Consider the following 70,195-nt stretch of genomic DNA (forward strand, 5'->3'; position numbering starts at 1 on the left):
AGACCAGAGAACCCTTAAATAAATCCACATATAAATAGCCATCTAATCTTTGATGAAGACACCAAGAATACATAATGGGGAAAGGATAGTCCGCTTAACGAATAGTTTTGGGAGAAGAATGCAAACTGGACCCTTAGTTTTTTTAAAGAGTTTATTTATTTATTCATCGGAGACACACTGAATGAGGCAGAGACTTAGGGAGAGGGAGAAGCAGGCTCCCTGCGGGGAGCCCAATGCAGGACTTGATCCCAGGACCCCAGGGTCACGACCCGAGCCAAAAGCAGATGCTCAACCTCTGAGCCACCCAGGGGCCCACCACTCTAAAAAAAACTAGCCTAAAATGAATTGAAGACTGAAATGTAATACTTGGAACCACAAATCTCTTAGAAGAAAATGTAGGGAGAAAGTTCCTTGGTATCAGTGCTGGCAATGATTTCTTTTGTATTTGACCCCAAAGGCACTATCAACAAAAGCCAAAATAAACAGGTAGGAGGACGACATCAAACTAAAATGCTTCTGTAACAGCAAGAAGGAATCCAAATGAAAGATGCAACCTACAGAATGGGAGAAGGTATTCGCAAACTATAAATATAGGGTTAATACTCAAAATATGTAATGAATTCATACAACTCATTGGTAAGAAACAATTAACCTGGTTTAAAAATGGGCAAAAGACCTAGTTAGACATTTTCTCAAAGAAGATATACACGTGGCCAACTGGTATATGAAAACTGATACGTGTTCAGTATCAGTAATAATCAGGCAAACACAAATCAAAACTGTAATGAAATACCACCTTACACCTGTTAGGATAGCTACTGTAAAAGACACAAGAGATAACAGATGTTGGTGATAATAGAAATTGGAACCCATGTACACTTTAGTGAAAACATAGTCATTATGGAAAACAGTATAGAGGTTCTTCAGAAAACTAAAAACAGAGCTACCGTATGATCCAGCAAGCCCACTTGCTGAGTATATATCTAAAGGAAATGAAATCAGTATTTCAAAGATACCTACATTCCTATATTCGTTGTAGAATTATTCACAATACCTAAGATATGGAAACAACCTAAGTATTGGTTGATGGATGAATGGATAAAGATGTGGAGAGTGTCTGTACACACACAAACACACACACACACACACACACACACAATGGAATATTATTCAACTGTGAGAAAGAAGGAAATCCTGCCATTTGCAAGAATATGGATGAATCCTATGGATAATACTTTAAGTGAAATAAGCCGGACAGAGAAAGACAAATACTGTATGATCTCATATTTGGGATCTTAAAAAAGAAAAGAAAAGAAAGAGTCAAATGTATAGAAACAGAGAAAAATGATGGCCCCTGGTCTAAAGGGTGAAAAGCTATAGTCAATGGGTATAAGCCTTCAGTTATAAAATGAATAAGCTCTGGGGATTATAATAATTCTGTATTATATACTTGAAATTTGCTAAGAGAGTAGATTTTAAGCATTCTTACAACTACTATTACAAAAAAAGGGAACTGTGAGAGGTGATGAATGTGTTCATTAACTTGATTAATCATTTTACAATATATGTAAACTGAATTAGCACATTATACACTTTCAATATATACAGTGTTATTTGTCGATTAAAGCTCAGTAAAGCTGGGGGAGAAGTAATCTTTCCTGCTAATAGGTAATTTTTAATAATTGCAGTAGATTTTAAAAATCTGGTTAAAAAGATAGATTGTGGAGGAGCCAGGCTGGCTCAGGAGGCTAGGCATCCAACTCTTGATTTGGCCTCAGATCATGATCTCAGGGTCATGACATTAAGCCCTGAACCCAGTGGGGAATCTGCTTGAGATTCTGTCCTTCTCCCTCTGCCTCTTCCCCTGCATGGATGGGTACCCTCTCAAATAAATAAATAAATAAATAAATAAATAAATAAATAAATAAAACCTTTTAAAAAAAGATACATTGGATGTCTCTCTAAATTTTATCAATGTAATATAGAATGTCCACAAAGCAGGAAACATAGGATAAACTTATTTTCAAGGAATATGTTAACATTTTCGTATCATAAGTCCCATGTATATATCTCCATCTCCATATTGATTTCTAGATAAAGTACCTCTAAATTTATTTTTTCATTTTATTGTTGTTTGTTTTTATTAAAGTTTTATTAAAGTTTGATTTCCCAACATATAGCATAACACCCAATGCTCATCCCATCAACTGCCCTCCTCAGTGCCTGTCCATGCAGTTACCCCAAATCCCTGCCCACCTCCTCTTCTGCGACCTTTGACCTCTAAATTTAAATTAAAGAGTTGTTATTTTGAAAAAAGGACAGGAAATATATGGATTTGTTTTGTGTTTTGGACATTCTTAGGTATGTGTTCTGTTGTACTTTTGTGCAGATTGTCAGTTAGACCCCTTGTTTTAAGTTAGAATTATGCTTCACGTGAAGTTATGCTTCACTTGAAACCATATCCAGCATGTCACTAAAAAACATGACATACTATTTTTTAAAACTTGAAACTATGTATATGTATATGTGTGTGTGTGTATATATCTATATACATAGATATATACACACACACACACACACATACACACGGTTTAGAAAGTTAAATAATAGCAAAAGAGTTATCCCAGTGGGTTCTCTTTCTAGATCCCATTGTCCCAGTTGAGATTCCCAAACTATAGAGGCAGCTATTTTCAAATTTCTGTTTTCAAATTTCTGTTTATTCTGGCATTTAGTCATGTCTATACTTAGAGATAATAGGTAAACTGATATCTTTCAAGTTACCAAGTTTTAGTTGTTACTTATGGTTTCCCATCCTGATAAATGAGGGTTTAGTGCTCTATGTGACTTTCTTCTCTGCTTCTGCTCCCTTTTCCTTCCAAGTTATATTACAATTTTTTGATATATTACTGTTTGATATCTACATTATTATATCCGACCAGTTATCTGCAGCAAAGCATACTAGTGTACTATGACTATTTCTGATGGACTTTTTGTTTTTCCTGAAGTTAGTATTTGATTTGTTTTTACATTTGATGTCTTTCTTTTTCTTTTTTTTTTTTTAAGATTTTATTTATTTATTCATGAGAGAGGCAGAGAATTGGCAGAGAGAGAGCAGGCTTCCTGCAGGGAGCCTAATGTGGGACTTGATCCCGGGACTCCAGGATCACACCCTGAGCTGAAGGCAGACAGTTGACCACTGAGCCACCCAAGCATCCCCATTTGCTTTATTTTCTTTGTGGCTATTGCAGTGCTGTGTTCATGCCCCACCCCACCCCGCCACCCGCCAGAAGCCCTGATTTGAATTGTTTGCAGTTGTTTGTATTGTATTTGATTTTTTATTTCAAATTTCTCATGTGAGATTGCTGGGAAAAGATGCACATAGTTGTTTCTGCTGTACCACCGAGCTATTGCTTTCTCATACTTGCTAATGGCCCACATTGGGATTCGATTTCATTTTTAAGGTTTATTTATTTATTTGTGACAGAGAGAGAGAGCACACAAGTGGGAAGGAGGGCCAGAAGGAGAGGGAGAAGCAGGCTCCTCGCTGAGCAAGGAGCCCAGTGCGAGGCTCATTCTTAGGACCCAGAATCATGACCTGAGTTGAAGGCAGACACTTAACCCATTGATCCACCCAGCTGCCCCCATACTGGGATTTTAAAATTAGGTTTTCCTCTTCTTCTGTGATAGTTTAAAAATATTTTTATTTCATAAAGGGACTTAATTTGCTCTGAATCTCTTATTTTGAACTTTGAACATTTTAGTTGGCCTTGGGGACTTTTGTCTGCGTATACTTACACTTCTAGAAGGAAGAGATTTCAGAGTTCTGTGTGAGGTATACAGGGCCCTCGCCAGAGAAGATGAGACAGAAGTTGCACAATCTGGTGGTAGTGTTTCACTAGAGGAGGGACAAGGCTCTTGGTAAGTAGGGGTCATGGTGCAGCTGTGGTGGTCTCATGCCAGGTATGTCCCCGTGAGGCTGACAGTCAGGGTTCCTTTTGGGGCCGATTGCTTGAGCTCCTAGGCAGCTGAGGCCCTGCTCCACTTCCCTAACTGGCATGACTACTTACGTTTGGCGTGTCAGCAATGGCTGCCACCATGAATGCTGAGCAAGGGCTGAAATGGCATCCTTTGGCATGCTGCTTGCAGAACTTGTTCGTAGAGTTGAAAGTTGGCCTTCTCTGAAAGCTGGGCCTGGACCTCATCTCCAGGCTCTGCTCCTGTGGACCTGGGAGGTATTTGAGTTAGGTCAGAGCTCTGGTTTCCTGTAGAAACTGGTGTGTAAGCCATTGCCATCAGCATCTCTGTTAACCAGGGTGCTGCGGTGACAACTGGTATTGGAATCCTTTGTGGTGGTGCCAGTTTTCACCTGACTTGCCATTGTCCAAGAGTGGGCTGGGGGATGCACCACCAACTGTGGGACCCAGGAAATTTAACAAAAATTCCCTACCCCTGGACAAGCAGAGCAGGACTAACTCCATTTTGTGCTGTACCTGCCACCTCCTGTATGACCCCTACATGACCTGCTTATTGCTTAAGGTGCTGCCCCACCCTAGTCAAGCCGCTGAGCACACCCTTACCGGAAATCGGCTCATAAAAATGTAACCCCACCTTGTGCTCGCCAAAACTGGGTGCCAGTTCTGACCAGAGTGATAGGCCAGTTCAAATGGTCACTATAGGGTAAAATGTAATTCAATTGGCCACCTGCGTGTGGACTGACATGACTGTGCAACTTTCTGCGTATGTTACAATCCCATTTGGCCACTGGCCCCTATAAAGCTGCTATGCCTCTTAGTCTCGGGGTCCAACTCCCTGCTCCATTGTATCGGGTATACTTGGACCCAAGCTTGAGCTTGTAAATAAACCCTCGTGTGTTTGCAATCGGTGTAGGCTCCTTGGTGGTTTCTCAGATTCGCAATCTTGGGCACAACACAACCTCATGCAACTGGTTGGTATCGCTCTGTACTCAGCAGGGTCTTGAGGTCATTCTAGGTAGTCCCATCCAGTTTCTGGCCAATGGCTCTTCCTTCCCTTGCATGGGATTCGTTCATGGGCAAGATCATGCAGCCTTCCATTCTGCAACATATCTTATTAAAAAGACTTCAAAATTCTGGTTGATTAATGGGTGTTCTCTTTTCCCCACCTCCCAGAATGTTCAGGGCTGAAACAGACTTGTTCTTTTCCTTTTAAAAGTTTCCTTGTAAAAAAAAAAAAATCAGGGATCCCTGGGTGGCGCAGCGGTTTGGCGCCTGCCTTTGGCCCAGGGCGCGATCCTGGAGACCCGGGATCGAATCCCACGTCGGGCTCCTGGTGCATGGAGCCTGCTTCTCCCTCTGCCTATATCTCTGCCTCTCTCTCTCTCTCTCTCTCTCTCTCTCTCTCTGTGACTATCATAAATAAATAAAAAAAAATTTAAAAAAAATTAAAAAAAATTTTAAAAAATTTTAAAAAATCAATAAAAATAAATAAATAAATAAAAGTCTCCTTGTTCATTTCAGTGGGAGTTGGGTAGGGATGATAATTGAGTTGGTCTCAAACACTATTTATTTACTTACTTTTTTTTTTAAGATTTCATTTATTCATGAGAGAGACAGAGATGGGGCAGGGCATAGACAAAGGGAGAAGCAGGGGAGCCTGCTGTAGGACTCAATCCCAGGACCCTGGGATTACGACCTGAGCCAAAGGTAGATGCTCAATTGCTGAGCCACCCAGGGGGCCTGACCTTAATCACTATTTAACCAGAAGTCTCAACCTGGCACCTGGATTGCAGTCATTCTGGGTTTATGTACAGCAACGATGCTGTCCTTTTGGACTACAGAGGAAACTCTTGTTAAGAAAGTACTGTGATCTGGCAACAGAGGCTCCAGCAGCTCCATATGCTCCCCTGCTAATTGTTGGGCACTAGGTCATCTTTCTGGAAATGTCTGGGTAGTTAATGGTAGTTAGAAGGCATAGGTGGAGGAAAGCTGTGAAAATACTTTGTTTATTTTTAAGGTAAGGATAAGATATCTGAAAGAGGGAATGCTCAGTTGTTGTTATTATCTGGAGCGAGTATTAGAGAATAGTTCCTGGATTTGTAACACACTTATTTCAATACAGCAGTATTGGTCTCCATCCTTTTTTCGTGTTTGGGGTTGCTATTCTCTGCAAACCTTCATTTTTTATTTTGGTTTTGCTTAGGCAGCCCTCTGATGTAAAAATTGGTGGAATTTGTCCCCTACATTATCATTCATTTCTGCCCAGGATGAGAATTAGTAAATTTCATGAATTGCTTTGCATTTCTGGATTTGTAACTCTGAACTTCTGATTCACCACCACCACCACCCCCCCAGGGCTGAGAAAACAGAAGTCCTCAGTGAAGATCTGTTACAGGTAACGAAATAATAATCTTTTTAAAGTGCTTTGAGTAAAGAGGAAAACAAACCAGACCTCCTAGGTGAGAGCTGAAGTGGGTTTCTGTATGTCTGTGTGTGATCTGAAAGAGCATGAAATTGATCAGTGTGGTGGTTCCGAGCTGGAAAGAAAAGCAGTTGGGTTGCACGGTGATAAAAAGGGGATCTGAGGGCAGCCCAGGTGGCTCAGCGGTTTAGCGCCACCTTCAGCCCAGGGCCTGACCCTGGAGACCCAGGATCGAGTCCGATGTCGGGCTCCCTGCATGGAGCCTGCTTCTCCCTCTGCCTGTGTCTCTGCCTCTCTCTCTCTATGTCTCTCATGCATAAATAAATAAAATCTTAAAAATAATAATAATAAAATAAAAGTCCCTTCATATAAAGTGACCAGATTGCAGACTTGAGAATGGTCACTTTAAAAAAGGGGGGGGGGGGCGGATCTGAAACCTTGGTGTCATGTTATGAAGTTCAGATGGGGCTAGTCCTGCTTTCAAGCGCCAGGTGTTGGGGTGGGGTGGGGGTGGGGCCTGGCTGGCCCGGCCATGTGCTGGTGCTGCGGCTGGTCACAGGTCCCAGGCAGGCTGAGGGACAGTCGGTCGCTGCTGTGATGGTGTCCTTGATGGGACAGGCCCTGCCAGCTGCGGCAGAGGGCCCCACCGGCTCCGATTTAGAGTTTTGTCTTCTCCTTCCATGTCACGCTTTTGTTCTCTCCAGTTCTGGGGTGAGTTGGGTCCACAGGGACTTAGAGTCTTCGTGACGGTGACCAGACCTTGCAGAACTGCTCCGAGGCCCTGAGGTGGCCTGTCATCAGCCTGGACTTGTCTTCTTCTCTGTGGGGATGGCTTTTTCCTGTTTCCTATGGGACCTGATCCAGGGCCACTGCACTTCATCGCTCAACAAGCTTCCCTAACTTGCGGCAGGAAGTTTGTTCCAGAGGGACGGGGACCCTTTATCTACACCTCTTCACTCAGCCTCAACCTCCTTGATCCCCGCCCACCCCAGAGCATGCTGGGAAGGACAGGAGCCCTTCTGTAGGAGGTTTCTCTTTAGCCTCCTCGCTTGTGTCCTTGCCGCTCGGGTCCATGACCCACAGCAGGTATGTGCACTTGAGCCCCAGAAGACCAAAGATCTGCTCCCAGGTGACTCTGTCTCTCCCTACAGAGACAAGGAGCTGACGTAGTTGAAAAGAATGTTGCTGGGACAACCCCGTGTCACAGACAAAATATCTTAAGAGTGCTTTTTTTGGGACCAGACTTTTTTTTTTTAAGGATTAGAAGGGTTTGGTTTTTCTTTTTAAGCTTTATTTATTTTAATATTTTTATTTATTTATTCATGAGAGACACACAGAGAGGGGCAGAGACACAGGCAGAGGGTGAAGCAGGCTCCATGCAGGGAGCCTGACCATGCCCTGGACTGAAGGTGGCGCTAAACCGCTGAGCCACTGGGGCTGCCCTTGTTCTGTTTTGTTGTTGTTGTTGTTGTTTTTAAAGATTTTATTTATTATTCACTCATAGACAGAGGGGGGTTTCAGAGACACAGGCAGAGGGAGAAGCAGGCTCCATGCCGGGATCCCAACGCGGGACTCTATCCCGGGACTCCAGGATTGCACCCTGGGCCAAAGGCAGGCGCCAAAGAGCCACCCAGGGATCCTCTGGTTTTATATATTAACTTAGAAGCTTATTAGTCTTTGTGATCCTGCTGTCTGAGAACTTCATCTACTCTAAGCGTGCTGACCAATAAAAATTCTGAACCAGCAAGTCTCTGGACTTTGATAAATGCACCAAGATAATGCCAGTACTTGGGTAGTCTTGGAAACACACTTGAAATATTACTGAGTGGAAAACAGAAAATAGGTCATGGCTCTGGTAGTAGGTGTGTATTCATTCCCATGGCAAGTCTAGTAACGTGCTGTATCGCATATGGGCATTCTGATGCCAATACTTGATTTCCTCAAAGTGACTCATGGTGTGCTGGCCTGATTGCTGACTTCCAGGAATGTTAAGCCTGAGAAAATAGATCTGGAGGCAGGGGACATCTTTATGGATAGCTGATATGCTCTTAAACTTGAAAAGGAATCTCAGAGCATCCCATAATTCAGTAATCATACTAGTAACATATTCAAATGCTGCTAACTGTAAAGAAGGGTAGAGGATGCCCTCTTTATCCCCAATCCAGCATTCTTTAGAAGCAAAACACAAAATGTTTGTGAATGTAAAATCCGAGCACATCACACAATGTCTGGCACATAGAAAGTGCTCGCTAAATATTTGCCCAATGTTGAATGGATGAATGAACATTCGCAGTGGATAGCTTTCTAAAAGGGTTAAAGAGCCAACATCCCCACATGGAAATAAGGACAGAACCAGTTTTGGAAGTAGGTTAATTTAAGTGTCAACCTGGGAATTTCAGGTGATAAACAGTAGCTTAATGTACCAGGAATTCTAGTTGCAATAACATTTGGTTAGTTAGGTAGGCTTTTATCAATGATAAACTATGGGAAGTATTAACCAGCCATAAAAGAACCTTTCACAGAAATGTACATTTCTTGACGATGAGGGAGGGCCGTGTGTGTTGGAATACACAGTAGCTACTTTAGAATAACTCCAGGAGGAGGATCAAGAGATAGAATGGATGCCAACAAAGGAAAAGGAAAGAAAATTCCTCATCAAGAGTAAATAAAGTATCAAATGGAGAAGAAAAGAAAATAGAATAGGAATATTAAATTTCTAGGTCACTCTGCATCCTAGCAGTTATGGAAATGTGATGGTCAGATGCTAATTAGAAATACATTATCGGTTGCTGCGCCGCCGCCCTGCAATCCCTGGCTTCTCTTTCTCCTTTCTTCTCGCTGAGCCACTTTTCTCCTAGAGCATGACCGTCGTCTCCGTCCCGCAGCGGGAGCCACTTGTCCTGGGCGGCCGACTTGCACCCCTGGGCTTTTCCGCCCGCGGTTACTTCGGAGTTCTCCCCATGGTGACCACCGCCCCGCCGCCTTTACCCCGAATCCCGACCCCGGGCACTGCCCCCCACCCTCTTCCTCCCTCACTTCCTTGGGGGAGACGGTCCCTGCCTGACCCCGCAGCCTCGCGCCCCAGCGCCTCTGTCCAACTGCGGTCTGGCTCCGGCGGGAGGCACCTCTCTGGCAGCGCCAAAGAAGCGGCGCAAGAAGAGGGTGCGGGTCAGCCCGGCGGGGCAGCTGCCCAGCCGCTTCCATCAGTACCAGCAGCACCGGCGAGCCTCGAGGCCGGGCGGGGCCCCGCGACGGGCGAGCTGAGCGCAGGAAGTCCCAGACCGGGCCTCCAGTTTGGCCCCGGGTCCTGCAGCCGCAGCTCAAACTGAGGAAGCGAGCCCGTTCCCTGGCCAGCTGCCGCCCCTGGCGCCCAGCCAACCCTCCTTCAGAAGAGAGGTTTTAAAATCAAAGATGGCCAATTTTCCCAGCACCATTTACTGAAGAGACTGTCTTTCTTCCAGTGGATAGTCTTTCCTGCTTTGTCAAATATTAGTTGACCACAGAGTTGAGGGTCCATTTCTGGGTTCTCTATTCTGTTCCATTGATCTGTGTGTCTGTTTTTGTGCCAGTACCACACTGTCTTGATGACCACAGCTTTGTAGTACAACCTGAAATCTGGAATTGTGATGCTCCCAGATACGGTTTTCTTTTTTAAAATTCCCCTGGCTATTCGGGGTCTTTTCTGATTCCATACAAATCTTAAAATAATTTGTTCTAACTCTGAAGAAAGTCCATGGTATTTTGATAGGGATTGCATTAAACGTGTAAATTGCCCTGGGTAACATTGACATTTTCACAATATTAATTCTGCCAATCCATGAGCATGGAATGTTTTTTCATCTCTTTGTGTCTTCCTCAATTTCTTTCAGAAGTGTTCTATAGTTTTTAGGGTATAGATCCTTTACCTCTTTGGTTAGGTTTTTCCTGGGTATCTTATGCTTTTGGGTGCAATTGTAAATGGGATTGACTCCTTAATTTCTCTTTCTTCAGTCTTGTTGTTAGTGTATAGAAATGCCACTGACTTCGGGGCATTGATTTTGTATCCTGCCACGCTGCTAAATTGCTGTATGAGTTCTAGCAATCTTGGGGTGGAGGCTTTTGGGTTTTCTATGTAGAGTGTCATGTCATCGGCAAAGAAGGAGAGTTTGACTTCTTTGCCAATTCGAATGCCTTTAATGTCTTTTTGTTGTCTGATTGCTGAGGCTAGGACGTCCAGTACTATGTTGAATAGCAGTGGTGAGAGTGGACATCCCTGTCTTAGTCCTGATCTTAGGGGAAAGGCTCCCAGTGCTTCCCTATTGAGAATGATATTTTCTGTGGGCTTTTCGTAGATGGCTTTTAAGATGTTGAGGAATGTTCCCTCTATCCCTACACTCTGAAGAGTTTTGATCAGGAATGGATGCTGTATTTTGTCAAATGCATTCTCTGCATCCAATGAGAGGAACATATGGTTCTTGGTTTTTCTCTTGCTGATATGATGAATCACATTGATTGTTTTACGAGTGTTGAACCAGCCTTGTGTCCCGGGAACAAATCCTACTTGGTCATGGTGAATAATTTTCTTAATGTACTGTTAGATCCTATTGGCTAGTATCTTCTTGAGAATTTTTGCATCCATGTTCATCAGGGATATTGGTCTATAATTCTCCTTTTTGGTGGGGTCTTTGTCTGTTTTTGGAATTAAGGTGATGCTGGCCTCATAGAACAAATTTGGAAGAACTCCATCTCTTTCTATCTTTCCAAACAGCTTTAGTAGAATAGGTATGATTTCTTCTTCTGCATGTGGACATTCACTGCAGAAGAATGAAACTAGACCACTCTCTCGCACCATACACAAAGATAAACTCAAAATGGATGAAAGATCTAAATGTGAGACAAGATTCCATCAAAATCCTAGAGGAGAACACAGGTGACACCCTTTTTGAACTCGGCCACAGTAACTTCTTGCAAGATACATCCACGAAGGCAGAAGAAACAAAAGCAAAAATGAACTATTGGGACTTCATCAAATAAGAAGCTTTTGCACAGCAGTCAACAAAACTAAAAGACAACCTACAGAATGGGAGAAGATATTTGCAAATGACGCATCAGATAAAGGGCTCGTTTCCAAGATCTATAAAGAACTTATTAAACTCAACACCAAAGAAACAAACAATCCAATCATGAAATGGGCAAAGGCATGAAGAGAAATCTCACAGAGGAAGACATAGACATGGCCAACACACACATGAGAAAATGCTCTGCATCACTTGCCATCAGGGAAATACAAATCAAAACCACGAGATACCACCTCACACCAGTGAGAATGGGGAAAATTAACAAGGCAGGAAACCACAAATGTTGGAGAGGATGTGGGGAAAAGGGAACCCTCTTGCACTGTTGGTGGGAATGTGAACTGGTGCAGCTACTCTGGAAAACTAGAGGTTCCTCAAAGGGTTAAAAATAGATCTGCCCTACGACCCAGCAATTGCACTGTTGGGGATTTACCCCAAAGATACAGATGCAAAGAAACACGGGGACACCTGCACCCCGATGTTTCTAGCAGCAATGTCCACAATAGCCAATCTGTGGAAGGAGCCTCGGTGTCCATCGAAAGATGAATGAATAAAGAAGATGTGGTTTATGTATACAATGGAATATTACTCAGCCATTAGAAATGACAAATACCCACCGTTTGCTTCAATGTGGATGGAACTGGAGGGTATTATGCTGAGTGAAGTCAGTCAATCGGAGAAGGACAAACATTATATGTTCTCATTCATTTGGGGAATATAAATGATAGTGAAAAGGAATAGAGGGGAAGGAGAAGAAATGGGTAGGAAATATCAGAAAGGGAGACAGAACATGAGAGACTCCTAACTCTGGGAAACAATCTAGGGGTGGTGGAAGGGGAGGAGGGGAGGGCGGGGGGTGGGGGTGACTGGGTGGCGGGCACTTACGGGGACACTTGAAGGGATGAGCACTGGGTGTTATTCTGTATGTTGGCAAATTGAACACCAATAAAAATAAATTTATTATAAAAAATAAAAATAAAATCAAAGATGGGAAAATCGGAGAAAATTGCCATTCCCCACGGCCAGCTTGTTCATGGTATATATACACTTGTGTGAACAACCAAAGATAAACAGACAGAAAAACAAATATAACTTACCACTAACCAAGATCACCTCTGCAAAAAGAAATAAAATAACTTTGGCAGGATTTTGTTTCATCTGCTTTAATTCCGAAGCAGGAAAAAAAGCCTTTTAACAATACTGAGAATATTAAAAATATGCATTTGAAGAAATCAGCATTTCTAACTGAAGTGAACAAAAAGGAAAAATATGTTGGGGCAAAGTTTAATGATCCACCTTCTCCTAGTGTTCTTCCAAAGCCTCCTATTCACTGGATGGGAAGCACTATCGAAAATTCCAACCAAAATAGGGAGTTGACAGCAGTACACTTAAAAACTCTCCTAAAAATTCAAACTTAGATCTCAGATTGCAATGTCTGTCAGTTTTCAAAATCTTTGGACTCTTGAAAAGAAAATTGGTACAGAAATGAAAATATGCCTTGTAACTTACAAGTGCAAAAGATGAGTTGAAAAAATTACAACCAACAACTTGTATTATGTTTTATATTTTGTAAATCCTGTATACCATGTATTATGTGTATATTGTTCATACTTGACAGGTACATTATAGTTTCGTTATGAAAGTATGTATTTTGCCCTTCCAAACGGTAGGTGTTTTGTATATATACAATGGAGAAATTTTAAGTGTTAAGTGTACAAGGTACTGAGATTTTTTTTTAAAGAAACAGCTATCTAATCTCAAGGTGAAGATCTAAATGGGAACAGTTTACTGATGAACTACTGAAGTTTAAATCTGTGGCACAATCATTGTAAACATGGGGTTTGTCTATGTTTCTCTAAATTGGTTTCTGCGTTCTAACCTGTAATTACTGGAAAACTATTCCCATTTTTACCAAGCTTAATTTCTGGTTTTTGGTTTATCCATTCAAATTTAAGATACCTCTAATTTTAATGCCAACAAAATTGATTGTACTCAAATTTTTAAATAATAATATTAATTTGCCCCCCCCTTTTAAAATAAAAAGAAATAAGCAGTATCAAGCAGGAATGCTGAGGGAGTGAATTATCACAACATTCCTATGATTTTAGTATAAAGCATTTACATATTGCACTTTATTTCAAGAACAAAAATTTAAAGCCACCGCAGGTAGGTAAATAAGGGCACGTTAGCTCCTGGGAGAATGCTCTATACAGTCACATTAGAATATGATAACAATTATTACTTTGCTTTTTAGTGGCTTCCAGAAAACTATCTATTAACTACTGTCACTGAACTCTTAGTGAGTCCATCACTCTGGGGCTTGTTAAAACTAGAGGGTGATCATGTAGTTTCACTTTATTAATAAATTGCTCTGCTGATTGTTACAGGGAACTGGCATCCCTCCAGGACCTCTCTCATTATGATACATTTGGGTGCCTGTTTTTCTCATAATCGAATACCACAAAGAGGAACCCAAGAGAGTCCTCTTAGGCATCTTGGGAAGTTGTTAAGCAAGTTCTGATTGCCCTCAGAGCAAGTGAAAAGCAGCTGCCCTGTTCTCAATTAAACTTCCCTCCTGTGGGAGAGAGGGCCTCTGTTGAGTGGGAATAGTTTCTCAATGATGGTTTAAATAGATAGTACTCAGCCATTAGAAACGAAAATACCCACCATTTGCTTCAACGTGGATGGAACTGGGGGGTATTATGCTGAGTGAAGTCAGTCAATTGGAGAAGGACAAACATTATATGTTCTCATTCATTTGGGGAATATAAATAATAGTGAAAGGGAATATAAGGGAAGGGAGAAGAAATGTGTGGGAAATATCAGAAAGGGAGACAGAACATAAAGACTCCTAATTCAGGGAAACGAACTAGGGGTGGTGGAAGGGGAGGAGGGTGGGGGTGGGAGTGAATGGGTGACGGGCACTGGGGGGGGCACTCGACAGGATGAGCACTGGGTGTTATTCTGTATGTTGGTAAATTGAACACCAATAAAAAATAAATTTATTTTAAAAAATAAAAATCATAAAAATGAAGCCAGGGGCACCAGACTGGCTCAGTCAAAATGAGTGAGTGAGTGAGTGAGTGAGTGAGTGAGTGAGTGAGTGAATGAATGAATGAATGAATGAATAAATGAATAGAGATTGTCAAGACCTGTTCATCTTTTAGAAACTAAACTATTTATGGGTGAAATGTTGTAATGTCTGAGATTTCCTTTAAAATACTTTCAAGGGGCACCTGGCTGGCTCAGTCAGTAGAGCATGCCACTCCTGACCTCAGGGACATGAGTTTGAGTCCCACATTGGGTGCAGACATTACTCTAAAAAAGTAATAAGGAGATCCCTGGATGGCTCAGCAGTTTAGTGCCTGCCTTTGGCCCAGGGCATGGTCCTGGAGTCCCGGGATCAAGTCCCACATCAGGTTCCCTGCATGGAGCCTGCTTCTCCCTCTGCCTGTGTTGTGTCTCTTTCTCTCTCTCTCTCTCTCTCTCTCTCTCTCTCTCTCTAATGAATGAATAAATTAAAAATATTTTTTAAAAATAATAAAAATACACAACAACTAAACAAATAACCCTAACAAAACAAACAGAATAAAAACAAAACACTGGAGGGGATAAATGAAACGTCACTGGCAAAATGTTGAAGTCTACACAATGGTTCATCATAGTGCTCTACTTTTCTGTATGTTTGATAATTTCTACAATGGAAAATTTCAAATAGGTGTATATAAGAGGATTCTTTATCTCCTACATATATTTAACAGTTATTTTCCTACGTATTAGGATTCTTTCGGTTATAAAGGATAGAAACTCCAATTTACACTGGCTTAAACAAAGATTCTTGTAGCTAAAGAGTCAAGGGCAGTTCTAGGTATCAGGTGATGCTTGATCCTACCGCTCAGTGGTGTCACCAGGACTATTTATCACTTGCTCTGCCTCCTGTGGTGGTTGGTATCAATTGAAGGCCCACATGTCTCCAGTTTCTGAAAGACTGCCAACAACCACAGGGTTACATGTATCATCCAGCCAGAGCTGGATTTGTCCTAGCATTTCCAACAAAAGTCCTGATGAGATCAGCTTAAGGTCATATGCCTAAACCTGAGCCATGTTCCTTCCAGCCATGGAGGTGGAAGGAATCCTCCTTTATTAAATTAGGTCACATTTCACTCCTAGAAATCAGGGTCAGGAACCGCACTGATCTGCAAATGGAATCTGTTTTTGGGAAAGAGGAAAGGAAAATGGATGCTAACAGGCAGTCAACAAATATCTGCTAAACTCCCCCAAAGCGTAAAGCTTCCTAGACAATAGAATAGAGGACATTTCAACATATCTTCTAAAACTGAAATATAGATGTAAAGCCATAGTCAGAGAACAGGGGCCTGGATAGTCTGCAGGGGTGAAAGATGACCTTAACGAAAGGACAAGCAGTGTCTGGAGTGGATGGGAATAGTGGAACTCTATGAGGTATTACTGTAACACCAAAAACAAACAAACAAACAAAACAAACATTACAAGACACCTACAAATTAGTATCTCTCAGGAATATCGATTCAAAAATCCTCAACAAAATACTACCAAATCAAATCCAACAGTGTATAATAAGAAATATACGGTGGGGATGCCTAGGTGGTGCAGTTAGAAGAGCATATGACTCTTGGTTGTGGCTCAGGTTGAGGTCTCAGGCTCATGAGATCAAGCCCTGCATTGAGTTCTGTGCTCAGGATGGAGTCTGCTTGGATCCTCTATCCCTCTTCCTCTGCTCCTCCCCCTGTCCACTGTCTCTCTCTCTCTCTTAAATATTTTTTTTAAAAAAACAAGAATTAGATAGTATAACTTATTCCAGGTATGCAAGGCTGGTTTAATATTCAAAAATATATTGAGGGACACCTGAATGCCTCAGTGGTTGAGTGTCTGCTTCTGGCTCAGGGTGTGATCCTGGGATCCAGGATCAAATCCCACCTCGGGCTCCCTGCATGGAGCTTGCTTCTCCCTCTGCCTGTCTTTGCCTCTCTCTCTCTCTCTCTCTCTCTCTCTCTCCCTCTCTCTCTCCCTCCCTCCCCCCCACCCCTCTCTCCACGTCTCTCATGAATAAATAAATAAAAAATTTTAAAACATACAGATTTTACACCGTTCAGAATATTAACTCAAAATGAATTCTAAACCTAAATGTAAATGATAATAAAACTCCTGTTAGATAATATAGGAGATAACCTAGATGATCTTGGGTTTGGTGATTACTTTTTAGATACAACACTAAATATACAACTCATGAAAGAAATAAATGAAAAGGTGGACTTCATTAGCATTACAAACTTCTACACTGCAAAAGACAAGGTCAGACAATTAGAAGAGAAGACAGAGACATGTCACAGACAGTGTTTTCTGAGTACCAGTTTGGGATACACTGAAGGACCTAGATTTCTAAGGTCCTTTCCAGATCCTTCTATATACATCCTCCATGGCAGGAGAGGCTCGAATACTTACAAGACTGCTAGGTCTGTGTGATCCTTCAGGTTCTTCTTACCAGTAAAGCAAATGCTAGAGAGCAGACATTGCAGAGATGGATACCAGGAGGAGGAGCAACCTGAGCGGGGGTGATATTCCTGCAGTGTACGTGGAATCCACTCTTCCTATTCCAGGGCGAAGATCTCTGAGCCTTGGGTTTGAGCATTCATGCAGATAAAATGATAGCCTTGGATAATCATAGGTCCCCACATATAATTCTCTGTGTGATCCTTCAGAAGACTTGAAGCTCTTTTCTTCTACCTCTTCGGGTAAAGAGCAAGACTAGGACTCATGGCCATCACAACCAATGAAGCACTTGATACCTCAAGAAGGAAGATTATTGAACCAGTCAATGCTCTGAGTAACCAAAGCTAATGTGCAGGTGGCCATTGCATTGCAGCCTCTCCCCTTTGTAATATTCCATTCTTGTGTTTATTACAGATGATAATGTGTCAGTCTTGTGCTTGACACTGAAGAGTCAAGGCTACATGAGACACAGCCCCTGCGCTCCTCATGCTTACATGGGGGAAGACAAACAAAACAAGTAAACAATCCAAACAACTCTAAGTGGTGATGCATGTTATGATGGAAATATATACAGTGCTCAGATGGATAAGAGCAGATATGACCGGTACCTGAGCAAAAGGAAGAGAGAGCCCTTGTGCAAGTTTGGATTTTAAAATTTGGGTGTTTCGAAGAGATCATAGAACTGAATATTGCAGAAGTGCCTCTTCATTGAAAGAACAAGAGCAGTAATACAAGCTTCAAAAAGTGCTTAGCATTCTTGCTCTCCAGCTCTCCAGGGCAATGAAACACTCTTCTCATAGTTCCAAAAGCTCATCAACCCCACCATTTTAATTTGATTCCAAGCTCTCCTCCTGACCTTCCCCTCCAGCAAAGGCAGTGGAGGTTCTCAAGATCAGTGTGAGGTTCCAGATCGTGTCTGTCTAATGGTGGGGAGAACTCTAGGTCTGGCAGTCTCTACACTGTGGCCACTTAGCACAGTGCAGAGAAGAGGTTGAGGATTTGGGGGATATGCAGGTCACCAATCCAGTTCTCAGAACCAAGCTTGCAGCCACTCTAAGGCTGTTATCTGAACCATATGAAATGGAGCATCTTCTGGATTATCCTAGAATCATTTGGTTATAAAGGATGTATTTCTGAGAAATTTAATACTAATGTTTCAGGCTAAACCTAGGGTTGTGTGTTACACTTTCTCTTTAAACCATGTCTAAATACATTTTGATTCCATGTTGCTTTTTTGGTAATCTGCTCTCATTCATGTGAGGAAGCTACAGAAATTCCTTCTTCCAGTGTGCACATGTCCAACCCTAATCCTAATCCTGAGTTGTGGAACACTGCTGCTGGTTATTGGCTACACAGACACTCCGATAGAGGCTTCTCACTTCTCAACTGCAATGTCCTGCTCCTGCTTTCCTGTACAACCTTCTTCCCAACCACTTGGTCCAGAGGGCAGTCACCTTCGTGTCACCAATCAGGACAAATGTGCTTCTGTCCTAGGTCCTGTGTAATTTGAGGCAACTCACAGAAGCTATGAAAGAGGGAATTACCAAGTGATTGCTTAAAGTCTCCTGCACTCATGGGAGGAATGAAAGGCAACCTATCCTCTCTCTAGCCCATTGATCATCTTATAGACAAGGACAGTGGAGCATGAGGAACAGAGAGCAAGGAAAGGGGAATGAAACCAGAGAGGGAGGGAAAGATAGATGGTTGCTCCATGCACTTGAAAAACTGACCAACCTGGACTTGTCTCAGGTAAAAAATCAGTCCTTTCCTATTGCCTAGTCTTGTCAGTTCCTCAGCGTGCCTATCCGTGTTACATGAGCTCAGTGGGCCATCTAGGAGGCAAATATCTTCTAAGGGCAAAGTCCACGGAAAAGGTTCCAGAACTCTAGTAGAATAGCCACCTCTGCCTGGGCAGGCAGAGTATGCTGCAAAAATACACGGCACCAACATCTCAGTAGTTTAACAGAAGTTTATTTCTCATTCCCATAAAGTCCATTACAGGTGCTCTCCATGGAGGTGGGGGGCTCAGGATCCCAGATGACTTTGACTTTTTGTGGCCCGTTTCTATATGGGCTTCCACGACTGATGCAGGAAGAACACTACAGAGTCCTGCACCAACAAACAAAAGCCTTAGCCCAGAAGTGGGGCTTCTGCTCACAACCCATTACCCACAAGTATCCTTCATCTGCAACTGGGAGGAGAAAACCATAACAACTCCTTTTACTCTTCACTAGAACACTGGCCCTGTGAGGGTGTATCTTTGGCTCTTTTGCTCACTACTATGCTCTCAGTCTAGAACAGTGTCTGGGCACACAAGCAGCCCCCATGAAATCGACTGAACGTAGCACCAAGATGTCCACCTGTATCCTGGGATGGGAACAGGGTACCCAAAGCCTAAGGATGAGGGCGATGGGCAATGGCTATGTAGAAGGGAGCTTCATAGTTGTCTGTGCTTATGAACTAATACTTGGTGTAGTTCATCTGGGGAAGAAAACAAAATCCTGCTGAGAGCACCAGCTCAGGTGACTTACACCATAATGTACTGATGTACTGAGGCCAAGGACTAAATCAACTGAGCATAATCACCACCTACAGTGCCATAAATACATCTGCTTCCTTACTGCAGTCTGCCCAGCAGATCACTGGGGAGCAGGGGAAAGGGAAACAAATGCACATGGGCTGAGCATCCACCACTGGCCAGGCTGTGAGGTGCTTTTCTTTCAGCAACTCCTCTTGTCCTAGAATAACCCTGAGTTGAAATAGAGAACATGGAGACCGCAGTGTTTTGGCAACCAATCAAGCCACAGGAATGTTCTATAGTTAGAAATAGATACAACACAATGTCATCCAGTGCCCTGCAGGGGTAACGTACACATCCTGTTAATCCTGCCTTCAGGGCTCACTGATGCAGCTAAGGGACAGCCGACTCACTGCCTACCATCTTGAAGAAGTCCTTGTATCTGAGCCTTAACTTCATCTTTCATAAGGTATTTGGAAGAGATCATTTAACCCCCTTCCTGACACCACCTAAAACCTCCAATGCTGAGTCACTGTAGACAAGAGTCCTAAGATGATCCACAGCCCATAGAGATGTTCAGCCATCTATTAGTTACCAATTAAGGCTGTTGTTAAATGCTGTGTACAGCCACAGGTGGACTCTGCCTAGTGATGGTTTACAGTGAAAGACAATATGAATGCAGATTCACCCATCCTTGCCTACCACTCAGCATCATTTCCCAAACTTTCCCTCTTGGGAACCCAATCTCCTGGCACACCTAGTAAACCACATCCTGGAGGTAGCGCACAATCTACTTTCTATACAGAACCCTCTCTTTGTTTTTATAAACAAAAGCAAAAAAAAAACCAAAGACCTAATTTGATCCTTAACTTCCATCGATTTCAATTTAGGCCCAGGAAAGTGCTAATATTTATGATTGACATTGTATGTGTGTGTGCTGGGGTGGAGGGGGGCCGATACCTACTTTCTTTTTTGCTAACAATTCCTCTTTACATGTAATATATAATCCATACCTAAAATTCCAAACCGTTTCCATGTGACGTTGGTATTTTCCTTTATCAATCATGACCAATAAGAGATCTAAGTTAGTACATTGTTACTTCTGGCAGATAACCTAATGGTGAGGTAAATAGCATTCTATCACTGTAAAAATGGTGCTAAAAGGCCTCAAGAGCTAAATTGTTCATGATAGAATTCAAATGATGTTCAACTATGGAAACTGTCCACTGACAAAGGAGAAGAAAAAAAAGCCAATTTGACTCTTGCAGAACTTGATGACAGAACTCATTTTTGTGCTACAGGATTCTTGAAATTGGTATACCTACTACCCTGAAGATAACATGCAGGTATTGTTTCTTGTTCTGGAAGACCATGCTACAAATGTTCCTATCATGTGGAGATCAATGCAAAACCAACATGATGATCACAGAAGACTGATTAGTAATACATGGGTGTATTTGCGTTTTGAAGCTGAATTTGCTAACTGCTTAGTACAATCACAAAATAGTACATTCCAGACTCAGAATGCTCTTTGAACACCTTTCTTGTTATGAATTCCCTGAAGATTAGTAATAATGTAATTAGTAAAAAACTAACGCATCCCCTGAAGAGTCAACCTTGATTCCTTTCTGAGAAATATATCACCAAATTTTCCTTTGATGAATTGTTTATGCTTCATAAGTTTGCATTTTCTTCTCCATACTAAGGACATCACATATATTTCCATTCAGTGGTAGTCTTCTGGTTTTAAGAAGGCTTGAATGCCTGCTAATGTTCTCATGTTTATGCTACAGATGGGTTCTTCGATGTTTAGTAAGGTGGGAATTCTGACTGAATTTCTTTCCACATATATAACACATAAAGGGTTTCTCTCCAGTGTGAGTTCTTTGATGTGTACGGAGATTTGAATTTTGACTGAAGCTTTTCCCACACCAGGAGCATTTATACGGTTTTATTCCTTGGTGTATTGTTACATGCTTATTAAGATCTGATTTCCCTCTAAAGCTCTTACCACAATGTTGACATTTATATGGCTTTACTTCTGTGTGAATTTTTTTGTGTTTAGTAAGATCAGAAGTCAGTCTGAAGTTTTTCCTACACTCCTGGCATGTAAAAGGCTTCTCTACTGCACGGGCTTTCTTGTGAAGATCCATAAGTCTCTGCAGCTCTTCTTCCCAAATTGAAAGTTCCTTTGTTTGATGAACTGGAAACTCTTGATGCCACTTCCCCATCCTGTGTGTATCACTATGATTTTCTTTGCCTGTTGTTTTTGGGGGAACTTTCACTCTGGTCTTTTTTGATACAAAGTCTCCTGGTGCTTGTATTTCTAAGTCAGAAAGACATATAGGCTGATGGTTTTCAGTGTCAGTTTTGAGCTTTAACCCTATGGGAATAAAGATAATAATCAGCCAACTATAGGGAAGAGCAAAATACAGGAATGGAGAGAAAAATCCAATGATTACTGACTTACAAAATTTAGATAAGCAGAATTATACATGCCAAGTCCCTGCAAAACTTGCTATCAAGGAACATTTGTCCTCTTCCCAGGGTATATTTACCTGTAGGCAGCTCTCCAGGATTGTCCTTGAACTCCAAGGGCCCTTGAACCCATGGCTCTTCTCCTTGCTCTAGACAGGAGATCACTTTAGGTTTGGGGAGCACAAATAACGCTGTGAAATGGAAAAACGGAGGTCAAGGACTGGGAACTCAATAACTGTCCACCCACTCCATACTATTTCAGAAGCAGCAAAGAACAGTTTACAGTGGTCAATGAGTAAGTACACTCTCCCGTCTGGTTTTGGGTTTATACTATACTGTATACACAATGGAGAGATGGAGAAATAAACCTAAGCCGGATTCATGGAGAGGATAAAGTACATGGGAATCCATCCACAGTGCCCCTCTTCTGCCGCCAAGATTGCCCTATATTTGAACAAGATGGAACCAAATTCCAGAGTCTGCAGGGAATAAAGGTAAGTCCTACTAATTCCTTAGGATCAGCCAAGTCTAGCAGAACAAGATACAGATCAGTGGATTGCAAGTGTATCATATGCACCAGTGATTCCCCTCATGAAAACAGTAACTTTTTACTTACCTTTTTTTTTAAGGACTCAATTATTTTGAGAGAGAGAGAGAGAACAAACACAAGCACACAAGTGTGGGGAAGGGCAAGGGAGAGAATCTTCAGACTTCCCTCAGGGCATGGAGCCTGATGCAGGGTTCAGTCTGAGCCAAGATCAGGAGTTTGAGGTTTAACCAACCGAACCACCCAGGTGCACCTACTTTTTACTTAGCTCTTAAGCGCCACGTAATGGACTAGGAAACATTCCTCCCATGCCTATAGCTCACTGGTCCTTGTCCAGGTGGAAGAAACAGACCAGAATCACTTAGTGAAATTTTTCTTTTTTAAAAAGATTTTATTTGACAGAGAGAGAGAAAGAGCAAGCACAAGTAGAGGGAGCAGCAGTTAGAATTAGAGGGAGAAGTAGACTCGGTGCTGAGCAGGGAGCCAGATGTGGGATTCAATCCCAGGAACACGGGATCCTGAGCAGAAGGCAGACACTTAATGGACTGAGCCACCCAGGCATCCCCTTAATGAAACTTTCCAAAATATACAGTCAGGTTGGGGAAGTATTTATCACTCACTCAGTCAATCAATATGTAATGACTGGCTATAATATGCCAGACACTCTCTCTGGGCTAATGATATAGTGGAGATTAATCCAAGCCCACTGATCTCATGGAAGCTCACCTTCTGGTGGGAGCAGAAAACCAAACAGCAATAAACAAACAAAGCTATCAGCACGTGATGAATCTTCTGAACAAAACTAAAGCAAAAGATAACTCAGCATTTAAGATTTTGCCTCTCTGAAGCCATCTTAGATGAGATATTATGAAGACCTCCTTGAAAACCGATATGCAGCAGAAACGTAAAAGTGAGAGTTTTGCCATGGGCCAGAATGTGTGCCAGGCAGAGGAAAGAGGAAAGTAGAAACAAGAATGACAAGTACAAAAAACAGAAAGATCAGTGAAGCTCAGGAGGACTGAGCAAGGGCACAAATGGCAGCAGATGAGGGCAAGACAGTGAAGAGTCAGATCCTGGAGGACCTAAGGACTCCAGTAAAGTTTGAAATGGGAAATGTCATGATTTCATCAGGTTTTTAAAATATTCTGGAGAGAGACAGGGGCACCAGTCATAAGGTACTGAGGTCAGTCTGGTTAGACAGGCTGCTGGTTTAAGCCAGGATGCTAACAGCACAAGGGGATGAGACATGGTTGCACTCAGGCTACACTGTGGAGGTGGAGCGAAAAGGACAGGGATGCATTAAAATGGGTTATGACGGCAAGATCACAGTCAAGGATGACTGTATGTTCCTTCCTCTTAGTTACTGGATGAATGTTCTTTACTGAGAAGTGAGAGATATGAGAAGAGATTTAGGGGAGGAGAAAAAAATCAAGAAACCTACATAGCATCCGGAGGTTGCACCAGCACAAAGCTCCTCAGGTGATCTGCATACTTTTCCCCATCCACATACCATCTAGTTGAGAACCAGTTACTAGAACACAGCCTCTCAGGTGAATACATTGCCAGCTAACCAAAGAACACAGCAAATTATAAAACTTCTACCCGATGGGAGAGGGAGATTCTTTACCTAGAGAGATGACAGTCTCATAGTTTTCTCGCATTACATCATTGTAGAGGGCCTTCTGAGTGGGATCCAGTAACTCCCATTCTTCCTGGGAAAAATACACGGCCACTTCTTCAAATGTCAACAAGCTCTAAAGAAGACAATGGTCTTCAGCTCAGTACTTGCCAGTACAGAAGCAGCCCTACCATCCGGCCCACGGTAGACCCTGGATACTTAAGGAATTAATATCATATTTTTTAAAGTGCAAAATTAAAGAAGCAAGGGATCATCAACAACCTAGGAGGTGCCCAGTTCCCCAGGGAGAACAATGGGGTTAATATGCCCATGACCTGACAGTGGGTCCTGGGCAGTAGGGAAAGGCAGCCCTCAATGGCTGGACTGCACAGCTCACCTGGAACTCAGGCAAGATGAGCTCGGGTGTCACTGTCCAGTCTTTGGTGTTTGTCTTCTCAAAAAAGGCTGGGATCTGGTGAACAGGCACAACTGTGGGTAGAAAAGAACCAACAAAAATTTCACTTCTATGAACATCGTTACCTCATTTCTAAAATATAGAAAATGCTGTTTCTTTTAGTACAGTTGGCACATGTTTACAAAACTAAGTGATACCTAGTAGTGGCCTTTTCGTAGTAAGCCAGAATGAATCAACCATCTAGTAATGTCCAAAATCAGCTCCTTCAGTTTTCATGAAGTCAGTAAAAGAAAATCTCACTTTTTGTTACTTAAAATATTCTGAGTTGGGCAAAAATTAGAGATGTTGAAAAAAATATAGAACTCAGAGTCAATATGCCAGTAGAAGAAATGGTAAGTCGAAACTGCTTGGTGAATTCAAGCAACAGCAAAATCAGTGTTGATTGAGAAGACTGATCAAAGACACCAATGGAAGGAGACGAGGGCAAGGAGGAGAACAGCAACCTCATCTTGTAGGCTCCTGGGTACCTCAGTAAGGAATTTGGATTTGTGTGAGAAGACAACCTAAGATTTACAACATAGAAATTTCATGATTTGATAAGGAATTTAGAATCACAAAATGATGAGACATGGCTACACTTGGGCTATACTATGAAGCTGGAGCCAAAAGGATAGTGATGCAATAGTAGTGGGTTGTGATGGCAAGATCACAGTAAAGGATGACTCTAATTTTCTGGAATGACGTAGTGGATAAATGATGTTATCTTACATGGGGATGGGAAAGGTAAAAACCAGCAGACTTGGAGATAAGGAAGGGATGAAGAATTTTAGGACAAAGAATGAGCATAGGCATTGCATCCACATGCCATCTAGTTGAGAACCAGTTACTAGGGAATACATTGCCAGCTAACCAAAGAACACAGCAAATTATAAAACTTCTACCCGATGGGAGAGGGAGATTCTTTACCTAGAGAGATGACAGTCTCATAGTTTTCTCGCATTACATCATTGTAGAGGGCCTTCTGAGTGGGATCCAGTAACTCCCATTCTTCCTGAGAAAAATACATGGCCACTTCTTCAAATGTCAACAAGCTCTAAAGAAGACAATGGGCTTCAGCTCAGTACTTGCCACTACAGAAGCAGCCCTACCATCCGGCCCACGGTAGACCCTGGGTACTCAAGGAATAGCACATTCTTTTTGAAGTGAAAAGTTGAATAGTATAGAAGCAAGGGATCATCAACAACCTAGGAGGTGCCCAGTTCCCCAGGGAGAACAATGGGGTTAATATACCTGCGAGCTGGGCAGAGTGGGTCCTGGGCAGCAGGGAAAGGCAGCCCTCAATGGCTGGACAGCACAGCTCACCTGGGACTCAGGCAGGATGAGCCTGGGTGCCACTGTCCAGTCTTTGGTGGTGGTGGTCTTGTCAGAAAAGGCTAGGATCTGGTGAACAGGCATAGCTGTAGGTAGAAAAGAGCCAGAAGAATTTTCTCTTACGTCTATGAACATTCAGACCACATTTCTAAAATAGAGGCAAAACCAATTCTTTTATCAGAGACAGGACACCTTTGCAAGTGTGTATGGTGTCTTAAAGTAGCATTCTCATTGCAGATAAGAGCCCAATTAGCTGACACCTAGAAGAGGTTCTCTGATTTTCCTGAGTGACTTGATAAAAGCCCTTTTTAATTTCCTCATGAAATAAATCGTTTCAATCAGGCCAAAACTATATATATCTAAAAACGAAGTACTTAGAAAATCCAGTGTATACTAAAAGATATAATTTTTTTATCATTACTTTTTTCTGATACACAATTGTGTTCACATTCTGCCACTGATAACCCATTTCTTTTTTTTTTTTTTTTTTTTTAATTTTTATTTATTTATGATAGTCACAGAGAGAGAGAGAGGCAGAGACACAGGCAGAGGGAGAAGCAGGCTCCATGCACCGGGAGCCCGATGTGGGATTCGATCCTGGGTCTCCAGGATCACGCCCTAGGCCAAAGGCAGGTGCCAAACCGCTGCGCCACCCAGGGATCCCTGATAACCCATTTCTGAGCTCAGTTCCTTCTGTATTTTATGAGTATGAGATGGCTACTATTCTCTCCAACTTTCTAAAGAAAAGAGTTCACGATGTTACTACCAGAGTTCAGTGGTGTGGATATTCCTGTACCTGAGGCCAATGACCAACTTCACCCACAACTGGTCTACTCTACTGATACCTGAGAACCATTGTAATTGCCAGTGTGTTTGTTTAGATATCTACAGTGCTCAATAGCTAGAAAATACAACATTTTGATTCCAAAGTTCCTATCACAGATTCTAGGAAATAATAACTATCACATCCTGTCTTACCTTTCTCACATATAGGCTCAGTTTCTCTATGAGAATTCCAGCTCCAGTGTTCTTGTAGCCCTGGATGTATATTCCAGAATTCATTGTGGGACATGGTCACTAGCTGTGACTCTGCTGTCTTCATTTTGAAACCTGTGACGTCAACAGTTTTTCTGAAGAGCACTGCCTCTTTTCCAAGCTCGTGAAATGCAACCTAGAAATAAATAATTTTTAGTTGTTACCAAAGAACTTACTTTTGGTTAGGGATTGGTGGTAATAGAGGAAAAACTCAGCACAACCGTAGGACGTTAATAAAAATGACAGACGAAAGGAGATATCAGACCATCATTTTCTACAAAGTATTAACTACAAAACCTGGGGAAATTACCATAACAAAAAAAAGTCGTAGAAAATGCTGGCTCTAAATGCAATTACTCCCATACATCTGTATGCAGTACAGAACAGACTACCAGGGTTGCACACACTACATGTACTCATGCATACTTGACAGACTTACTTCTTGACTGGAACCCTCAATGGTTTCCTGTCTTCTGCTTTTCACTCATTACAACCATTCTTGGCAACTCAAACTATGGATGAGCTGGAATACAATCAGTAAAAGGATCTTCTTCCTAAAACACTAAGAGCAGAAAAAAAGTGCACATCAGTAAGAAAGTCACATGAACTTTTTTTTTTTTTTAAGATTTTATTTATTTATTCATGAGAAACACAGTGAGAGGCAGAGACACAGAGAGACAAGCAGGCTGCATGCAGGCAGCCCCACCTGAGACTTGATCTGGGTCTCCAAGATCACGCCCTGGGGCAAAGGCAGGTGCCAAACCACTGAACCACCCAGGGATCCTTCACATGAGCTTGGATACCCACTAGTCACAATGGGAGAAAAATGAAGAGAAAAATCCTGCCTTGCTTTCCTTTTAAAGAATCCACCGCCAGCCCCTTTCTCTCTGCTATTCGCCACTTGAAATAAGGCACAGTTCACTATAGACAAACGCCCACTGAGGACTTGGCCTTGGTAAATATGGTAACGATTCAGGAAAGGTTAGACAGTGAGAACATTGACCCCTCCGGCTGCACAGAGCTTGGGGGTTATGCAAACACCTCCTCGTCGGGCGTCCTATCCCAGCTTCCCCAAGCCCAGGGAGGATCAGGGGAACATTCTGAGTTCCTCTTAAATTTTAACGTGTCAGCCCAGTCTTCTGTCTCTAGCAAGGGAGTCCAACTTCTCGGACCCTTCATCCTCTTGTGAAGACGGAAGCCCTCGGTGCGTGGAACGTTCCAGATTCTCCTTCCCACTGACCGATAGGGGCAGGAGAGCTGGGACCCAAAAGTGAGAGCAGAGAAGGAAAGCAATCAGGGAAAAGCAGTCCTATCTCAGCGCGCAGCCAGGGGCCACGGAGCTAGAGCTCAACACTCCTCGGGGACGCTTCCCTGCGAGCAGCACAGAGGGCGCCGGGCACGGATCGGTTCCTGCGTTTAAAGCTCTCTTGACTTGAACCAGAAAAACCACCGCTGACCTTTCCTTTGCTTACAAAACGCTTCTCCAAAGGCCAAGGCGCAAGGGAGGAGAGGAGAGTCGCTGGCGTGGGGCGCCGTCCGCCCACCTTCCCTTTCCTCCACGGTCACTTGGACCTCCAGGCAAGGCTGAGCAAAGTCCCGGCGCCCCGCTTCCCACGGGGCTCCCAGGCGGCCGGCCCGGCTGCCCCGCGGCTCAGCGGGCCCCAGCACAGGCCCGGGCCGGCCACGGCGGCCAGCGAGGCGGGACGGCGGCGCGGCCTCGGAGCCTGACGGCGGGGCTCCCGGGCCCGTCCCGCCACCAGGCTGCGCCCGCCCGGCCCAGCGGCGCCACCGCCCACGGACAATGGCGGCGGCCGGGGCCCCTCGGCAGCTCCGGGCGCCGCCGCTCCCCCTGCCGCCGGCTCACCTGCAGGCCGCCGCCTCCGCCCGGCGCGCTCCGAGCCCGGCCTCAGCACCGGCCCCCAGGCCCGCGGCGCCCCGGGGCCCATCCGACGCGGCGCTCGGGCCGGAAGCGCCCTGACGCCCTTCCGGGGAGGGGCTCCGAGCAGCCGCGCCGCCGCGGGCCGCCGCCTCGCCCGGGGGAGCGGCCTTCCGCCCGGTGCCGCCCTGGCGGCCGGGAAGAACTAGTGCCCCCGAGCGCCCGGCCCGCCGCGGCCTGGGGGCGGGGGGCGGCGCGGCCGGCTGGTGCCTGCGTGGCCCTCGGGCGGCCGGCGGCGCCTGGTGCCCCGAGCCCCGCCGGGAGCGTGGCCGCCGCCGCGCTCGGGGCCCTGGGCCTTGCCCGAGCTCTCGTCGCGGTCAGGCGGCTCCGAGGCCTTGCTTGGCCCTCCTCAGGGCCGCGCGCCCCTCGCAGCCATCCCGGGGGCCCGGTGAGGTAGGTTCCGGCCGTGAGGCATGCTCCCGGAACCCGGCACCCCGCCCGTGGGCGTCCCCGCGGCCTCTGCCAGAGCTCGTGCGCCCCGCTTCTCAGGCTCCGGGCATCTCGGGTGCCCAGGCCTCCCAGCGTCAGCCGTTGCCACGCGGCGGGCTGCTTGTCGGGTGGCCCGCGGGCGGCCAGGGCTAGAGCGCACGGGCAGTGCCTTCGCCGCAGGGGCTCCGGCCGGAGGGCGCGGCGTTTCGGCGACCCTCCGTGGTCACACGGGCCAGGAGGGCGCGAGCCCGAAGCCGAGCGCCGCGCGAGCCGAAGGAAGGGAAAGGGGGTTTTTCCTTGGGAAATGGCAAAGGTCCCCCCAGGGAGTGGGGTCCGGCGCACGCGGACGGAGAGCTGGAGAAGACTGCGGTGTGAGCACACCCGCCATACGTTCTCACTAGGTGCGATCCCGCTAGTGTTGGGGGGAAGGCCTCAGGTTAGAAAAGAAGTTCTTGTAGACCTCTCACGGGGGCGCCGCGGGGCAGCGAAGAGACTGCATTTCCTAGACTAAACCTGGAGCATCACTGGAGGCTGTTTGAGGGACCATCTTTCTGGGGCAGTTGATCCGGAAGGAAGGTAAAGGTGGGAATGAAAATGGGAGGCCAGTACCCGGCCGCATATTACCTTTTTGTTTGTTTTTTAAGATTTATTTATTTATTCATGGTAGACATAGCGAGAGACAGAGAGGGAGAGAGGCAGAGGGAGAAGCAGGCCCCATGCCGGGAGCCTGATCCCGGGACTCCAGGATGGCACACTGGGCCAAAGGCAGGCGCTAAACCGCTGAGCCACCCAGGGATCCCCTTACTTTGGAATCCTTTGTGCTTCTCTGATCCTTTCGGAGCAAGAGCAAAGAATTAAACACAGGAGGTAAGAATAGGCATCTGCCTAGGTCAGTGGAGTAGGTTTCAGAGCAGGTTCATTTCCTGGGAATCTGAGTCAGGTTGAGAGTTAGTTTGTTCAAAGGCAGCGCTTCTTTCCAGGCTTCGAGAACCAGTGGACAGTAGTGCTCGTAGCATGGAGATCCTCACCATCAGACCCAAGGCTGAGCATGTAATTGGAACTTCCTAAAGTGAATAAATGAAGTCTGCAGCCGTGGCCTTGCATGCCACTGGTGGGCCTGATTCATAACATGGGGGTGGAGGATGTTGGGGGAGAAAAACTAAGAGACCCTGAGAAAGCAAGAAGAAATAAGGTATAAACTGGGGGATAGTGAATGAGGGTCGGTAATGATTTTTGTAGTTTGAAGTCTGTGCCAGAGTTGCTTCCCCTTGCTGTGGAGCCCACCAACGTGGCCCCAGCCTTTCCTTTTGAAATCCTGTTCCCTGCCCGGGCACTGCTTGAAAAATGCTCAGTGTACAGCTGGGAAGCGGTGAGAGAAAAGACTTGCGCTTGATTCCGAGACACCGTGCAGCTGCCATAGCGGGCCGAATGGTTTTGCTGCGTGGCAGGCTGGAGTTAGTAATGCTGCTGTTATAGATAACCAATTCTCTCTTTTTGTTTTTTCCATTTATATAGTCATCACTGACTAATTCCCTCAGTGATGGCTGCCTTTCAGAAGGTTGCTAGATCTTAGTCTGCATTTGCCTCACAGCCTACTCAGGATCATAGTCTTTCCTGAACCTCTTAGTGCCTCATAATTACTTGTGATCCAGATGTGCATAAGTGAGCAGTGTCTAGAAACGGCGAGGAAGCTGTGGCTCTGGTTGAAGATATACAGACTGGATCTGGGCAATAGGTGAGAAAAGGCATTCAGAACCTGGTGAGTTTAGTTATGAAGAGCTGAGGAACACAGGAATCTGGATAGTGCAGAGGAGCCAACTAGAGAAATGCACAGTAGCCCTCCACCGCCCACCAGAAACTATGCGCTACCTAGGGTGGTCCTGTTTCCTGTATCTATGGGGAGAATTTCTCATTTGCTGCAATAATGTAGACACTGATAAATTCAGTGAATGTTTAGGGTCCCTAATACAGATGTAAAAACTCAGATAGCTCCAACAGAAGGCCAGGGAATGGCCAACTATCCCTCACTCAGGATTAGGGGAATGAGTTGGTGAATTAAAACCCAGAGTCTCCTGCTGAGAGGTTCCCTGAGTGCAGATGCCATGTGTTCAACAGTTAAGAAGTTGTATCAGAGCTGCTCCTGCTGCCGGGTTTCAGGGGTCAGTATGGGGCAGGTGATGCTTTCACAAAGTATGCACTTGTCAAAAAGAGACTAGGTCTGACATCCAGTCAGCGTAACCATATTGTCCTTTTAGGAGAAGGGAGGTGAGAAAGGCACAGAAGGACAAAAGGAACATGGCTTTGGTTGTGGGATTTGTGGGCAGAAGACAAGTGAGATCCCAGAGTCTGAGAGAGGCACATAGTAATGAGAAGTGTGGGTCAGAGGGACACTGTAGCCTGAGAGCCTCTGGTCACCAGGAAGTAGCTCGCTGGGTGCAGAGACTGCATGGCTGCAACGGGAGGTGCTGGCTTCCATCCTCAGGGACAAGGGAGACCTGTCCTTGGGCTGTGGGAGGAAGAGTGGTGCTGACATAATGTGGAGAAGGCAGAGCCATGTGGTGGGGACACATTAGGGTCCGAACTGAGGAAGTTCACAAAGGATCCATGTGATTGGGTAGTTAGTGTGTGGAGGCAGAGTTAGGAGAGGTGAGGAGCGGGAGCCCCTGCATGCTGATAGTCATCCTGCTCCAGATACCCTCGCCCTCTCTCTGTGGTGATGGTCTCTCCCTTGTGGCACCCACATTTCACAGCCAAGCTGTTCATGGGAGCAAACGGTATAGGAATGTAAGGGTTAAAGAGTGACCTGAAATCTATCTGGGATGTGAAAGGCAGAGCAAGAAACAGGTGAGCAAGAAGTGAAGGTGAGAGGGAGCAGAGGAGGTTGGCAGCACTTGCCAGGACGCCAGCTGCCGCTGTGTACCACCTCTCAGTCACTTGAAGGACAGTTGTAAGCTTGGGACGTAAGGGATGCAGGTGGCTCTGAGGGACCCAGGGAGCGTTGAGGTACCTGCAGTGTGTCACGTATTGGGGATTTCCCAGTGAACAGGGCAGGCGTGGCCCCTGGCCTGCAGGAGCCTGCACTCCATGGGGGAAAGAGACAACAAGCAAAGGAAGGCAGATACTTTCAGAGAAGTGCTCTATGGGACCGAGCTGGCTGCTGTGCTGGAGAATGACCCGGGGGGGAGGGGGGGGGGCGGAGGGGCCAGACAGGAATGGGCGTGGCGTCTCCAAGGAAGTATTCACAGTATTGTACAATCACCATCTCTGTCCATTTTCAAAACATTTTCACCCCCAGAAAGGAAACCCTGTAACAATAGGAAGTTACTCCTTAATATCTTTTTTTTTCAATTTGCATTTTCTGCGATTTTGTACAAAGGGTATCGTACGACAGAATACTTTTCCAGCCTACCCTGCTCTTCCTTGAAACCCTGAAGGTGTCAAGCCTGCATCACTACTTTGCTCCTTTTCAACACTGAATAATACTCCACTATGGGGACAGACCAAGGCTCTGTCTTTTCTACATCTCTTCCAGTGAAGCACTGTGGTTGCACACATTTCAAGACCACCCATAATCGTTTCTGCCTTTCATGCTTAATTGAAAACTCCCATTATAGGGTGCTCAGTAACTTTTTTATAATTTTATTTATAAGTAATCTTTACACCCAACATGGGGCTGGAACTCACAACCTCAAAATCAAGAGTCACAGCCTCTTCTGACTGAGCCAGTTGGACAGCATGCCTACTCGGTAACTTTTCTTTATTCAGTTCAAACCCTAGAGGAAACCATTGCATGTTCACACTGTCTGTGTTGTCTATCTTCTGTTTATGAAATGGAAAACTAGCAGGTGTATTTGCTATACTGTTTTCTAAGCAGATGAAACAATATCAGTATAAATCTTAGCATTTAATTTTTTAATCTTTGGGCATATCACCACTGGTGTGTGGCTTCTGAAACTTTGGGGTTGAATGTGAAGCGGGGCAGGACTTACCATGTGCCTAATTCTGTTTCTGCTCTTCACCCTGCCTTCAGGCTGCTCAGATCCCAAGTACTGTAACCTCCTCAGGCTCACAGACTTGTGGTATCCCCTAAAGCTCCATTATTTGTCTACAAAAAAGAAGCATTTCCTTCCTAGATTCTTAAAGAGGGATTTCTGGAACAGAATATATTCAGCTAGCCTGAAAAAAAAGGAAAGGCTTGAGGTACTGTGATGCTTTTAGGAATACTAAGGTCATCTCTGGGTGGTGGGGCTCAGAGCTTCCCACTTCATTAATTTTTTTTTCTATAATGTACATATACTGCATTAGAATGAAAATAAGGTGTTTTTTTCTTTTTCAAATAAATACCTATTATGCCAACAGTTGGTGAATGGAACCTCATGAAACAGAAGCCACAGGTGCTAGTAGTGGTCCTCAGACTTTATTATGCTCATACTCACTTGGGGGGCATGTTGAGGCATGCCTCCTGCCCCCCTGCCCGGAGCTTCAGATTCAGTGCGGGGAGGTGGAGCCAAGGAAGATGCCTTGTAACGGGTTCCCAATGCTGCTGGACTGTGACCCCACTCAGAGCCCCTGCTCGTGGCAGCGGCCCTCCACCAGAGGCTGTTTTCTCCCCAAGAACCTGGCCCAGAAGAGGGGTTTTGAGACCAGGAGACAGGCACTGGCTTTCGGCAGCTGGGGCCCAGGTGAGGTGTGTTTGATGCATGTTGTCTCCTGAGGTTCCCATTTCACTCTAAGCCCAAGCCCCTTCCTCCCCAAGATGTTAGAAAGATCATGAGGTCCACACATTGGCACACCTTTGCTTGCTGTCTATCCATCTGATGTCTCCACGTGGCCCTTTGCTCCCCCTGGTGCTTCCCAGGGAGGAAGCCTGTGGTCCCATCTCTGCCCCATGCCAGGCAACAGCAGTGCTGTTTTATGGGTAGCAGCGGCCCCCCATGTTGTTACAGGGACCGGTCCCATGTGAGGACAGAGCCGTATCCCTCTGTCAGGAAGGACAGACGCACGTGGGCTTTGCACAGAGGGCCCTCTACAAGGGGGTGACATGGAAGAAGGACAGAAAGAACTCTCTGGGTAAGGAGGTCCCGTCCCACAGGTCCAGGCTGGCTGTGTTCATTTGCTAAGAGAGAGACATAGACCAGAAGATGCAAGAAAGAAGGCCACAGGCAGGAGTGTGGAGACTGTTGGGGCGAGGGAAGCAGGAGACAAACAGGGAGAGTCTGAGCATAGGAAGGACACGCAGACTGCAGGAAAGGTAAAGCTAGGCGCCAGAGGGGTGAGGACAGGGCGGACAGCACCTGTGACAGCGAGCGGGAACAAGGCGGGGGCAGGATGCAGGAAGCAATGGGGACTGAGTGCGGAGGTAAAGCCTGGGGCCGCGTGTAGCTGGGACAAACAAGGCACCATCCGAGGGACACCACAGCGACGCGAGTGAACGTGCGCTCACACACCTCGGAGAGCATTCCCGATGGGCAGGAGTGAGCCTGGCATGCACCTGAGCTGTGCTGCTGTGCTACTAGGCCCAGACCTTCAGGAGGCAGCCAGCCCTTGCAGGGTGTCACACCAGGAGAGCCACACGCCCTCAGGAATTACCCCAACTGTGGACATGGGCGAGCACCACAGGTCACACAGGTCACCTCACGAGAAATGGGGGGGAGGGGATTCAGGAGAAAGAGAAACAAAAGGGCGGCTCTGGTAAATACTCCACAACCCCTTATCATCAGAGGATGGCCTTTCCACTCTGCTGAACGTCTGTGTTTCAGGAGAGGAGCCCACTGTGCTGGCTTCCCAGGGATGGCAGCTCAGTCGTGGCAGAGCTGCACAAACCATGTGTCACCTCCTGGGCTGCTAACCTTACTTACCGTGTGGGATGCAGGCCCCTGTATGTCATCGTGTCCCCTGTCTTTGTACAGCAGGCGGGCCCTGCGGCAATGCACCCAAGCCAGTCTTGGCCATCGTCTGGAATGCTCAACATCATGAGGAACTCCAGACTCCTCAGCACAGCCAGCCCGACAGGATGGTGGCAGAATGACTCAGGGAGCAGGGGCTTCTGCGGGCCCCAGGGCAGTCTCACACCAAGTTCCATGGCCTGGGGTCGAGATACCGCAAGGGGAGGGGAGGCCGTGTGCCCGAGCCCTGTGTCCTTTCTGAGAAGTGCATGCCCTCTCAAGCTCCTGGGCCTCTGCACCCAAGGAGGCAAGCTGTGCTGTTCCTGGCCAGGAGGGAAGGGCAACAGAGGCTGGAGAGCTGAGCCAGCAGGAGGGCGAGCCCATGGAGGCTGGAGAAGGGGCCTGGACAGATGGTGCAGCCAGGGATGGAAAGACTTCCAGGATCCTGACCGGGAAGGAGGCCTCACCTGCCAGTCCTGTTCCCACACACATGGGTAGCAGTGCTGGCTCTGACCGCCAAGGCACAGCTGGGAAGTCCACCCAGAGTCCCTCAGGCCAGCACTCGAGAGGGAGCTGCCTCTGCTGCTGCCATGCTCAGTGCCCTGCTGGCCGGCCCTTGTTCCCTTGCCCTCCAGTGACAGTCCGCCTCCACCACCTCTTCCACGGAGTACATGGTGTTTTTCCTGTGCAGCTCCTATCCTCGGTTTTCTCAGACTGCCACAGGCCTCCAGCCTGGACTCTGTCCCCTTCTCCTCCAGCATCACCCTCCTTTCTTGAGCTGAGTGTGGGCCGGCCGTGTCCTGGCAACACACTTTCTGCTCGTTTCACCTGAGCTCAGGCAGCCTGTTGTTACTCTGGTGCAGCTGTAAGGATTCCAGGTGGAGCCTGGCTGGCAGGCTGACAGACTGGCAGGTGACAGAGCTGACCTCTCTGCCTTGCATGTGTCACTGTGTTCGAACATCCAAAAAGACCACAGTGTGGGACAGTAGGTGGAATCTAGGGGTGTTTCCCCGTGACCACAGGGTTTGGAGCTTGAAAATACTACAGCTGGAAAAGAAACTAGGCTATCCCTTAGCAGAAGGCTGAATACTGTGAAGAATTCCATCCCGGGGGCCCCTGGGTGGCTCCATTGGTAAAGCACCTGCCTTCGTCAAAGGTCATGATCTCCGGGTCTTCAGATTGATCCCCACTTCAAGTTTCCTCCGTGGGGAGTCAGCTCCCTCCTCTCCTTCTGCCTCTCCTGGTCCCCACCTCGCCCTGCTCATACTGCCTCTCTCTTTCTCTCTCAAATAAATCAATAAAATCTTTGTATTTAAAAAAAAAAAAAAAAGACTCAGGATCCCTGAATGGCTTAGTGGTTTAGTGCCTGCCTTTGTCCCAGGGCATGATTCTGGAGTCCTGGGATCGAGTCCCATGTCAGGCTCCCTGCATGGAGCCTGCTTCTCCCTCTGCCTATGACTCTGCCTCTCTCTCTCGAATGAATGAATGAATGAATGAATAAATAAATAAAACCTTAAAAAAAAGACTCCTTTTAGGTATTTCCTTTATGCTGCTTTAACTCTAACTTTCCTCAATGCTCTGTTCCTTCTCCACAGTCCAGTGTCTTTGTTCCCTCAGGTCTTGAGATCAAGAACAAAACTAAAAAGGAGAATCAGAAATGGGATGGTTTGGGGCAAGCAGAAGCGAAGAAGACCCTATGGAGAAAGTCTAGTGAGACGTTTTGGCGCCCTGAGCCCAAGAGAGGCCAGAAAGGCGAGCCTCTGTTAAGAGGGCAGTGGAAATGCCCTGCAGGGGAGCAAGAGGGGAGACCCCCATCCCAGGAGAGGTGGAGTCAGCAGATACTCCGTGCTGGGGAGAAGGCCTATGCCCATGTCCTAAGCCTGGGAGATGGCTCTTGGGGCTCTCCCTGTCTCCACCAGCCAGTCGCTCAAGTGGAGAAATCATCGAAGTGCCAGCAGTGTGGGAAAAGCTTTAGTTGAGGTTCTTACCTCGTTCGGCACCAGAGAATCCACACAGGAGAGAAGCCTCACAGGTGCAGGGAATGTGGGAAAGGCTTCAGCGAGCGCTCCAATCTCACTGCCCACCTAAGGACACACACGGGGGAGCGACCCTACCACTGTGGGGAGTGTGGGAAAAGCTTCAACCAGAGCTCCAGTCTCATTGTACATCTTCAACCAGAGCTCCAGGACCCACACTGGGGAGAAGCCTTACCAGTGCACCACCTGTGGGAAGAGATTCAACAACAGCTCCCAGTTCAGTGCTCACCGGCGAGGCCACGCAGGGCAGGGCCCCCACCCATGTGCACAGTGTGGGAAAAGCTTCAAGATCAGCTCCCGTTCCAGTGCCCAGCAGAAGACACGCTGGGGAGAAGCCCTCCACGTGCTCTGGGTGTGAGAAAAGCTTCCCCAAGAACCCTGTCCTCATCCGCCAGCAGGGGGCACACAGAGAAGACACACTCACACCCCAAGAAGGGACACGGGCTATGAGGGTGTAGGAAAGCCAACAGATCAGTTCTGTAGTTTGAGTCTCTCCTGGAACTTCCATTGGTTTCTGGATGGGGCCTACAAGTATCCTAAACCAATACAGACAACTAGCAGCTGCTCTAGGTCTTTCTACCTGAGAAGAGGTCCTGCTTTGTATCCCAGCCACTCACAGAAGAGGAAAGCAGGAAGGATGGGTTAAGCCACAGGGGACAGCTACTCTAAGTGACTTACTCTCAGAGCAAGCATGGTATCTGGGTTCCTCTTTCTAAGATTTCTCATCTACATCACCCCCATCCAGGTTCCTGCTTCCTTGTCAGTTATATTTAATGGTTTCTACAGGTTTATATGCATTACTATTTCTAATGAAAATAAAGGTGTTCCCCCTTCCACTCTCTTAACCTTTGGCGCTAATTTTCTGTGTTAGAAACTTTATCTTTGGGGATCCCTGGGTGTCTCAGTGGTTTAGCGCCAGCCTTTGGCCCAGGGTGCGATCCTGGAGTTCAGGGGTTGAGTCCCACATTGGGCTCCCAGCATGGAGCCTGCTTCTCCCTCTGCCTGTGTCTCCCTCCCTCTCTCTCTCTGTCTCTGCCTATCTTAAATAAATAAATAAATAAATAAATAAATAAATAAATAAATAAATAAATAAATCTTAAAAAAAAAAAAAGAAACTTTATCTTCAGGGTGCATAGGTAGCTCAGTCAGTTGACTCTGACTTCAACTCAGCTTATCACCCTGGGGTCTTGGGATCGAGCCCTACAATGGGCTTCCTGCTCAGCCATGAGTCTGTTCTCCCTTTGACTCTGCCTCTCCCACCACGTGTTCCCTTGAGCTCACTCTGAAATGAATAAAATCTTTAAAAAAAAAAAAAAGGAAATTTAATCCTCACATAGAGGCACAGAGATCTTGAAGGATCCAAGGGTAGACCCTTCCTCAGCTCAGTAGGATATTCAGAGAAGCAGCAGCTTTTTGGGGGTCGGTGGCTGTCCCATGCTGAGAGGGGACACCACAAGTGTAAGAAGACCCAAGAGGAAGGAAGGGGGTTGATGAGTACTAAGAAACAATCTATAACTCACTGATTCTGAAGAGACTTAGATATTTCCTTCTCTGAAATTCAATGCATAAAACCTGGTAAAAGGTGAGCATGTTGTCTCAGTTCCTGGCCTGTGCAACCCAGATGTTAGTACCTTGTCCAGGTATGGTGAGAGCGAGTGTCATGGTTTCTGCCGCAGTCTTTTTGAGGATTTAATAAGAGCAAAGAACAATATTCTACCTCCAAACCCCCTTCCCTTCAAAAAATTTAATTTGGGGAAGCAAAGCGAAGTAAGGCAAGTCCTAGGAATACATGTCAGTGTTTCCTACAGTAGAGCCTTACCTGGGCCCCCCACATTTCCCTGCACACACTGTCCCCAGCACGGCCCTCACGACAGCCTGTTCAGCGCAGTTCCCAGAGTCCCAGGCTTCATTCTCTACACAGAGTGGTAAAAAGAATGCTTTTCCAGAGCCTAGGGGAAGGCAAACAGATGGGCTTCACTGAACATCATGGTGGGAACAGAGAGGCAGCCCAGAATGGATCAATTAGGGAAGGCTTTGGAGGCCTCCTCCAAGAGCCAGTTTTTCTGAATGAGGAAATGGAGGTCAATAGAAAGAACAAGGAATGCAGATGCGAATGAGACTGCTCTAGAAGGCTCCTCCCACTCCCAGGGTATTGTGGGCAGGGAGTTGGGGGCAACTGCTGCCTGCCACCCTGTGGAAGGAGGGGGCTGCCCCCTCCACTCATTTCATGCTCCAGTCAGCTGTGCAGACAAGAGAAGTCCGTACCAGAGCTCCTAACTCCTGCCTGTCAACTGCCCCAAATAGTCTAGAGGAGACAGGTAGGAGCTGGAGAACATATTCCTTTACTCCCTCCTTCAAGAGATACTTGATTACATGGGAAGGGCTGAAAAAAAAAAATCTTCCAGGATATGCTGGACCGGTGCCCCAAGGGGAGACGGGGTGGCGCGCCGGCCACCTACTCCCTCTGGCTCCCCAGAGGGGCGAGGCCCAGCTTGCGGCCACTCGTGGTCTTTGAGTTCGGGGATGGGAGGCCACAGCTGCAGGGGAGAAGGAGGAGCCGCAGCGCTCGGGGCCTTCCCAGCAGAAGTCAGCTTCACACAGTCCATTCACCAGCCGCGCCATCTTAGCCAGCGCGCTGCACCGGAAGCGGCCGCGCGGCATGCCGGAATGCTCGGAAAGCCCGGCGCATGCGCACCAGAAAGGCCTCAAGGAGCGGCGCGGAGGACGCAGGCGCGAGCTAAGGAGCGTCGTCTGGTTTCCGCCCTTCCGCTAACCAACCGCCATTCTTCCCGAGGAATCGGCGCGTGGTAGCCGCTGGCGTCCTGTCCTCAGTCAGACTGCGGGGGAACTTGGGCGGCGCCCTTGGCGTTTGTCCGCTCCCTGTTGCTCACTGCTCTATCTGTTGGCCGGCGCTTCCGCTGCTTGGCTTCGGCGGTTTTCCTTCACCTCAGGTACAGGCGTCGCAGCAAACGTAGTCCAAGGCCGTCACGTGCTGTTGGTGTGCTGGGCGCAGTGCTAGCACAGTGGGGGCGCGTTCACTCTACGTAATCCTCACCACGGTCCTCTGAAGTCAGTAGTATTGCCGTTGTCATCCTCCAGAAGAGGAAACGAAGACTTTCTCCGTGACTACCGTGACGAAAGTAAGCTTTCCAACCCGGTGTTTTCTTCCTCCTGTCGTTCTTAATACTCGTGAGTACCGCAAGCCCTTCTTAGGTGAAAAAGTCTCCCCGTTCCTTATTTCCGAACCACAGTCTTTCGCCAGAGGAAATAACTGTTACTTGTCTGTATATCTTTCTGTACCTTCCTGTGCAGTTTTGCCAAATCTTGAAGGTTTTCTTTTTTTTCTTTTTTAATATTTTATTTATTTATTCCTGAGAGAGAGAGACAGAGACACAGGCAGAGGGAGAAGCAGGCCCCACGCAGGGAGCCCAACGTCGGACTCTATCCGGGGTCTCCAGGACCACGCCCTGGGCTGAAGGCAGCGCTAAACCGCTGAGCCACCCGGGCTGCCCTCTTGAAGGTTTTCTATTTCAATATTACGACCACACCTTTTAACCTGAGGTTGTTTCGTGTAGTCATGTACCGCAATATATCCAATCAATCATTTCCATTTTGGTGGACATTGAAATACTTTTCTAATTTTATGTGGCTGTCCCATCCTTGATTTGGGATATTCTGAATATATTTTGAAGAGGGAGCTGATAGATTGGGATGTGGAATTTGAGGGGCATAACAGTGGAGACTTCTCCGTGGTCTCTCTGCCCTTATCCTGGATTGCTCATTCATCCATCATTTATGAAGACACTGGTTGTCCAGTGAAGGAGTATACTGGATCAGGGTATAAATAGAGGGAGGTGGGAAGTGAAATAGACTGATTAACCTCCCTCCGAAAGCCTCCACTTTGATTATTATTATTTTTTAAAAATTTTATTTATTCATGAGAGACACAGAGAGAAAGAGAGAGAGGCAGAGACACAGTCAGATGGAGAAGCCCACTCCATGCAGGAAGCTCTATGGGGGACTCGATCCGGGAACTCCATCCCAGGGCTCCAGGATCATGCCCTTGGCGGAAGGCAGGCGCTAAACCTTGGAGCCACCCAGAGATCCCCTTCATCTTGGTTATATATAACACGGGAACAGTTTCCACAAAGCACTCCCCCACACATAACCTATATGATTTTACAGTGTTCCTGCCTGGCATTCTATTCATTTTACAGGTAATGAAAAGGAGGGCTGAAGAGCTCAGATCCACTAGTTACCATATCCCATTTTCTTCCAGAGTACTCAGAATGCCTCTTAGCTCCTCATGCCATAAATTGTCTAAGTTCTCTGCTGTCTCCCTAGTCAGAGACCAATGTAACGAGACAGCTACATGGTTAGGAAAGAGAGAGAGTGTGTGTACGGGAGTGAGCAGAGTGTGATTGTAGAAGAAGCCCAGTATGTTTTACTGTGCCCCTAATGCCAAGTTAGATTTAAAGTATTCTGTGTTTCAGTAGGGAGATCTTCATTACTGCAAAGTGTTTAAAGATTCCCTATTTTCCTCTTATTTCCTCCCAAGTTATTTATTAATGTAACTGGTTTGGTGAGACAATATGACTGCCCAGTCTCCTTGGTAGTTATATTTCTCATCAATGAATCCAGTGTCGTTCTCGTTTTATTTATTTGTATATTTTTAAAAAGTTTTTATTAATTTATTCATGAGAGACAGACAGACAGGCAGAGATACAGGCAGAGGGAGAAGCAGGCTCCATGCAGGGAGCCTGATGTGGGACTCGACCCAGGTCTCCAGGACCACGCCCTGGACTGAAGGCGGTGCTAAACCACTGAGCCACCGGGGCTGCCGTCGTTCTGGTTTCATATATTAACTTAGGAGCTTATTAGTCTTTGCAATCCTGCTGTCTGAGAACTTCATCTACTCTAAGTGTGCTGACCAATAAAAATTCTGAACCAGCAAGTCCATGGACTTTGATAAATGCACCAAGATAATGCCAGTACTTGGGTAGTCCTGGAAACACACTTGAAATATTACTGAGTGGAAAACTGAGAAAATAGGTCATGGCTCTGGTAGTAGGTGTGTATTCATTCCCATGGCAAGTCTAGTAACATGCTGTATCGCATATGGGCATTCTGATTCCAATACCTGAGTTCCTCAAAGTGACTCATGGTGTGCTGGCTGACTTCCAGGAATGTTAAGCCTGAGAAAATAGATCTGGAGGCAGGGGACATCCTTTATGGATAGCTTTTATGCTCTTAAACTTGCTTAAGGAATCTCAGAGCATCCCATAATTCAGTAATCATACTAATAATATATTCAAATGCTGGTAACAAATTTCATGGGTGGGACTTGGGAGGAGGTAAGTTCAATAAATAGTTTTGATTCAAAGGAAAATAAAATTCTTTTTTTCTCGTTAAATAGTGGATGAAGCAGAAAGTGGCATGTAGACATAAAGGACGGTAAACAAGATGACAGAGGATAGGAAGTATGGTAGACAGGCTGAAATACTGAGAAGAGACTGAGATGGAGAAAGGGAATGGAAAGGGTACAAAGATGAATTGTGTGAGTTTTCATTGGGGATTAATCATACCTGGTTTGATTTTCTGGAATAATAGCATCACTATATAAAGTTATTGCACACAGAACTGCTTTTTATTTTATCTTTTTTATAATTATTTTTTTAAGATTTTATCTATTTAATCACGATAGACATAGAGATAGAGAGAGAGAGAGGCAGAGACACAGGCAGAGGGAGAAGCAGGCTCCACACAGGGAGCCCAACGCGGGATTCGATCCTGGGTCTTCAGGATCATACCCTGGGCCAAAGGCAGGTGCCAAACCGCTGCGCCACCCAGGGATCCACAAGAACTGCTTTTTAAAGTACAGAATTCTCTAGAAATACAAAGACATGTAACATTTATTACACTAAATAAATAACATGTGGACGACAAACGGTGCGTTGAATTAGGTTTGTACTAAGTCAACAGCCTCTGACCGTTGATCAGATACACTCTTATCTGTAGTCCACGGGATTTTTCGTAAATAGCATAGGATATTAGAAATAACACTAGCCATGTATTAAAAGTTAGGGTTGTTGGGAACATGTCTTGGGTTTATGAGGGTTGGTACTCCTCATGTTCATTTGGCCAGAGTGAGAATGAGTAAAAGTAGATGAGAATATAAGTGATGATGGAGTTTCCCTTCTCTCAGCCAAGTGATCTTCCCTTTCCTAGCAGCCTCCTTAGTGCTCCCTTTACTTCCCTATTTCTCAGAGTGTAGATGAGAGGGTTCACCGTTGGTGTGACCACAGAGTAGAAGAGGGAAATGAATTTGCCCTGGTCCTGGTTGCTGGTCTTAGCTGGAAGGAGATACCCATAGATAGCTGAGCCATAGAAGAGCAACACCACCACCAGATGTGAGAGGCACATATTAAAGGCCTTTCTCTGTCCCTCTACTGAGTGGATCTTCAGCACTGCCTGAGCTATGTAGCAGTAGGAGATCAGGATGACACTTAGTGGGACAGCAGTGAAGAAGGTGCAGACACCATTGAGCACAACCTCATTGAGACTCGTGTCTCCACAGGCCAGTTTGATCATGGCAGGTACCTCACACAGGAAGTTGTCCACCCTCCGGTGCCCACATAAGGGGAGCTGCAGAGTGAAGGTTGACTGGATCACAGAGTTGCTCAAGCCACCCAGCCATGCAATGGCAGCCAGCAGCCAGCAGAGCCGAGGGTTCATGATGGTGGTGTAGTGCAGGGGCCGGCAAACTGCCACATAGCGGTCAAACGCCATCACCACAAGCAGGATACACTCAGTGGCCCCTAGCCAGAGGAAAACATAGAGCTGGGTCACACAGCCACCATAGCTTATGGTCTTATCTGGTCCCCATAAGTTGATCAGCATTTGGGGGACTGAGCTAGTAGTAAAAGCAAGGTCCAGGGTGGAGAGGTTGCTGAGGAAGAAGTACATGGGAGTATGGAGCCGGGCATCCAGCCAGGAAAGCAGGATAATGGTTGAGTTCCCAAGCAGAGTCAGTAAGTAAGAGAAGAGAATGACCATGAAAAAGATTATCTCCAGCTGGGGATGGTCAGATATACCCATCAGAATGAAGCCCTCCAGGAAGCTGTCGTTGGCCTCTGGCATTCTGACTGTGCTCTTTCACTTGAAGAATCTGTCCAGGGAAAACCACTGAGAAAAAGCAAGTAAGAAGGTATTAGATAAGGCTGCTCTGCATCAGAGAGGGTCTGATAGTTTTCTGGGCATCATATTTAGGTACCAATTTAATGTTTGTGACTACAAATATTGACTGCAATCCCTGACCACTGTCTCACATGAGTGGAAACTTTACCCCTTCCAGTGTGAACTGTGAGCTGTTGCTGCAATGAAAGAAGTGCCTTATGAAGAACAAAAGGATTAGGGATCTTCAGTTCAGCAAAGTGGTTACAACAGGGTAGAGGGAGTTGACCATTGGAATTACATGTAGAAAGTCTTAAAGTAGACATTTACCAAGCCAAAGTTTTGATATGTTCATGGGTGGAAGTAGACCCACTATATTTGGAAAAGCTCTCCAGAAGTTTCTGATAAACATTTCCCCATCTCTGCCAAATCCCTCCCCTCCCAGGTGAAAACTAGTGATCTACAAAGATGGGATTATGGAAGAATATGATGAGTCAGTTAAATTATGGCAAAAAGTGAAAAGAGAGAATATATACTTATCAACTACAGAAGATACAAACATGTAAGTTAAGACGAGGTAAAAAAAAATAAGATGAGGTAAAATAAGGATAAATAAAACTTCACATAAACCTATTAAGTTTAGTTGGAACAGGCTAAAGAAATAAATAGCAGTTATCCAAAGGGGGTTAAAAAGCTTAATGGGTACCAATTATTAGTAAAAGACTGGATGATTTCAGAGGGATCCTTGATGCTTTGAGTTATACGACCACCATCCCCAGCATAAACTGTAGAGTAATTCTAACATCTCACAAATATTAGTTCTTGTTAATTAGGGCCAATAGCATCCTTCTATCAATCCAGGTCAGGGATGATAAGGATTTCACAGGATGTTTCAACCATCCTTCAACCTCTGCCTTATACCTCAAGTGGAATTAGCTTTATCCTTTTCATTTAAAACTTAATGGAGCTGAGGAACTGAGCTACCATCTGATAGTGAGCCCATATTTCAGTTCAGAAGGTTTTTCTGAAATCCATCTCATACCTCCAGTAGTAGAAGTGTTTTTCCTCTTGTATCCACGTAGGAGGAAGAAACAGGCAGACACTGCCCATCACCCCCGCCCCCCCTTTTTTTTTGGTTTTATTTATTCATGAGAGACACAGAGAAGTCAGAGACATACGCAGAGAGAGAAGCATGCTCCATGGAGGGAGCCTGATGTGGGACTCAATCCTAGGACTCTAGGATCACACCCTGGGCTGAAGGCAGGTGCTTATCCGCTGAGCCACCCAGGCGTCCCCCCCTTCCTTTTTTAAGATTTTATTTATTTATTCATGAGAGACACAGAGAGAGAGAGAGGCAGTCATAGGCAGAGAGTGAAGCAGGCTCCTTGGAGGGAGCCTGATGTGGGACTTGATCCTGGGAGTCCAGGATCACACCACCCATATTCTTCCATTAACTGTCTGGTAAATGGGTTCTTGATGCATTGTGGCAGGTCAGGGATGCCAGAATGCCTTTCAGACGGTGCTCTATGCATATGGAATGGGTTTTACCCCAGGAACAAACCAACCAAAACAGAAAAGGAAAAAGCGGTACCTAGAGTGGGAAGCTATCAACTTTGGTCACCAGACGGTTCAGAAGGAAATGCCAGAACACCCAGATTCTTGGCCTGAGCTTGACAAACTCCCCAAGGCAGCAGGACTGTAGCCTCAGGGTTATATTCAGCAACTCAGCTGCTCTTCAGGGTGTTTTCCTCCCTCAAAGGGTCTCTTCCCTTGGTTCTTACTTCTCCCATAATTTGGGAATGTTAAATTGATGCAGCACTACTTGCATTTTAAGAGGAACCTAGAGAGAATATGGAATGCAAAGGGCACGCCACTTATGGGGCAATTTTGCCAGGGGCATGCCGAGATAGGGGCTGTTTGGGTACAGAATGAGTTTCAGGAATGGCTCATATGATGATGGGTAGATGGTTTCCATCTTGGCCTGGCTGTGAATTTGGTTTGAATGTTCAGGATATTGAGAAAAGCAGCCACGACTTGTGTCCCAATAAGAATCCCGAATATCGTAATTGTCCACCTTCACCCAGTTTTCTGCCTTGTTTCTCCTCTCAATATCACAACTGTGAACTGACTACTCATGGATTAGGTGTCACAGCTGGACTTGGGCTGGGCCGCCTCCTATCATCAAAATTGCCCCTGAGCTCCCAGTTCTCAGCATCCAAGCCTTGCTTTAATAATAGCCTGAGGAAATTAAAGGGGAAGGGAATCATCAAAAGCAAGGAAACAAGCCCAATTCTAAATTCCCAATCCTGGTAGAGAAGTTTTGAGATATGTTTTAAATATTTCATTTATCTGGGAGATGGTTGGCAGTGATATACTAGAGAGCTCAGTTTGTGCCGGACTCTGCACGGAAGTTCAAAGTTAATCTTTCTTGAGCTCATGGTCAGAATGGGAAATGGGGTTTTCAGTGGAGAGTAAGATCGAGGCAGTATGGCAGACGAGAACCACAACACAACACAAACTGTGTAGATGAGAGTCTGAGGTGAAATACGGACAAAATCTCTCCAGTCGGAAAGTTTAAGGTATTTAATCAGGTGAACAGGAATTGTATCCCCAAAGCTCAGAATTCGAGATTCAGAGATAAACGAGTTTGAATCTTAAAAGAGGTAAAATAGGACCAGTAAACCAAATGGTAACAGAGTTCAAACTAAAGTTTCGGAAATAGTTACACCAAAGAGGCATCACAGCTAAGAAAAAAATACTTAAATTTAAGAAACGCCTGGGTGGCTCAGCATTTGAGCATTTGGCATTGGCTCAGGAGGTGATTCCAGGATTGAATCCTACATCGGGCTCCTTGCACAGAGTCTGCTTCTCCCTCTGCCTGTGTCTCTGCCTCTCTCTCTCTCTGTGTTTCATAAATAAATAAACTCTTTTTAAAACATTTAAGATAAACTTATAAAGAGAAATTCAGGGAATAAATGTTGTCTGGAGGGGACTTTAACTTTTGAAGTTAAAGTCAGGGAAGACAATCACACTCCCTTAAAATTTGTTTCTGATGCTACTATTAGAACAAAAATCCTGGCTGCATGGACCTGAGCGTGGCTCAAGTGGCAGCAGTTGTAATGAGCATAGGATCTCATCAAGGGCTAAATGTATGGTGGCATATCACATAGGTATACAAACTGAACACCACAAACTCAGAATGGAAATGGCTGGATAGCATGGTGTTCCAGGAGTAGCTCTCCAGGCTACATCTCTCTGCAAGCTGACAGCAGTTTGCCATGGGTGTCACCAAGGGAAAGCAGAGTGCTTGACATGAGGGCCAGGAGGGCCGCTCTCTGCCATGCAGTGCCCAGGCAGTTTCCTAGTGGAAGGTCTTACCTCATTTTCCTGATGGCTTAAGAGACATGGAACATGTGCTGATTTTTACAGAGAAGGGAGCAGGATGAAATAGTTCCCATGGAGAATGGCCATACATTCCTTCTTTTAACAAGTGATTAAAGCAGGTGTGGTTTTGTTTTCTCTTCCAGTTAAGGTCTTCACAATCCTGAGGGGATTTTATTTTTTATTTTTTTTAATATTTATTTATTTATTCATGATAGACACAGAGAGAGAGAGAGATAGAGAGAGAGGCAGAGACACAGGCAGAGGGAGAAGCAGGCTCCATGCCAGGAGCCCGACTACTGAGGGGATTTTAAAGATGTGTCCATGCACAGCAGGTGCTCTCGAAAAGCAAAATGGGCTTAAGTTAAAAGCAAGGGAAATTATGACTGCACATTTTGAGATTTCAGCACGATAAAACACGGGTAATTGAGAGGAAGGTGTGCCTAGAAATTTGTGTGCCTGAGGGCTATACCCAAGTCTTCCCAGACCTCCTTCTATTGAGGACACTGTTCCTAGGACTGGAGTGCATGCTAAAGAATTTTGTTTCTTTATTCTCATCAGACTAAGACTTTCCCAGCTCCTCTCCTGGATCATCATACAAATGACTTTGTTAAAGAGTCCGTCATTTGTAGCTTTACAATTTCTCTTCATAGTTCAAATAGGTTTGCTTCCTGTCTCTGCTCACAGCTGATGGAGAAGGTCACAGATGGGCTTGGGGCTCTAAGGCCATGTCACCTCCAACCCTTCTTCTGCGGGAAGATTGCAAAATCACCTCTAAAAAGCCTTACATTTCACACTCTCTTTTCTCTCTCCTTTCCCCATGTTTGTTCCCCCTTTGCCTCTCATATACCTGAAGTCTCTATTAATGAAAGTGTTCAGATTGTTCGAGGAAATATACCTTTGGCTTCAGGAAGCTGCTGAATCCATCACACCATCCCTGGTGGACCACGAAGGAGAGAGAGAGGAATTAGTGAGGAGACTGAATTGTGCAGTGTCTCCTCAGCCCACTAGTTGGGAGCACAGGCTTTTATCTCTGGGGCTGGCGCTGGCCATCTGAGGAGCACTGGATCTGCCTCCTGGAAGCCCGACTGGCTCTGGCTCATTCTACAAAGCCCAAGGGGTCACACTGGTTCCCCATAGATAATTGGCACAAAGCATTTGTGTGGCCACCACATGGGGAAAAGGCTGTCCCCGAAGAACCCACTCCATCTTTCACCTCAGTCCCGCCCCAAAGACACACTACTAATTGAATAGTAGTAAGAATAACCACATTCCTTAACTCATTACTAGTGATACATATTTTTATCCTGCTCAAGGTACATCCATATGATCTAACTCAGTTCTTAAAATGCTTTCTGGGGCACCCGGCTGGCTCAGTTGGAGCATAGGACTCCTGATCTCAGGGTTGTGCGTTCAAGAGTCCCACTTTGGGTGTAGAGATTGCTTAAAAAGAAAATCTTTTTTTTTTAATTTTTATTTATTTATGATAGTCACAGAGAGAGAAAGAGAGAGAGGCAGAGGGAGAAGCAGGCTCCATGCACCGGAAGCCCAATGTGGGATTCGATCCCGGGTCTCCAGGATTGCGCCCTGGGCCAAAGGCAGGCGCCAAACCGCTGCGCCACCCAGGGATCCCAAGAATATCTTTAAAATGCTTTCTATGGCAGTTGAAGCAGTGGTCTTATCCTCACTATGTAGTTGGGTAAACTGAGCATGAAGTGGTTATATGACATGCTTAGTGTTAAACAGCAGTCAGCCCAGTGTTTGTTTCCTCACTGGGCATAAATCAGCCACCCTGTGCAGAAGCAGTGAATATTTTTGACTCATCCTCTGGGAGATGTCATCCTTGAGAGTTTTGCGGGAGGGAAGGAGGAGAAGGAATTCCCACTAACTCTGGCTGTAACATAAACCAGGAATGGGGGCGTGAGCCTTAGACACTGACACCATGCTGTGTGAAGAGCAATCACTTATAAATGCTACCAAATAACTACATAAAAGGCGACTGGCGATGTCATCAGGCAATTATATGTTATGGAGATAAATTACCCCTCCCCCCCCAAAAAAAAAAACCTGCTGAGTTACAAACCTTGTCATTCAAAGGACTTGTTACTGAGGGGACATCGTGTGCCGGGTGATGGTGGGGTCCGACCAGAAGCAATATCGGCATGGGCCCTGTTGACTGGGGCTTCCCTCCCTGTAGGTCTGTCTGTAAATGTCTCATAGTCATTAGCTCTCCTTGCTGGCTTGTGCCAGATGCTGTGCTCGGCAGTTTACAAACATCACGACGACCTCATCAGGTAGGTATTATTCCTGCTGTACATGAAACTAAGGCTCGGAGTCATTACATAACTCGTCCAAGGCAAAGAGCTAGGATATGGTAGAAAAATCAAAGAATCTCAATGAACACAAATGGGGAATTCAGTAAATGATGGCACGTCGGTGGAACACTACCCAAGCTGTCTTTGGACTCTATAATACTTCTCGTTTTGATTTAATTGAATCTTATTTTATTTACTTTTCCAGTTTATTCCCCATCCCCCCTCTCATTCTGCTCCACACCCATAGACACCTACTGTGTCTCCTGTGGTTGACATGTTTAAGTGAGTGGGTCTAATTGTACCCGTGTAAAACATCATGTATCTTATACAGGTAAATGTTTTAAATTGACATCCATGGTATTTGCTATAGACTTCATTATACTTACATTTTAACCTCTTTTTTTTCAGGTGTTTCATTTATGTTGTACTTTTTATTATGTATGTATATTTTTAGATTTTATGTATTTATTCTGGAGAGACACAGACAGAGGCAGAGACACAGACAGAGGGAGAAGCAGGCTTCTTGAAGGGAATCCAACGTGAGACCCCATCTAGGGACTCTGGGATCACGCCGTGAGCCAAAGGCAGATGCTCAACTACTGAGCCCACCCAGGCGTCCCTTGTTGATGTTTAGAAAGATAGGGAGCCTGGTTCTCCCTCTGCCTATGTCTCTTCCTCTCTCTCGGAGTCTCTCATGAATAAATAAATAAAATCTTAAAAGAAAAAGACACAACCATGTTGCTATGTACCCACTTGCTTTAGTATTTTCATACTGAATACACATCTATCATGTTTTTTCATTCATAGGGATGAATATATAGCCTTTCTTAATTTCCCACTACCACAAACAATGCGGAAATGATCATTCACGTAACATTTCCCCTTACGGACTGCATTAGGGTCTATCACAGATATGTATGTATGTATGAATGTAGGTATGTTCTAGCTGGAGATTTCTGGGCAAATGGGATATACATATGAGCACTCTCTGATTCTGCCAATGGGTTGATGCAATTTACAACTCCCAACAGCTAGAAATGAAGGTTTCTGATTTCCCCTCTGATTCTGCCAATGGGTTGATGCAATTTACAACTCCCAACAGCTAGAAATGAAGGTTTCTGATTTCCCCTCATCCTAGCCCACACCTAGTATAATCACATCTTCTAACGTATGCCAATCTGATGGGTATAAAATGGTATCTCAGTGTAGTCTGCATTTTTGTGATTACTAGTGAGGTTAAACATTTTCACAGATATATTCGCTTTTTAAAATTCTTATTCTGGAGATCCCTGGGTGGCACAGCGGTTTGGCGCCTGCCTTTGGCCCAGGGCGTGATCCTGGAGACCCGGGATCGAATCCCACGTCGGGCTCCTGGTGCATGGAGCCTGCTTCTCCCTCTGCCTGTGTCTCTGCCTCTCTCTCTCTCTCTCTGTGTGACTATCATAAATAAATAAAAATTTAAAATAAATAAATAAATACAATAAAATTCTTATTCTGTAAGTTGTATTTTCATATCCTCTGCCTGCTTTTAGTTTTTCTGCATGTTGGTTTATTTGCAGTAGTTCTTAGTCTATTCTAGATAAACTTTGCCAGTTTTAGACATTATAATATTCCCCTGTAATCTATGCTGACTTCCTTTGAACAAAAATCCTTAATTTTGATATAATCCAGTTAATACATTTTCTGCCTTAAGGTTGATTTATGCTTTTAAAAATTCTTCCAAACTCTAATATTACAAACATCCTCTTTTATTCCCTTCAGATAGTTTTATCTTTCACATTTACGTTTTTAATTCTTTGGGATTTCATCATTGTATGAGGTAGTAATCTAAATTATTGTATTTTTTTAAAAGGAGGTTAATTTCCTTCACACAAAACAAATTCAGAGATAGACAATCAGGATCTAGTGTGGTATCAGGTCAACAATCACCAACTCCAGTTCCTTCTACCTTCCCACTCCACCATCCTCATCAGTGACTTCTATCCTCCAGGCCATCTATAGTCTAAGATGGTGGCAGGTGCTCCAGTCATCTTGTCCACACTGCTACAAGGAAGGTGGAAGATGTTTTTGCTGCTGCTTCTTTTTTTTTTTTTTTTTTTTTTGCCTCTTTTGGGAAGCTGTCCTAGAAGTTCTATCAAATAGCTTTCCTTACATCTTATTGATGAGGATTTAGATATAAGAACATCTAATTGCACAGGAGGCTGGGAAATGTAGTCTTTATCTGGACACAAACATCACATCACCATCACATCATACTACATTAGGCAGTCTCAACAATGTAAGTTTTGTAATACTAAAAAATGGGGAGTGGATATTAAGTAGTCAAGTGGTAGTCCCTGCCACAAAAAAGATTACTAACTTGCTCTCAAATGGCCTTCTCTATTGCTTGGATAAATACAACAAGAATGAATTCCTTTACAATTAAAAATATCCAAATTAAAAGGACTTTGAGTGTCTTTCAAGTTTTTACTGAGATAAAATTCACAAGTTTAATCATCTTAAGGGTTAAATCCAGTGACTTTTATTATATTCACAGGTTTACAATCATTGCCACTGTCTAGTTTCAGAATATTTTCATCATCCCAAAAGAGTATCCCAAAAGTAGTTATTCCCCATTCTACCTTCGCCCCCATCCTCTTCCATTCACTTATCTCCTTTCTATATGGAATTGCCTATTACAGATATTTTATATATAAGGAATCATATACTATATGTCCTTTTGGGTCTGGCTTCTTTCATTCAGCATAACGTTCATCCATGTTGTATGTATCAGTACTAAATGCCTTTTTATGGATTAATAATATTCCAATGTATAAATATACTGCATCTTGTTTATCATTCATCAATTGATGAACACTTGGGTGGGATATACCTTTTAGCTATTATAATAGTGCTGTTATGGGCAGCCCTGGTGGTTTAGCGCTGCCTGCAGCCTGGGGTGTGATCCTGGAGACCCGGGATTGAGTCCCACATCAGGCTTCCTGCATGGAGCCTGCTTCTGCCTCTGCCTGTGTTTCTGCCTCTCTCTCTCTCTGAATAAATAAATAAATCTTTAAAAAAATAAATAGTGCTGTTATGAACATTCATGTATGAGTTTTCGTTTGGAAACATGTTTCTAATTCCTTTAGGTATAACGGGTAGAATAATTGGCTCATGTGGTAATTTCCATAGAGGTTGTACCTTTTTAGAGTCCCACCAGAAATGCGTCAGGATTCCAGTTTCTCCATATTTGGCCAATACTTGTTATTTTCCCTTAAAAAACATAGCAAATATAGTGGGTGAGGTGCGGTATTTCATTGTGGTTTTGATTTTCATTTCAACCATGTTTAATGATATGGAGGCATCAGTTCATGTTCTTATTGACCATACATGTATCTTCTTTGGAGAAATGTCTAGTCAAGTCCTTTGTCTATTTTTAAAGTGGGTTGTCTTTTTGTGGTTGAGTTGTAAGAGTTCTTTTTTTAAATAATTTATTTTTTATTGGTGTTCAATTTGCCAACATACAGAATAACACCCAATGCTCATCCCGTCAAGTGCCCTCCTCATTGCCCATCACCCATTCACCCCCACCCCCCACCCTCCTCCCCCTCCACCACCCTTAGTTCGTTTCCCAGAGTTAGGAGTCTTTATGTTCCGTCTCCCTTTCTGATATTTCCTACCCATTTCTTCTCCCTTCCCTTCTATTCCCTTTCACTATTATTTATATTCCCCAAATGAATGAGACCATATAATGTTTGTCCTTCTCTGATTGACTTATTTCACTCAGCATAATACCCTCCAGTTCCATCCACATTGAAGCAAATGGTGGGTATTTGTCATTTCTAATGGCTGAGTAATATTCCATTGTATACATAAACCACATCTTCTTTATCCATTCATCTTTCGATGGACACCGAGGCTCCTTCCACAGTTTGGCTATTGTGGACATTGCTGCTAGAAACATCGGAGTGCAGGTGTCCCGGCGTTTCATTGCATCTGTATCTTTGGGGTAAATCTCCAACAGTGCAATTGCTGGGTTGTAGGGCAGATCTATTTTTAACATTTTGAGGAACCTCCACACAGTTTTCCAGAGTGGCTGCACCATTTCACATTCCCACCAACAGTGTAAGAGGGTTCCCTTTTCTCCGCATCCTCTCCAACATTTGTGGTTTCCTGCCTTGTTAATTTTCCCCATTCTCACTGGTGTGAGGTGGTATCTTATTGTGGTTTGGATTTGTATTTCCCTGATGGCAAGTGATGCAGAGCATTTTCTCATGTGCATGTTGGCCATGTCTATGTCTTCCTCTGTGAGATTTCTGTTCATGTCTTTTGCCCATTTCATGATTGGATTGTTTGTTTCCTTGGTGTTGAGTTTGATAAATTCTTTATGGATTTTGGAAAATAGCCCTTTATCTGATACGTCGTCTGCAAATATCTTCTCCCATTCTGTAGGTTGTCTTTTAGTTTTGTTGACTGTATCCTTTGCTGTGCAAAAGCTTCTTATCTTGATGAAGTCCCAATAGTTCATTTTTGCTTTTGTTTCTTTTGCCTTTGTGGATGTATCTTGCAAGAAGTTACTGTGGCCAAGTTCAAAAAGGTTGTCGCCTGTGTTCTCCTCTAGGATTTTGATGGAATCTTGTCTCACATTTAGAGCTTTCATCCATTTTTAAAAATTTTTTAAATTTATTTATGATAGTCACAGAGGGGGGGGGCAGAGACACAGGCAGAGGTAGAAGCAGGCTCCATGCACCGGGAGTCCAACGTGGGATTCGATCCCGGGTCTCCAGGATCGCGCCCTGGGCCAAAGGCAGGCGCTAAACCGCTGCGCCACCCAGGGATCCCTAGTCCATGGTGTTTTGATAGGGATTGCATTAAACGTGTAAATTGCCCTGGGTAACATTGACATTTTCACAATATTAATTCTGCCAATCCATGAGCATGGAATGTTTTTCCATCTCTTTGTGTCTTCCTCAATTTCTTTCAGAAGTGTTCTATAGTTTTTAGGATATAGATCCTTTACCTCTTTGGTTAGGTTTATTCCTGGGTATCTTATGCTTTTGGGTTTAATTGTAAATGGGATTGACTCCTTAATTTCTCTTTCTTCAGTCTCATTGTTAGTGTATAGGAATGCCACTGACTTCTGGGCATTGATTTTGTATCCTGCCACGCTGCCAAATTGCTGTATGGGTTCTAGCAATCTTGGGGTGGAGGCTTTTGGGTTTTCTATGTAGAGTATCATGTCATCGGCAAAGAGGGAGAGTTTGACTTCTTCTTTGCCAATTCGAATGCCTTTAATGTCTTTTTGTTGTCTTTCTGATTGCTGAGGCTAGGACATCCAGTACTATGTTGAATAGCAGTGGTGAGAGTGGACATCCCTGTCTTGGTCCTGATCTTAGGGGAAAGGCTCCCAGTGCTTCCCCATTGAGAATGATATTTGCTGTGGGCTTTTTGTAGATGGCTTTTAAGATGTTGAGGAATGTTCCCTCTATCCCTACACTCTGAAGAGTTTTGATCAGGAATGGATGCTGTATTTTGTCAAATGCTTTCTCTGCATCCAATGAGTGCATCATATGGTTCTTGGTTTTTCTCTTGCTGATATGATGAATCACATTGATTGAGTTTGGATGTAAAGTTCTGTGGATATCTGTAGATATCTGTGAAATCCATCTGCTCCAGTGTATCAGTTAAAGCTCTCGTTTTTTTGGAGATGTTGTGTTTAGAAGACCTATGGAGTGTAGAAAGCGCTAGATTGAAGTTACCAAGTATAAGTGTATTATTATCTAAGTACTTCTTCACTTTGGTTATTAATTGAGTGATATATTTGGCAGCTCCCACATTCGGGGCATATATATTGATGATTGTTAAGTCCTCTTGTTGGATAGATCCTTTAAGTATGATATAGTGTCCCTCTTCATATCTTACTACAGTCTTCGGGGTAAATTTTAGTTTATCTAATATAAGGATGGCTACCCCTGCTTTCTTTTGAGGACCATTTGAATGGTAAAAGGTTCTCCAACCTTTTATTTTCAGGCTGTAGGTGTCCTTCTGTCTAAAATGAGTCTCTTGTAGACAGCAAATAGATGGGTCCTGCTTTTTTATCCAGTCTGAAACCCTGCGCGTAAGAGTTCTTTATATGTTTTGGACACTAGATCCTTATCACACATATGATTCAGTGAAATTTTCTCTCATTTTGTGGATTTTTTTTTCATTTTGTGGATTTCATTTCACTTCTTAAATAGTGTCCTTTGAAGCACAAGAGATTTTATTTTGATAAAGTCAATTTATTTTTTTCTTTTGCTGCCTTCGGTTTTGGTTTCATATCTAAGAATCCATTGCCAAATCCAAGGTCATGAAGACTTACCCTCATATTTTAAGAGTTGTATAGAGCCAGCTCTTATATTTAGGTCTCTTATTCAGTTTGAGTTAATATTTGTATATAGTGTGAAGTACACAGTCTGACTGTCATGTCCACGTACTGTTTTCTCAGGACCATTTGTTGTCAATGCTATTCTTTCTCCATTGAATGGTCTTGGCACAGTTGTCAAAAATCAATTCACCATAGGTGTATAGCATATTCCTGGACTCTCATTTTACTCTCAACTGATACATGTATGTTTATTTTTGTGCCAGTACCACAATGTTTTCGTTAGTATACCTTTGTAGTCATTTTTGAAACTGAAAATAGTGAGTCCTCCAACTGTGTTCTTTTTTGAGATTGTCTCAGCCACTCACGGTCCTTTGCAATTCCATATTAGTTTTAGGATGCACTTTTCCATTTCTATAAAGAGGCAGTTGGTATTTTGACAGGGATTGCGTTAAATCTGTCAATTGCTTTGGGGAGCATGGTCACTTTAAAAATATTAAGTCTTACATTCCATGAACGTAGGATGTCCTTCTGTGTATCTTGGTCTTCTTTAACTGCTTTTAGTCATATTTTACCTTGTTAGTGTATAACTATTGCATCATCTTGGTGAAATTTTTCTCTGAATATTTTCTTTTTGAAATATTATAAATGGAATTGTTTTCCTCATTTCCTTTTCAGATTGTTCATTGCTAAGATACAGAAACACAGCTGATTTTGTACCTTGATCTTACATCCTGCAACATTTTTAAAAGATTTTATTTATTTATTCATGAGAGACAGAGAGAGAGGGGCAGAGACATAGGCAGAGGGAGAAGCAGGCTCGTTGTGGGGAGTCTGATGGGGGACTGGATCCCAAGACCCTTGTATCACGCCCTGAGCCAAAGGCAGACGCTCAGCCACTGAGCCACCCATGGGTCCCCACGTCCTGCAACTTTGTTGAATTGTTTATTAACTTTAATAGTTGCCTCTTTGTAGCGATTCTTTAGAATTTTCTCTATATAAGATCATGTCATCTGTGAATAAGAGATTGGTTTGCATCTTCCTTTCCAATTGGGAAATGACCAAAACTAATTAAAGAAAAATTCTATGGTAGGACAATATTTACATAAAACTTAAATATGCAAAATAACACTGTATATCGTTTATTGATACTTGCATGCAGTTACATAATGCTTTAATAAAACCAGGATTTCTGGGCATATTACGCTTTAATTATTTAATTTCCTTAAAAACCTCACAAGGTGGGCTTTCTTTTACTTTCATTTTACAAAACAGAAAACAGAAATCTAGACATTAAGTAAATTGCTCAAGGCCGCAGAGGTAGTAAGAAGTGGAGGTGGATTATGAACACAGGTGATCGAATTCCTGAGTTCCTGAGTCCCTGCTCTGAACTACCAAAAAAATCATAATGAATACCAAACTCATGATAGTGTTTAACTCTGGAGGGATCCCTGGGTGGCGCAGCGGTTTGGCGCCTGCCTTTGGCCCAGGGCGCGATCCTGGAGACCCGGGATCGAATCCCATGTCGGGCTCCCGGTGCATGGAGCCTGCTTCTCCCTCTGCCTGTGTCTCTGCCTCTCTCTCTCTGTGTGACTATCATAAATAAATTAAAAAATATTAAAAAAAAAAAAACTCTGGAGAAGAAAGGAAAGGAATAAGAATGGGAAATGGCACCCATGATCTTCAATTGCACTTGTTAGATTGTATTTAAATTGGGTAGTAGTTGCACAGGTGTTCATTGTATTAGTATACTCAGGTTTTTTTTTCTTTTTTAATGTATATTCTTTTATTTCAGAGTTTAAAATTTATGAGGAAACAGTTAAGTATCTCCTGCAAGCAGTTGGAAATAGAGACACAAGACAGAAACTAAGCCCTGGCATGGCTCAGAATGAAAAGCGAAATACAAAAAATATAAAATACAAATTCAAGAAGGAAAATGAAAGAGATACTGTAGAAATAGTGTAAGCAACAAGAGCAATAAATATGAAAATCTCGAAGTTATTAAGTTTCTCGAGAAAGCTAAACCATCAAAATCGGGACATGACAGAAAATAGACAGACTGATAACCGCTGAAGAAGTTGACCGAGTAAATGGTAATTTCCTCCCAAAACAACTCTAGGCTTTCAATTCCCTCATTTGCTGTCCTTCAAGACTCTCTTGGCTATTCTTGACCGTTTGCTCTTTCACTTAAATTTTTAAATCAGCCTTTTCACATTTCAAAATAAATCTTGTCATTATTGTGAATGGAACTGCATTGAATTTGTAAACTAACCGAGAAGAATTGTCTCTGTGAATTTAAGTTATCCTGCCCACGACGAAAGCTGTTATTTAAGTCTTCTTTAATGTCTTTTAATTAGGACATCTTTTTTTCTGTAAAGATCCTACACATCTTTTGTTAGATGAATCATTGAATAACTTACTTTGGGGGTATAACTTTATAAATTACATGTTCTAATTTTGTTGGTATATAGGAATGTAATTGATTTATACATTGATCTCCTATCCAGCAAGATACTAAACTTAGTTATTTATTCTCTTGGATTCTCTGTATAACTGTAGGCAGTTACACAGTGTGTGAATAATAATAAATTTATTTGTATTTCCAGTAAAGGTGATTTTTTTCTTTTAAGAATTTTAACACATGTATAGATATGTGTAATAATTGCCATACTCAGGACAGAGAATCGTTTAATCACCCCCATCCAATCGACTTCCTGCTATTCCTTTGTACTCACCCCAACAATCCATTAATCCAGGCCACTGCTGATCTGCTCTCCATCCCTATAGGGATGAAAATATCATATAAATTGTTTTTTTGATAATACCATGTAAGTGGAATCATATTGTATATAACCATTTGAACTACTATCATGCTTTTTGAGATTCATCCAAGTTGCTGTGTGTACCAAAAGTTCGTTCCTTTTTATTCCTGAGTAATACTCTGTTATATGAAGGTGCCACAGTTTGTCATTCATCTGTTGTTGTTTCCAGTTTATGGTGATTATGAAGGGAGCTTCTATAAATATTTGTGTTTCGGTTTTTGTGGGAGCATGTCTTTATATCCTCTAGGGAAGATACATGGGAGTGGGGTTTCTGGATCATACTGTAAGTAAATTGCCAAGTGATGTTCCAGGAGGGTTGTATTGGAGTTCTGGGTGGTTCAGTTGGTTAAGCATCTGACTCTTGATCTTGTTATGCCCAAGATTGCAAATCTGAGAAACCACCAAGGAGCCGCCACCGATGCCAATGCACAAGGGTTTATTAACAAGCTCGAGCCTGGGTCCAAGTATACCAACACAGTGGAGCAGGGACTTGGACCCCAAGGTGGGTGGGTTACAGCTGGGATTTTATGGGCAGGTTTAGGGGATTTTCAGAAGAGGTGGAGGAATTTTTTCATTCCGATATGGGGGAAAGGGTGGGGGAGTTTCTTAAGATCTGTTTTCATTCCAATACTGGACTTTCTGTCTCCATCAGGAGCGTTCTGAGCTCTGTTTTCATTCTGATACGGGACTCTCTGTCAAGGGCGTTCTGCGTTTTTCCTGTAAAGTTTCAGCTCTTATTCACAGGGGCCTGTGATGGCTGTACTTGTGTTAATGCTAAACTTGAGGTGGAGTGGCCTTAATTTTCTTGGCCTCCACAGATCTCAGCCCAGGTGGTGATCTGAGAGTAGGTTTGAGCCCTGTGTTGGTCTCCATGCTGGGTGTGCAGCCTACTGAAAAAAACAAATCCAGAATGTTTATATGGTTTTGCATTCCTAGCAACAATGTATGACATTTCCAGTTGTTCTGCATGTTTGCTACTGTTTGGTGTTTTAATTTTATTTAGCTGTTCTAATAGGTGTGTAGTGATATCCCAGTTTTAAGATTCATTTTATTTATTTATTTATTTATTTATTTATTTATTTATTTATTTATTTATTTATTTGAGAGAGAGAGAGAGCACGCGCAAATGCGCAGAGGGAGGGCAGAGGCAGATGGAGAGAGAGAGAATCTCAAGCAGACTCCCCGCTGAGCATGGAGCCCTACAAGGTACACCCCATGATCCAGAGAGCACAACCCTGAAATCATGACTTAAGCTGAAACCAAGAGTCAGATGTTCAACCAACTGGACCACCCAGGTGCCCCTTATCCTAGTTTTAATTTGCGTGTCTCTAATAGCTAATGATGTAAAAAATCCTTTCTTTATTACTTGCTGTTCCTATAATTTTTTCTTTTTTTTTTAAAGATTTTATTTATTCATGAGAGACACAGAGAGAGAGAGAGGCAGAGACACACAGGCAGAGGGAGAAGCAGGCTCCCTGCAGGGAGCCCGATGTGGGACTCGATCCCAGGACCCCGGGGTCACACCCTGGGCCAAAGGTGGCGCTAAACCGGTGAGTCACCTGTTCTTATATTTTTTGGTGAAGTGTCTGTTCATGGTTTTGCTCATTTTTAAATTCAGTTTATGGTGACCTAATTGTAGATTCACCTGCAGTTATAAGAAATCATACAGAGAGACCCAGGTATTCTTTACCTAGATTCCCCCAGTCATAACAGTATGCAGAACTATATATTCTCAGAAGCCATAAATTGTGATACAATCCACCAGTCTTAGAGTTTTCCCATTTTACTTGCAATTATTTGTGCATGTTATGCATGTGTGTACGTGTGTATGTAGTTCTCTACAGTTTTATCACGTGTAGGTTAGTGTATCCTCCACTACAGCCAAGTTAAGGAACAGTTCTTCAACATAAGGATTCCTCAGGTTGCCTTTTTATAAGCACACCCACCTACCTCCTGCCTCCACCTTAACCCCTAGTAACCATCAATTTGTTCACCCATTTGTAAAATTTAGCCATTTCAAAAATAGAATATATAATAGATAATATCACATAGATGGAGCCATATAATATGGAGCCTTTGGGGATTGGCTTTCACTAGTCAGCATAACTCATTGGAGATTCATCCAACTTGTTGCATGTTTGCACGTATTGATAGCTCATTCCTTTGTACTGCTGAGTATTATTCCATGGAATTTAAATAGTTTATCACAGGTTACTTATTTACCCATTGAAAACATCTGGGTTGTTCCTAGTTCGGGGCTATATGAATATAGCTGTTATGAATATTTGCGTGAGGTTTTTGGTTTTGTTTTGTTTTTAACTTTTACTTGCATTTATTTTATGTAGAATTTGTTTCCCGGGACATAAGTTTTTTGTGTCTTCAGTTTCTTCCGGGATCTCTTTTTCTTCTGAGCAACCTCCTCTTCTGGTTTAGAAACAATCTGCTCTTTTTCAGTAAGAATCATCTCAGTGCACCAGGGAGAGCTCATGTATGGTTTAATTCAGCCATGAGCCCTCTAAGTTGTATGCCACATCTTGGGGGCTTTGCTCATCTGGATGTGCTCAATGGCCAGGAAATCTACATCTAAACACTTAAGTTCAGCATTACTCTCTGCATTTAAGGATGTGCAGTAAAAATTTAGTACTCTTCTTAGGCCACTGGCCCTTGTGTCCAGCCCCACTGTTTGGCCTGGGCATACACCTACCAACTCCACCATCGTAGCGAGGGAATGGCACATATTGCTTCTGCAAAGTGGCATCTTTCAGATCCTTGGTGGCTTTTCAGATATGCATATCCTTGATGGCCTGGGCAGTTTTACTTGTGTTCTTCAAGTGAATCTGAAGATTTGAACCTCTTGATTTGCATGATTTATAGGGTTTTCTGGGCAAGTGAATAGCGAACCGTTTTCAGAGATCACCTTAGGCCGCTAACTTCTTATTCTCCAGGATAAAGGCCCAAGATTACAATTTCTGGGTCTCTTTTTCTTTAAGAGTTTATTTATTCGTGAGAGACATAGAGAGACATAGGCAGAGACATAGGCAGAGGGGGAAGCAGGGCTTCCTGTGGGGAGCCTGATGTGGGACTTGATGCCAGGATCCCGGGATCATGACCTGAGCTACCATCACACCGCTCAACCACTGAACCACCCAGGTGCCCCCAGTTGCTGGTTCTTACAGTAATTGCATTTTTTAGAAGTTTTAGAAAAAACCACACAACTGTTTTCTGGAGTGTATCACTTTATATGACCTTCAGCAATGTGTGTGATCTTGTGGCTCCACATTCTTGCTATCAGTTGGTGTTGTCACTACTTCTCATTTGGCCATTCTTAAATGTAAGTAGTGATACCTCATTGTAGTTTTAATTTCATTTCCCCTGAGGCTACTAAGGTTGAACATCTTGATTTGCTAATTCAACATCTGTATATCTCTGTGTTGAAATTATTGTTTATGTCTTTTGCCCACTTTAAAACTGAATTGTTGGGCAGAGCCCGGGTGGCTCAGTGCGGTTTAGCAGCCACCTTCAGCCCAGGGCCTGATCCTGGAGACGTGGGATTGAGGGCCCAAGTCAGGGTCCCTGCCTGGAGCCTGCTTCTCCCTCTGCCTGCGTCTCTGCCGTCTCTCTCTCTCTGTGTCTCTCATGAATAAATAAATAAAATATTTAAAAAATAAATAAAAATAAAGTTGAATTGTTTACTTATTTTTCCAGTTTGAGACTTATATATTCTAGGTACAAGTTCGTTGTCAAATAGTGATTTGCAAACATTCTGTCTAATCATAGCTTTTTATTATTATTCTTTATAACATTTTATTATAATTAACATATGATATATTCACCTATTTATATTTAAATTTTCTTTCCTTTTTTAAAAAAATTAAATTCAATTTGCAAACTTATAACACCCAGTGCTCCTCTCATCAAGTTCACTCCTTAGTGCCTGTCACCCAGTCACTCCATCCCATCACCCTCCTCCCCCTTCTGTACCTTTGTTTCCCAGAGTTAAGGAAGTCTCTATGGTTTTTCTCCCTCTCTCTAATTTTTCGTTCCCTGCTCAAGTTTACCTCCTTTCCCTTATAGTCCCTTTCACTATTTATTATATTCTGCATATAATGAACCTATATGATGATGTCCTCCGACTGACTTATTTCACTCAGGCCTAATACCCTCCAGTTCCAACCAGGTCAAAGCAAATGGTGAGTATTCGTCCTTTCTGATGGCTGAGTAGTATCCTTTTGTGTAAATATATATAACTTTATCCATTCATCTGTCAGAAGACATCAAGTTTTGGCTGTTGTGGACATTGCTGCTCTGACATTGGGGTGCAGGTGTCCTGGCATTTCACTACATCTATATCTTTGGGGTAAATGCCAAGCAGTGCAATTGCTGGGTCATAGGGTAGCTCTATTTTTCACCTCTTGAGGAACCTCCACACTGTTTCCCAGAGTGACTGTACCAGCTTACCATCCCATATAACTCACCTATTTAAAGTGTGCAATTGATAGATTTTGGTATATTCATAGAGTTGTGCAATCCATGTTCATAACCAATTTTAGAACATTTTTATAGTCAGTAAAAGAAACTTCATATCTATTGCCATTTTGACCCAACCTTCCTACCTGCACCCAAGGCAACAACCAGTCTACTTTATGTCTGTACAGATTTACTTACTCTGAAATTCCATGTAAAGGGACTCATATAATATGTGGCCCTTTTTTGACTGGTTTCTTTCAATTGGCATCGTTTTCCATGGTTTACGCATGTATGGCATACATCTGTACTTCATTCCTTTTATTTCTGATGGACTTTAAGGCTATTGTGAATAGTGCTGCTATGAACATTTGTGAGCAGGTTTTTGTGGACATGTTTTCATTTCTTTTGGATACATACCTAGTTTTGGAACTGTAGGGTCATATAGATGTTTAACTTTCTGAGGAACTACCAGTGTCTTTTTCAAAGCAGTCTTCTCATTTTTTTAACAGTGCCTTTCATGTGAAATGTAAAAAAAAAAAAAAAAAAAAAGATTTTCTGTATTTATTTATTCATGAGAGACACAGAAAGAGGCAAAGATATAGGCAGAAAGAGAAGCAGGCTCCCTGGGGGGAGCCAGATGAGGACTCGATCCCAGTGTGACATGATCATGACCTGAGCCAAAGGCAGTCAGCCACTGAACCACCCCAGTGCCCCAAAATGTAAAAAGTTTTAAGAGTCCAATGTATTTGTTTTTTCTTTTATGGATGGTGCTCCAAGTCATGTCTATCAACTCTACTTAACTCCAAAATCACAAGATTTCTTATGATGTTCTAGAATTTATAGAGTTTTATGTTTTACATGTACGACTGTAACTGATTTAAGGTTAATTTTCCATAAGGTGTGACGTTTACATGAAGGTTCTTTTTTTTTTCATATGGATGTCCAACCTTTCTACATCATCCATTGAAAAGATTGTCCTTTATCTACTAAATTGTTTTTGTACCTTTGTCAAAAATAAATTGGCCAGAGACAGGGATATCCCAGGAAAATCAAACTACATACCAATAAATATCCCTTATGCATATAGATGCAAAAGATACTCAACAAAATGAGAGCAAACTGAATCCAACAGCATATAAGAAGATTATATAGCATGACTAATTGGAATTTATCCCACGAATGCAAGGATGATCCAACATAAGACCAACTAATGTAATATACCACCATTATAAAGTGAAGGGGAAAAAATGATGCAGCAAAACCATTTGACAAAATCCAACACATTTACATGATAAACACACTCAACAAACTAGAAACAGAAGGGAACTTCCTCGACATGATAAAGGGCATTTATTAATAATAATAATAATAATAATAATAATTCCCCACAGCCAACATTATACTAAATGGTAAATGATTAAGAGCTTTCTGCCTAATCAGAAACAAAATGTCTAATTTCACCGCTAATACTTAGCATTTTACAGACAGTTCTATGGTAAGTAAATAGGCAAGAATAAGAAGAAAAGCGGGATGCCTAGGTGGCTCAGCAGTTGAGCATCTGCCTTTAGCTAAGGTTGTGATCCTGGAGTCCTGGGATTGAGTCCCTCATTGTGCTGCCTGCATGGAGCCTGCTTCTGTCTCTGACTCTCCCTCTGTGTCTCTCATGAATAAATAAAATTAAATTAAATTAAATTAAATTAAATTAATAATAAAAGTCATTCAAATTGGAAGGGAAGAAATAAATCTTTCTCTATTCATAGGTGATAATGCTCTTATCTACAGAAAAGCCCAAAGAATCTACATAGAAGCTATTATAAGTTAAATGAATTCAGAAGGGATGCTGGATACAAATCAATATACAAAAATTAGTTGTTTGTATACACCAGCACTGAACAACATTAGAAGGAAATTAAGAAAACAATTCCATTTGTGATAGCATCCAAAAAATATGCAAAAGAGTAAAATTTAACCAGAGATGAAAGACTTCTATGCTGAAAACTACAAAACATTGATAAAATAAGGGAAACACAAATAAAACAAAAGGCACCCTGTGTTCATGGATTGGAAGACTTACCATCGTTAATATGGCAGTTTGCCATATTGCCATATCCCAAAGCTATCTATAGATTCAGTGCAACCCTATCAAAATTCTAATGGTCTATTTGCAAGAAAAAGAGAAGCCAGTCCTCAAATTCATATGGGATTGCAAGGGATCTTGATTATCCATAACACTGTTAAAAAAAGAACAAAGTTGGAAAATTCAAGTTCTCCATTTCAAAAAAAACCCAACAAATCTACAGTAATCAAAATTATGTGGTACTGACATAAGCATAGATTTAGAATAGAACTGAGACTCCAGAAATCAACCCATATATCTATGGTTAACTGAAATTTTTTTTGTAGACTCCATGCCCAGTGTGGAGCCCAGTGCAGGGCTTGCACTGACAACTCTGAGATCAAGATTTGAGCTGAGGTCAATGGTTGGATGCTTAACTGACTAGTCACCCAGGTACCCCTGATCAACTGATTTTCTTTCTTTTTTTTTTTAAGATTTTGTTTATTTATTCGTGAGAGACACACAGAGAGAGAGGCAGAGACACAGGCAGAAGCAGAGGGAGAAGCAGGCTTCATGCAGGGAGCCTGATATGGGACTCGATCCCGGATCTCCAGGATGACGCCCTGGGCTGAAGGCAGACGCTTAACCACTGAGCCACCCAGGTGTGTAAAAAGCAAGTTTATGATTGCCAGGATTGTGGGGTAGGGAATGGGGAATAACTAACTAATGGATGTAGGGTTTTCTTTGGGGGTGATTAAAATGTTTTTGAACTATATAGAGGTGGTGGTTGCAAAACATTGTGAGTATTTGAATGCCACTAATGTATTCATTTTAAAATAATTTTGGGACACCTGAGTGGCTCAGTGGTTGAGCATCTGCCTTTGGCTCAGGGCATGATCCCAGTCTGGGGATTGAGTCCCACATTGGGCTCCCTGCAGGAGGCCTGCTTGTCCCTCTGCCTGTGTCTCTGTGTCTCTCATGAATAAATAAATACTGTATTTTTTATTTTTAAAAAATATTTTATTTATTCATGAGAGACACAGAGAGAGAGAGAGAGAGAGGGCAGAGACACAGGCAGAGGGAGATGCAGGCTTCATGCAGGGAGCCTGATGCAGGTCTCGATCCCAAGAACCCAGGATCATGCCCTGGGCCAAGGCAAGCCCTAAACCACTGACCGACCCAGGCATCCCTAAATAAAATCCTTTTAAAAAATAATTTTATTTAATGTGATGTCATCTACCATAAAGTTGCCCATAAAAATCAATTTGCCATGTTTTTGTGGGTCTGTTCATCTAAGGTGAATGACTGAATGACTCAATGAATCGATACATTGGAGATGATCTCCAAATGCAGGTGTTAATGTTTACTCTCAAAAAGTAGATGCCTAGGCCAACTCAATCACAGCTATTTTTTAATTAATATTTTTAGTAGAGGTATGTTTTTCTATTCTATTTTTTTTTAAGATTTATTTCTTTAGTCATGAAAGACACAGACTGAAGAGAGAGGCAGAGACACAGACAGAGGGCGGAGCAGGCTCTTCCCAGGGAGCCCCATGCAGGACTCGATCCTGGATCCCGGGATCACAACCTGAGCCACCCAGGTGTCCCTCTATTCTATTTTAACAGGAGCTGAACTTGGACCTGAACATCAGGCAGAGTCGGACACCTGACCATGGAAAACCAATCAGCTTGGGCAGCCCCGGTGGCCTAGCAGTTTAGCACTGCCTTCAGCCCAGGGTGTGATCCTGGATACCCTTGATTAGTCCCATGTTGGGCTCCCCGGGTGGATCCTGTTTTTTCCCTCTGCCTCTTCTCTCCGTGTGACTGTGACTAAATTCAAACTGCACACTGTAAACTGTCTCCTCTTCAATAGCAGCCAAAAATCTCAGTTCAGTTCTTTTAGCTTTAGGAGGCTGCTTGAAGGCTGTTCCACACATTAATGATACAGGGGCTCCCAGAGACGTAGGTAGAATTTACACACAATATTTGAGGTTTCTTCCTCTTTACTTCTCCTTTCTCTCTTGACATTCTGGTTGTCGTGGGCCTCTTGTCCTCTGGGTGTTCAAGTCAATAAAAGAAGAGGATTTTCCATCTGAGTTTAATTGCATCCACCACCCCCCGCCATAATGGTGGCAGAGACTGAAGTGTCCTTACAGGAAAAACTGAAAAAGGGGGGCAATCCTCAATGCCTTCTTTCTTGCAAGCATTGACTCCTTTCCAGTATCTCCCTACTCTTCATCCCTCTCTAGAATCTTCAAATGCTTCTACTTTTAGTCCAGAGTTTGTAGATGTTATTGGCAGGAGAGTTTGCATAATAGGAAATGCTTGGCATTACTAGCAGAGCACTTGGTATAGTTTGGGGAAATGTCTAGAACTACCTGGAAATCTTAGAATGGAGAAGTGAAGTATTGAGAAAATAACATCTTGCTTGCCCTTTAGATGCTTGCATGGGTAGGTTTCCATTACAGGTTCAGGCAGATCAGTTACTACTTATGAGCATTAGGCCCAGGAAGCAGTGTCTCCCTTTTCCAGGAGTGCCACCTTGCTATCAGTCTTTCACACAGCAGCCTGGCTGAGTTGAGATGATGGCTCCTTTAACCACACCCTGGGGGGTGGGCTATGGGGTCCAGGGTGGGGAAAGTGGGCCAGTCAGGGGTGCAGTTCAATGTATAACCTAACTATTTGGGCATATGTATGTGGGCTTTCATTTGTATTCTTTTCCACCGTGAAATATTAGGGACAGTCTTGCTTCTCTGTATTATTATTATTTTTTAAGATTTTATTTTTACTTATTTATGAAGAGAGAGATCATAAGCAGAGGGAAGGTTGAGGGAGAAGGAGAGGGAGAGGGGCAAAAAGACTGCAGTTAAGCGGGGAGCGACACGGGGCTTGGTCCCGGGACCTGAGATCATGCTGGCCTGAAGTCGACTTTTAACCAATTGAGCCACCCAGGGGCTATGCTTCTCTGTATTATCAAAACCTGCTTTTTCAGATTTATTCCTTCCTTTCTATATTCACAGCCATCACCTTTCATGTGGTTACTGAAACAATCAATAAGGTCCTTCTTTCAATCCCTTTTAACACAGACAGTAGTATAAGTCTTAGTGGTTTTTTTTTAAATTGTCATCTTCCTCAACATGTAAAAATCCAACAGATCTACAGTTGTTCCTCATTGCTTACCTCTAGTATGAAATCAAAATTCAGTAATATGAAAAAATCCTTTCTACTATTATGATAGGTGCCTTGAAGCCCATTCTCAAACTTCTCATCTCTTCTCCACACAGACAATCCCTCTGCGCATTAACTATCTGTTTGACAAACTATGATTTCCTCAACTGCATGGAAGTCCCTTCCAAACTCAAGGCCCTTCTCACAAACTTTCTTCATCTCAAAGTGAAAAATAGGAAAAGACTAGGAATGTTAAACATCTTAGAATTTCTGTGTTTTACTTTGTTGAGACAAGAAGTATTACTTTTTTTTGCTACTTAATTTTATTTACTTTTTATTTGGTAAATCCACAAAACAGAATTTACCATTTTAACTATTTTGAAGTGCATGGTTTTGAGACAGGAAGTAATTTTCATTGTTGTGCAACATCCACAATTTGTTGTTGAGTTGTAAGTTTTTAATATGTTCTAGTAACATTCCTTATCAGACATATGAGTTGGCAATATTTTCTTCCATTTTGTGGGTTGCCTCTCACTTTGATAGTATCCTTTAATGTGTAAAAAGGTTCTAATTTTGATGAAGATCATCCTACCCATTTTTCTTGTTGCCTGTGCTTTTGGTGTCACATTCCAGAAATCATTGCCAAATCCAATATCATGAAGTTTCCCTCATGCTTTCTCCTAAAGTTTCATAGTTATAGCTCTTATATTTAGGTCTTTGATCCATTTTGAGTTAATATTGATAGGTTAAGATAAGGATACTTTTTTTTTTTTTTTTTTTTTTGCATGTGGATATCTAGTTTTCTAATACCATTTGTTTAAAATTCTCTTCTTCTTTGGTGGGATTGGCAACTTCAAAAATCATTTAGTGATATATTCAAGGGTTATTTTGGGACTCTATTAATTATTGCTCATAGTCTATATACCGATACGTCGTTTTGATTACTATAGCTTTGTTGTAAGTTTTGAAATAATAAAAGCATAAAACTGTCAAATTCATTCCCCTTTTTCAAGATTGCTTTGGCTATGTGGAGTTACTTGAGATGCCATATGAATTTTATGATGGATTTTTTACTTCTGCAAAAAGTGTCACTGGGGTTTTGATAGAGATTGCATTGATTCTATAGATCATTTGGGTAGAACTGACATCTTAATGTTTCCAACTCATGAACAGGAGATTTCTCTTCATTTATAGTCTCCTTCAATATCTTCAGCACTGTTTAAG

The 70,195-nt window shown here is 43.7% G+C and overlaps 3 protein-coding genes, 1 long non-coding RNA gene and 1 pseudogene across 18 annotated transcripts; 3 read left to right on the forward strand and 2 right to left on the reverse strand.

Moving 5' to 3' along the window:
- Positions 1-7,936: 7,936 nt before the first annotated feature.
- LOC100683217 lies at positions 7,937-14,208 on the forward strand (annotated as a pseudogene).
- A 4,722-nt stretch (positions 14,209-18,930) lies between these two features.
- On the reverse strand, positions 18,931-28,925 carry LOC100688087 (zinc finger protein 75A-like). Of its 3 annotated transcripts, none has more exons than XM_038540603.1 (9): positions 28,826-28,925; positions 27,401-27,523; positions 26,905-27,097; positions 25,918-26,012; positions 25,522-25,648; positions 24,538-24,629; positions 24,150-24,276; positions 22,056-22,166; positions 18,931-21,880 (listed from the first exon to the last, which is right to left on the reverse strand). In XM_038540603.1, the coding sequence occupies exons 3-9, from the start codon at positions 27,026-27,028 to the stop codon at positions 21,285-21,287; spliced, it is 1,272 nt and encodes a 423-aa protein (XP_038396531.1). In that variant the 5' UTR covers positions 27,029-27,097; positions 27,401-27,523; positions 28,826-28,925; the 3' UTR covers positions 18,931-21,284. The 3 variants fall into 3 exon arrangements, with proteins under 3 accessions (XP_038396531.1, XP_038396530.1, XP_038396532.1); XM_038540602.1 differs by having other exon boundaries at positions 25,846-26,012; XM_038540604.1 differs by lacking the exons at positions 24,150-24,276; positions 24,538-24,629 and having other exon boundaries at positions 25,846-26,012.
- A 180-nt stretch (positions 28,926-29,105) lies between these two features.
- Positions 29,106-38,092, forward strand: ZSCAN32 (zinc finger and SCAN domain containing 32). Of its 12 annotated transcripts, none has more exons than XM_038540608.1 (4): positions 29,106-29,290; positions 29,728-34,008; positions 34,273-34,396; positions 36,829-38,092. In XM_038540608.1, the coding sequence occupies exons 2-4, from the start codon at positions 33,676-33,678 to the stop codon at positions 37,188-37,190; spliced, it is 819 nt and encodes a 272-aa protein (XP_038396536.1). In that variant the 5' UTR covers positions 29,106-29,290; positions 29,728-33,675; the 3' UTR covers positions 37,191-38,092. The 12 variants fall into 12 exon arrangements, 9 of the variants coding, with proteins under 9 accessions (XP_038396536.1, XP_038396540.1, XP_038396543.1 ...); XM_038540612.1 differs by having other exon boundaries at positions 33,686-34,013; XM_038540615.1 differs by having other exon boundaries at positions 29,107-29,290; positions 33,686-34,008.
- A 1,864-nt stretch (positions 38,093-39,956) lies between these two features.
- Positions 39,957-60,745, forward strand: LOC119876369. 2 transcript variants are annotated; one of them, XR_005360945.1, is made up of 3 exons: positions 39,957-40,387; positions 44,866-44,982; positions 58,255-59,244. It is a non-coding gene; the product is annotated as an uncharacterized LOC119876369 (long non-coding RNA). The 2 variants fall into 2 exon arrangements; XR_005360946.1 differs by lacking the exon at positions 44,866-44,982 and adding an exon at positions 60,684-60,745 and having other exon boundaries at positions 39,962-40,387; positions 58,255-58,552.
- On the reverse strand, positions 43,342-44,387 carry LOC119876365 (olfactory receptor 2C1). Its single transcript, XM_038540606.1, has one exon. It carries the CDS (start codon positions 44,385-44,387, stop codon positions 43,449-43,451), a length of 939 nt encoding a protein of 312 aa, XP_038396534.1. The 3' UTR covers positions 43,342-43,448.
- Positions 60,746-70,195: the final 9,450 nt, after the last annotated feature.

The sequence above is a fragment of the Canis lupus genome, chromosome 6 (assembly GCF_011100685.1).
Source record: "Canis lupus familiaris isolate Mischka breed German Shepherd chromosome 6, alternate assembly UU_Cfam_GSD_1.0, whole genome shotgun sequence".
Classification (NCBI taxonomy): domain Eukaryota; kingdom Metazoa; phylum Chordata; class Mammalia; order Carnivora; family Canidae; genus Canis; species Canis lupus.

Excerpts from the sequence above, each read along its gene's own strand:
- LOC119876365 (XM_038540606.1), bottom strand. The coding sequence starts at position 44,387 with ATGCCAGAGGCCAACGACAGCTTCCTGGAGGGCTTCATTCTGATGGGT.
- LOC100688087 (XM_038540602.1), bottom strand. The coding sequence starts at position 27,028 with ATGAAGACAGCAGAGTCACAGCTAGTGACCATGTCCCACAATGAATTC. Across the intron at positions 26,013-26,904 it reads TGAGCCTATATGTGAGAAAG|CTATGCCTGTTCACCAGATC; the intron begins GTAAGACAGGAT and ends TTCTACCTACAG. Across the intron at positions 24,277-24,537 it reads TCATCTTGCCTGAGTTCCAG|AGCTTGTTGACATTTGAAGA; the intron begins GTGAGCTGTGCA and ends TGTCTTCTTTAG.
- ZSCAN32 (XM_038540608.1), top strand. The coding sequence starts at position 33,676 with ATGCCAACAGTTGGTGAATGGAACCTCATGAAACAGAAGCCACAGGTG. Across the intron at positions 34,009-34,272 it reads TTTCGGCAGCTGGGGCCCAG|GGACCGGTCCCATGTGAGGA; the intron begins GTGAGGTGTGTT and ends ATGTTGTTACAG. Across the intron at positions 34,397-36,828 it reads GGACAGAAAGAACTCTCTGG|GTCTTGAGATCAAGAACAAA; the intron begins GTAAGGAGGTCC and ends TTGTTCCCTCAG.